Source organism: Sciurus carolinensis, chromosome 4 (assembly GCF_902686445.1).
Source record: "Sciurus carolinensis chromosome 4, mSciCar1.2, whole genome shotgun sequence".
NCBI classification, from domain to species: Eukaryota; Metazoa; Chordata; class Mammalia; order Rodentia; family Sciuridae; genus Sciurus; species Sciurus carolinensis.
In genome coordinates this window covers 68707139-68768086 of record NC_062216.1, presented here as the reverse complement: position 1 = coordinate 68768086, position 60948 = coordinate 68707139, and the positions used below count along the sequence as shown (strand labels likewise).

Genomic DNA, 60948 nt, shown 5'->3' with positions numbered 1-60948 from the left:
CAAACAACAGGAAAGCAAATCAATCAAACAAAAAGAATCTTAATTTGAGAACGGTATTAGTATGTTTTTAATCACTATAATGAAATACCAGGGGTAAGCTACTTTATAAAGAAAAGAGGCTTAGTTAGTTCATAGTTTTGGAGACTTGAAGTCTAAATGTCATGGCACAGACTCTTACAAGGCACCCCTTGACTGCATCCCATCATGGCAGGAGTGTATGTATAGTTTGTGTGTGTCTCACTCTACTTATAAAACATCAGTCATGGAAACTCCACCATAATGACCTTATTTAATCCACCCTAGTCACTTCCTGAAGGCCACCTGTAAACAGCATAGTTGGATTAAGTTTCTAGCCCTTTAGTACCTGATGGAGATTAAATTTCAACATATGAAGCCTTGGGGGACACTCAACCCATATCTAAACCATGGCAAGTTCAGAGCCCACGGGGTGAGAAGGAGTGGCAAGTAAGGTGCTTGGGAGCAAGGGAAAGCCCAAAAGGGAGGAGCAGGAAGAGGTCTTGATCACCTGTGGCACCAGTTGTGTTCTGGGACTGAAAATATCAGGTGGGGCATCCCACAGGCTACTCTAGTGCTCCATGTCCAGAAGAGTTGGGATAATGACAGATGTTTCCTCCATGTTCTCTGGAGTCTTGCAAATAGTTCATTCATCAAACATTGTGCATGTAGAGAGAAGAGAAAAAAAGAGGGGAGGGTCTTGCAAAGCGGAGGATCTAGTGGGAAGATGGACAAGTAAACAATTATAAAATAGTGTGAGAATTATGTAATAGATACCTGATCCAGTTGAACTTAAGAGCAAAGAGGAGTAGCATCCAAGTCAGAGTGTGAGTGTCCTTGTATATGCATGTGTGTGTGCATGCATATTTATGTGTATACACATAGGTCCCAAATAATAGCAAATGTTTTCTCAGCACTCACTATGTTTAAGAGATTTACCAGTCATCTCCCTTAATTCTCACAACACTACAAATTAGGTCCTGGTTTTTTGTTTGTTTGTTTTGTTTTTTGTTTTTGGTAATGGGGTGTTGAATCTAGGGTCACTTTATCACTGAGCTGCCTCCCCAGCGCCACTCCCCTTTACTTTGAGACGGGATCTTGCTAAATTGCTAAGGCTGACCTCTGACTTATGATCCCCCTGCCAGGTGTGGTGGCCCTCACCTATAATTCCAGCAACTTGGGAGGTTGAGGAAGAGAATCTAAAGTTTGAGGCCAGCCTTGGAAACCTAGTGGGACCTTGTCTCAAAATAAATGGACTGGGGATGTAGCTCAGTGGTAGAGAACCACTGATAAATGTCAAAACTGGCACAGGGTTCCTGGGACCTTTGCTGGGCGGGAGAATTTTGGAAAACAACTCCATTCCTGTCTTTAGCAGATTTGGTGGGCCCAGAGGAGAAAGTCTGAAATAGAACTGGCTGCCCTTGACCCTCCACTGGCTCAAGGGAGATGTTTGCCTAGCTCTGAATAACCCATTCTATCAAGAATATTCTGGGAATTTCCTTATGTGGCAGGACATTTGGCTGGGTGATTTCACTGGTCCTAGATGAACTCTCCTTCCCATCCTTACCAGGAGAGAGAAGAATGAGCACTATTCAGGTTTAAGGAAGGAACATTGGAAAGAGGAGATGTGATGATGTTTAAAGACATGAAGGTTGGACTTGGTGGTGCTCACCTGTAATAGCAGTGATTTGGGAGACTGAGGCAGGAGGATCACAAGTTGGAGGACAGCCTCAGCAATTTAGTGAGGGCCTAAGCAACTTAATGAGACCCTGTTTCAAAATAAAATAATCAAAAGAGCTGGGTATGTGGCTCAGTGGTAAAGCACCCCTGGGTTCAATCCCTGGTACCAAAACAGACAAAAACATGGAAGAATAACACAAGGAAGGTGGGATGCGTTTAATCAGTTAATCTCCATTTCTTCTGGGGCTTGAACAAGAGGGCAGGGATTCCACATAGCTCCAAGGATTCAGCTTAGATAGTGATGAGAGGTTCTAGAATAAATTATAACAGGTTAAAGGACACAAGCTGTGAAATTCATCATTTAAAATTTTTTTATTACTAAGGATCAAACTCAGGGCCTCACATATGCTAGGCTAGGCAAGCACTCTACCACCAGCTGACTACCACTGAGCTATTCCCTCAGGCCCTTTTTATTTTTCATTTTGAGACAGAGCCTCACTAAGTTGCCCAGGCTGGCCTTGAACTTGTGATCCTCCTGCCTCAGTCTCCTGAGTAACTGGGATTACAGGCACGGGTCACTGCACTGGGCTAAACATACATTTTTGTTTTGTTTTTGTGGTGCTGTGGATTAAACCTAGGGCCTTGTGCTTGCTAGGCAAGCACTTGTGAAATCTATTTAAGCCAATGCTTATCCAAGAGAAATATAATGGAAACATATATATGTTAAGTTTTTTTAAGTTAATAATTTTTAATTGCTGGGGCTGGGGGTATAGGTTAGCAGTAGAGCAGGTGCCTAATATGTTTAAGGCCCTGGGTTCTAACTCAGGGCCTCACACATGCTAGGCTAGGCAAGCTCTCTACTGTAATAAAAAAATAAATAAATAAAAATTTTTAGTTGCTGCATTAAAAAAGCAAAAGTGAACAAGTAAAATTAATTTTACAATGTATTTTATTTAATCAAATAGTTTCAAAATATTATCCACATACAATAATGTAATCTACCTGAAAATATGTTGCACATTGTTTTTTGTATTGCTTTAAAAATCCAGTGTGTATCTTATACTTAGATACATCTCAGTTCCAAACAAGTGTATATCAAGTGCTCAGTGACTGTATGGGATAGTACTAGTCTAGAATCATCAGGGGCTGGGGATATAGCTCAGTTGGTAGAGTGCTTGCCTTGTATGCACAAGGCCCTGGGTTCAATCCCCAATACAAAGAAAGAAAGAAAGAAAGAAAGATTAAAAAACAGAATCATCAATAGATAGATTAAAAAAATAGAATCATCAATAGAGGCAGTGGCTGAATGTGTGCTTAGTATGCCTGAGGCCCTGGGTTCCATCTCCAGAATTGAGCATGTGTGCTCATGTGCGTGCACACCCCCCCCCCCACACACACAGTATAACTGGAAATAACTATTCGACACACTCAGTGGAAAATAAAGGGTATAGTCTGGTTTTATCCAAAGACAACATTTTCTAGAAGACCTTCAAGTCTGAGGGCCTGTGAGGCTGGTACTCTTTTCAGCTTTCATTGTCCCTAAGACACTTGGATTCACAGCCCTCAGTGAGCACACCATGTTCTCTATTCTGCAAAGGATCCCAAACTCCTGCAGGTCTGACAGATCCAGTGGCAAGAGTGTGCAGAGGACAGTGAAGAAAAGGGGTCTGTCCTGGTGTGGACAGGATAGCCCTGTTCTTTCACAACACCAGAGAAAGCCTTTTAGCCTAGCTGGTCAATCATCTTGCTGGTGTAAGTGACTGGTCACAGGACAGCCAGGACAGACACAGAGGATGGTCAGGTACACATCTGTCTCCATGTTCTGTGTCAGGTTTGGGGACATAAGTACTGTCCCTGTCCATATAACTCCCACTCCTCTCTCTGTCTGGGGTGTCCTTCTTCCAGGTAACTATGGGGCCCTCTCCAGAATTCTTGCCTTGCCTGACTTTTTTTTTTTTTTTTTTTTTTTTTTTTTTTTTTGGTTCTGAGGATTGAATGTAGGGGCACTTTACTACTGACCTACATCCTGTCCTTTAAAAGGAATTTTTTTTTTTTTTTTTTAAATTTTGAGACAGGGTCTCTCTAAGTTGTACAGGCTGGACTTGAACATGTAATCCTCTTGCCTTAGCCTCCTGATTAGCTGGGATTACAGGCCACCACCACCACCATGCTGGTCCCACCATGGTCTTCCATAATGTCATCTTCTCTAAAAGAGCCACTCCTGGGGTTGGGGTTGTGGCTCAGTGGTAGAGCACTTGCCTAGCATGTGTGAGGCACTGGGTTCTAGTCTCAGCACTGCATATAAGTAAAAGTCCATCAAAAAACAACTAAAAAATATATATTTTTTAAAAAAGAGCCATTCCTACCACTGCTTCTCCACAGTTCTCTGTCCTCTCACCTTGCTTTTTCTTCAGTGTGTATTACTACCGGACATTAAAAATTTAGTTGCCTGTTCTCTGGCTTCCTTATCAGAATGTGAATTTCATGATGGCAGGGACCTCAACTGGTTCAACATTGTACACTCAGGGTCTAACTTTGTCACATAGTAGATACTCAATAAATGTCTTTTGAAAAGATCTCCCCCCAGCCAGTGATGGGGATGGAAGCCAGGGCCTCATGCATGCTAGGCTAGTGCTCTACCACTTAGCTAGATCCCCAGCCCAGATATTTTTTGGTGAATGAAAGGAAAACCTAATTCAAAGAAAAACCAATGCAGTGAAGGAGCTGTATTTCACACTTCCAGTTTTTCCTCTCAGAATTTTAAAATTTAGATCCATTCACTTCAAGATTTTTGTGAATCACAAGATGAAAGAAAGAAGACATTTTCCAAGTGCCTCAGAAAGAAAAACTTCCACTTCTATTCCTAATTATTTAGAATGGTTTAATCTTCCTGAGTAGTGTTCCTGGAAATTTCTTCCCCAGTATCTCATTATGAGAAATCAATGTAGTCGCTATTCCTCGTTAATGAATTCGTTTTTTGTTTTTCTTTATTTCTCTATTTTGGTATTGGGGCTTGAACCCAAGACCTTGTACATGGTAGGCAAAAGCTGTACACCCAAGTCATACCCCCATCACTTTTAATTTTATTTAGAGACAGGGTCTCAATATTTTGCTGAGGCTTACACTGCACTCCTGGGCTCAAGCAATCCTCCTGTCTCAGCCTCCGAAGTGTGGTTTTTAAAAATTCTATAACTGTTAAGTCAAAAAGATAATGAAGGGAGGAGACCAAGGTGAGTTATTGGCAAAGACACAGACAACCCCAGCTGAGGATACAGACTAGCCTCAGAATATTCCCTGGCATTCTTCACCAGTATATCACAGGGATTTCTTCAGCACCTGAGAAGAAAGGTCTCAAAGGATTGCATGCTAGAATGTTCTTGTTCTCCTTACATTTTGGGGGGAAGGACAGAGACCACATCTGTATGGAACTCAGACCCCTGAGTAAATTGCTAAAGACTCTGACATCTACTACGCTGAAAGGGAGAGGTCTGGCAAGGTAAGGCCCCTGGTTGTCCTGGGAATGAGTGGGGAAGGGCACTTTCATGCTTCTCTGTTCTGGCTAGCACCCCATCCCTGGCTGCAGAAAATGCCAGGAGGAGGCAATAACTGGGAGCGGACTGTCTGGAGACTGGGAGGGATGCAGAGCAGAACCAGGTCTACGCACGCACACAGACATGCTTGCCTGCCTCCCCCACGCAGAGCTCACAGGCTGGTGCCCCTACACAATGACACGCGCACTCTGGCAGTTTACAACACTGTCACATACCCCTTCCACCGCCCACTCCTACCAGAACCCTAGAATACACTGGATACTCTGCAGAGCCTGCCAGCTGCAGGCCCTGCCAGCCCTCCCTCTCCTCTGGGGTTGGGTTTTTCCAGCCGGAGCCTCACTCCCTCTACTGCAATCTCTGGAAATTGGTGTCTGACGCGGCTGCTCCTGCCCATTATTTATTTATTTCTTCTTTTCTTCCCGCTGAGACCCTCCTGTCAGAAGGGGAGCTGCAGTCCGGGGACGAAGATAGGCAGGAATCTGCAGGGAGACACAGGAGCAGAGAGGACACCGGGAGGCCCACTCAGAAGCCCCTGCCCTGCTCACCCCGAGGGGGCCATGAGCTCCCAGCAGGAAGCCAGGAGAGATGAGGGAGACACCAGGAGAAGGGGACAGGAAGCAGAGCTTCGGGACCGAGCCCACTTGGGCCAGCAACGCCGGCTCAAACAGGCCACCCAGTTCCTGCACAAGGACTCAGCTGACCTGCTCCCCCTGGACAGCCTCAAGAGGCTCGGCACCTCCAAGGACTTGGTGAGGTGGCCCTCTCCCCTCCCCACAGCCAAGGAAGTCCCTGGCCCTTTCTCTTCACTTCCCTACATCCTGAGGAGGGGGGCTGGGAGGACCAGAAAGTGCAGACCCTCAACCTTCAGGTTCCCTCTCCTTTGCTGAGATGGGGGAGAAAAGATCCTGACAACTCCAGGGGTTTCACTCCTAAGGCTCTTTGCTGTGGGTGTTGGCAGCCCTGAGGGGCCCACTGTCATTGCTCAGCTTCCCCTATTGCTCTTGCCACCCAATGGCCCAAGGCTTATCTTGGGGGTGATGGGGAGCTATGCTGTTTAGGAGTACAGGCTTAGGGGACCCAGGAATCCTGTGGAACAGCCATTCAAGAATAGGAGGACCTAGAGGACTGGCCAGTTTAGGGTTGACTTCCCTTTTCTCCCCAAATCAGACTTCCTCATACCTGCTCATTCATTTATCTTTCCCCCTTAGAATCAAAACATCAGGGGCCTCCATACTTTTAGGGCATCAGGTTTGCATATGGCTTCTGCCTGGGCTCCTTGGTCCCCATGAGTGCCTCCTCCCTCCCTTCTGCCAGGCTCCTTTCTTTCTATCCCCCTCTAGCAACTTGGGTTCCTGCAGGGAATGGGGCAGGGGAGTTAATGATGAGGAGGTGAGGGAGTCAGAGCCAACTGTATACCCAGTCATCCTCTGAGAGGTGATGGTTAAGAGAATGGACTTTGGAGCCACCTTGCTTGTGATCATATCCTGGCTTTGCCACTTACTAACTTGGACAAGTTATTTTATGTCTCTGTGCCTTAGTTTCTTTGCCTGTTAAATGAAGAGAACATCAGGTAATCCCAGTGACTCCAAAGGCTGAGGTAGGAAGATCACAAGTTTAAGGTCAACCTGAGCAATTTAGTGAGATCCTATCTCAAAATAAAATGAAAAGGGATGGGGATGTAGTTCATTGGTTCAGTCCCCATTACCAGAAAAAAAAATTGAGACATTTTCATCTATCTCCTAGGTGGTTGTGTGTTATGAGTCAATGCATATTAAGCACTTAGGACTGTGCCTCACTAATAGCACTAGAGAAATGTAATTATTATTCCTCCATTTAGCCTGAGAGATGAAGTAAGCCTGAGAGAGGGAGGCTCCAGAGGATATAGAATTATATTTTGTCGAAGTAGCAACTTCTTCTTGGGAACCTGGGGGCAAACACAGCCCTCATTGTCTTTTCTGACCTAGCCCTACCTTTTCCTATCCTCCCAGCTTGAATGTCCCCCTCCAGGGACACAGCCCAGAGGCCAGGCAATGCCCTAGCCCCATTCCAGCAGCCCCCAAGGAGGAAAAGTGGTCAGACTAACTGAACCTTGAGTTCAGAGAATGACCAGGGCTTGGTCCTCCTTGCAAACACAGTGAGCACAGCTATGAGAAGGGATGGAATAGGGAAGCAGGTTCTTTAGCTCCCTGGACTAGGACCCTGGGGTCTCTGCATCTATTGGGGACTATCCTACATCTATGTGGTGGAAGAGAAGATGCCCTATTAACATTGCTATTCTAGAATGGCAGGTCCAGCTTTCATGAGAAGCTCTGGGTTTCTCATCTCTGGAGTTGACCTCTAGCATTACCTCTTGTGGCTTGAGAGTGAAGATGCAATTGGTCGGGAAGCCCCATTGTCTCACTCCCTGGGATAGTTCTGGAACAGACTGCACAATGCAGGAGACCTGGAGCCTGGAATCATCATGGGAATGGTGGAAGGAGATGAGAACTGCAGAGCCCCCTCCTTTTTTTTAGCTGGTCCATAGCTCACTGAACTTTTCCCAGAGCTGGCAGCTTGCTGCTGGGAGCAACTTCTAGGGCCCCGTGAGACCAAGGGTATAAAAACAATCCCAGGCTCCCAAAGAGAGAGGGCAGGTGGAGAAGCATGTGGAGCCTGGGAGAGTAGTCATTCTTCAGCAAGCACTTACTGAGACCTACTATATGCTAAGGAAAGTACTGATAATACAAACATGAGTGAGAAACAGACTGATCTCAAGGGCCTTCCAGGTTAGTGGGGGAGTGAAATCCAGAAATAACATCTGTGAGAAGCATAACCAAGGGAGATAAGAGCAGAGGGAGCAATAAGAGTACAGAGAGGGTATCCTGGAGGAGGTCGATCCTGCGCTAATTACAGAGTACACATGGAATCCCAGGTGCAAAATAAGAACCACCTTCTGAATATAGCATGTTGAATCACTCACCAGTTTGGACTAGGGCAGAATGAGGAAGTGAGGTTTCAGGGAGAAGGGGTGAGCAGGAGTGAAGGTATGGAGGTGAGATGGAAGATTCAGGCAGCAGTCAGGTCATCTGGGTTATCACCTTGAATGGATGCACAACTCTGCTGGGTTTTGTTAAAACAAGGTTCTGGGGTTTGGGGTATGGTTCAATGGTAGAGCATTTGCCTGGCATATGCAAGGTCCTGGGTTTGATCCCTAGTACCGTGCAAAAAGACAAAACAAAAAACCCAAAAAGTGAGACTCTGATTGACTAGGTCTGAGATTCTTCATTTTAAACAGGCTTCTAAATGCTTTTTAAAGCTGCTGCTCTGCGGACCACACTTTGGGTGGCAGGGTTTTAGATAACTCAGGCTGGAAACCTGGTGTTGGTATATTGGAAAGGCAACATTACCAGAGGCAGGTGCTTGTGAACTGAGGCCAGTGACTTAGATGAACTGTGGGGAGGCTAGAGTAAAGTAGCAACAGAAAGGAGCGATGGACCCTACAGACAGGAGGTCAAACTGGCAGAATCTAGGAAGTGATTGGACAGGGCGAGGGTGCTTGTGGATGTGGGAGATCACTAGCATTCCAGTTCTGAAGACTTCATAGCTTCTTTCCATCACACCATCTGGGATCTGCAGTCTATTTTAGGAAGAGGTCAGAAGGAAAAAAAGACAAAATTAGTCCTCTCCCCCACCCCCACAAAAGGGTAGGACACAAGTTTCTCTAAGTCTAACAGTAGTTCCTGGAATGTCCCCTCAGTTCATAGGTCAATATAACCTAGAATGGATCATTCTCTTCCCATTTCCTTATTGCTGAGAAAACTCCTGGGGTTCACTTTGCTGTAAACATCTTGTTGATTGAGTCCTTGGTGGGCTCCTATCTTTTTTTTTTTTTTGCGGTAGGGAATTGAACCCAGGGCCTCACATGTTAGGCTAATGCTCTACCGCCCAGTTACATCCCCAGCCCTGCTCTGCCATTTTCTTACTGAGATGTGGGTTTGCGGGTGGGAGCACTCTAGGGTGTGTAAAGTAGGGGAACTGAGTTGCCTGGATACTTGGGCTTACACCTGTCTGCCTGCCTCGTTTTGTAATGAGTCAGCAGCCACACAGTGTGATCCAAAGACGCCTGGTGGAGGGGAACCAGAGTCGGCTTCAGGGGGAGTCTCCCTTAGTGCAGGCCTTGATTCATGGCCAGGACAGCAGGAGGAAGACCAGTGGGACAGAGATTCCAGCTCTTCTGGTCAACTGCAAGGTGAGAGACCTTCTAGGGCACTGACCTTAGCAAACCTCCCTGAGTGGTTCATTTTACCCCTCTTCTTTCTGCCCTGACTTGCAGGGGAGAGAGGGAGGGATGGTGAAAAGGCACTTCTCCACTACCTGGACCTAAAATAAGGTTCTCTGTCTTCTTTCCTCTCTGCCTCAACCCATCTCCTCTCCCATAATTCCATCTGTTAACACCATATTATTCTATCCCTTTCCCTTATGAAAGTGTAATATTCACATATGAACACAAAAGTCCTCTTCAATGTGCTACATATCTGAAGGATGCATGCATGTATGGGAAAATGCAGTTCTCCCAGGAAAAGCTCATGAGTTCCAATATGAAGATTCTGGCAACTCCATTGCCAATGAACCACCCACTATTGAATGGTTCACAATAAATGTCCTTCTGCTCTTCTGCCCAGAGAGCTCTCTTCCAGTTCTCAAATCACTGTCTACATTCTGCAATCTTTTAAGGCCCAGCTCAGATGTTACCTCTTCCTTGAGAGCTTTTGACTCCCCCAGTAGGAAATAGCCTTTCCTTTTCAACCTCTAAAAGGCACTTGACTCAATCTTCTCATAGACATTAAAGCTTTCTATGAGACTGTGGGTGTAGCTCAGTGGTAATGCACAAGGTCCTGAGTTCCATCCCCAGTGTTACAAAAACAAAACAAAAATCCCTCAAACCAAAAACACCTTTGTACCAGTTATTTTACTTCCTTTAGATTCCTGAAGAACAGTATTCACTGACGTACTTTCCAGCAGCACATCTTCTGCATAGTAGATGCTTAATAAATGTTTCGAATGAGAAAAACTACATGTATGTGTGTGTATATCAAAGTGTATACCCTAATGCCTGTGTATATCCCAAAGAAAGTGAACTTGTCTTCCCATGTTTCTAGTAGTGAACCTCTTGGTTACTCACATCTGAGTTTCATGACAAGGGATTCCAGTTTCCTCCCTCCTCTGTTCGTAACTAGGAGGCCTCAAACTCACAAGAATTTCTCTAAGTAAACATCATTTCTGGTCAAATTATTCCCAAATTATGGACTCACTATGTGTAGCTTTGCTTCTTTTCTGATTTCTTTACCTAAGAATCAGTTTTGCTTCAATTGAGTCCCATAAACATTCCTTTTGAAGACTCAGTTCATTCCCTCTGCTCATCCAACAAAATGCTGGGAAAGCTGAAGCCTCCAACGGCAATCATTTTTTTTTTTTGGTCCAGGGATTGAACCCAGGGGTGCTTAACCACTGAACCACATCCCCACCCCCTTTTTATATTTCATTTATAGACAGGGTCTCACTGAGTTCTTAGAGTCTTGCTGAATTGCTGAGACTGACTTTGAACTCACGATCCTCCCGCTTCGGCCTCCCGAGCTGCTGGGATTGCAGGCATGTGCCACTGCACCCAGTGACCCAACTTTGATCCTTCTTCCTCAGGAACTCCTTGATCCACCCAAATTCTTCTTTTTTAGTGCCAGGATCAGCTGCTTAGAGTGGCCGTGAACACAGGCACCCAACACAATCAGATCTCCACTGGATGCCTCAGCCGCCTAGGGTAAGAGTATGGTCCAAATGGATGAATGGGGGATGGGGTTTCTTTTTGTAGTGATGAAAATATTCTCAAATTAACTAGTGACAGTTGCACAACTCTGTGAACATACTAAAAACCACGGACTTGGGGCTGGCTCATGGCTCAGCACCTTGACTAGCATGCAGTGAACATCGATCCCCAGCACTACTGTAAAAGAGTTAATACTGTAAACTGTAAAAGAGTGAATTTTAGCCAGATGAAAAGAGGTATATGTCTGTAACCCCAGCTACACAGGAGTCTGAGGCAGGAGGATTGCAAGGTGAAGGTCATCCTGGGCAACTTAGTGAGATTCTGTCTCAACTTCTTATAAAAAAATTAAAAAGGGATGGGATATAGCTCAGAGGTAGAGCACTTGCCTACCATGTGTGAGGTCCTGGGTTCAATCCTCAGTACGTATGTGCACATATGCAAAGAATGAATTTTATTATCGTGAATACTATCTCAATAAAGCTGTTAATATTTTTTTTACAGTGCTGGGGATTCTGGGGATTGAACCCAGAGCCTCGCACATGCTAGGAAAGCACTCTACCTCTAAGCTACACCCCCCAGTCCAGCAAATACATATTTATTTAAAGACATTTTTTCTTTCTTTTTGTGGTGCTGCGAACTGAACATGCTAGGCAAGTATTCTACATCTGAGTCACATCCCTGAGTCCCCAAAAAGTGAGTTGAAGACTCAGGCAGGGAATACAAGAATTTAGGCTCCATGTGGAGTCAGGGATTGGAAAAGCATGAATCAATAATAGCTAATTAACGGGGTTGGGGTAAGAGTGGAGTCTGTGGTGGCCATAACACTTCCTTCCCAACCACAGGTTAGGGAAGAGGGTTCTAAAAGCCCCAGGTGGGGACCTGGCGCCTGGGCTTCCAACCCAGGTGGAGCAGCTGGAGCTACAGCTAGGGCAGGAGACTGTGGCATGCTCGGCCCAGGTGGTGGGTAAGTTCTCCCTTTGCCAACAATCGTTTTCCACCTCTCCTACCTTTCTCTTTTGGGTGTGCCTAAGGCAGACTTTCAGCCACTGCCAGCATCAGGGTCCCCAAGGATGCTCTGACTGTCATCAGCTCTGTACCAGTATTCTCAGGCCTGTTATTGGGGTGGGCAGGGAAGGAGTGAGTGCCAAGAGGGGTGCAGCCTCTCATTTTTAATGGTTTCTGCAGATGTTGACAGTCCTGAATTTTGCCTGGGCCTGCAGACTCTGCTCTCCCTCAAGGTAAGGTGGGCACACATGGGGCCCAATCCAAAGTACTGGGAAAGAGGTAGAAAGCACTGAGTGCAAGGTGAAGGTCAGTCTGAGGGGAAAGACTTGGAGATGTGTGAATTGACCTCTTGCTTCCTTAGAGGTTTCTGTCACCCAGGGAGAACTGGGTTTCTCCCTGAACAGGGTCCACATAAATGGGAACAGAGGGAGCAGCAGAAAGCAGGAGGAAGCTGTGGGAAGTGGAAGGGGGAACACAAGCTTGGGCTGACAGAGAGGTGACCTCTTATCATGGGCTCCACACCCCACAGTGCTGCATCGACCTGGAACATGGAGTGCTGCGACTGAAAGCCCCCTTCTCAGAGCTGCCCTTCCTGCCTCTGTACCAAGAACCTGGCCAGTGACTGCTGTCCCAGTCGGTCCCAGAGGGAGATACCTTGCCTTAGGGGAAGAGCCACGTGGGAAGTGGGGGCATTACCTGAGTTTGGTAGCTGAGGACTACTTTGTCTGTCCTTTTTCTCACCACCCTAATCCCTGCTGTCCCATTTCTCTCCATTGGCTGCCTTCCTCTCTGCTTTTCAGTAGCTGTCCTGTGTTCTAGGAAGTTTCCACTAAAGAGCCCATGACTCTGAGGTTCTAGCTTCCCTGTTCTCTCTCGTCCTCATCCTAAAAAGAACAAAACCAACTTAGTGTTGCAGAAAGGGACCTAAGAATGATGAGGTTCTAGGCTTAAACCTGGTCACGATAGTCAAAGGTTACCAACTCCTGTCCTCACTGGCCCTCAACACCACCCCAACTGCTCTTGAACCTGAATCTCCTACTTCACTTCTGGGACTCATTATCTCCACAACTAGACTGCCACGCTTTTCTGCCTGGGTCCCCAGACCTTTTAGTACCTGCCTATCTCATTCTGTTCAAAGTTAAGTGTGGGAAGACAGCAAATGGAATAATTCAATAAAAGGAAGGAGAGTTAGTATAAGAATGTCCTGGCCATAAGGTTGAGCACTTTTATTAGTTCCTTTTATGGGTTGCAAATGTCTGGGGATGTTACTGATCGACTGATTACCCTGTGTAAAAACTGAGTATGCCTCTAATACTTACTCTGGATACTTATCCTTCTTCATTTGCTTTTGTACTCACTGGGCCCCTGAGCTTTGAGATAGTTTTTGGAAGAGCCCTGTAGAGAACTGTCCCTACAAGGTGGACAGAATGTTGGAGCTATTGATCTTTAGACTTAACCTATCCAGGGTCCATTCTTTTTTTTTTTTTCTTTTTCTTTTTGGTACTAGGGATTGAACGCAGGGGCATCTAACCACTGAGCAACATCCCCAGAACTTTTTAAAATATAGTTTATTTAGAGACAGGGTCTTGCTGAGTTGCTCAGGGCCTCACTAAGTTGCTGAGGCTGATTCTGAACTCATGATCCTCCTGCCTCAGCCTCCCAAGCCCCTGGTATTACTGGCGGGTGCCACCGTGCCCAGCTTCATTCTTATCTCTACAACTATCCACTTCATTAGGCCTTCTTCCTACTTCTATTGTCTTCTGAGTTTGAGCTTGTCTTGTCCTGGGATCAGTGGCTTTCTATCCCCCTGCTGGACTTGGAACCAAGGCAAAAAGACAAAGGCTCATTGATTTTTCTGTGAAGAGCAGAATCAAAATCTTAAGAAGTTAGACCCCTGGCTAGTCTGACTCATATCATGGTTATGGGTAGAGAAAGATAGTGATCTAACTCAAACGTGGGAGCTAGAACCCTTGGGCTGAAAACTAACTCTTTAGTGTGGGGATAGATCAGAGAAAAACCAGGATGCAAGGAGTTACCCCATGACGCTTGGCCTTATCTTTTCAACTGACTCCCCTGCCCTCAAAAGAAGAGGAACTTGCTTAGCACATGTGTCATAGTGCCTGGTCTTAAAACTCCTAAAGGACTGCCTCTCCTTCACTGTCTTGCTCTATGACCTCTACCCCTTTCCCTATCTTTCCTGCTGCTTCTGTAGTTGCAGACTCCAGGCCCAAGGCAGGCCTTGAGTTAGCTACTTCTCCATTTTAATAAACACTTGTTTCTCTATGCCATGTTCTCTGGTCCTCCTCCCTGCCTATTAAATGGTAACTCTGTTCCTATTGGTTTAGGGGAAGGAAAAGTGAAAGTGGGCCCTTCCCCAGGTGACCCATTGGGTCAGTACAATGGAGAGCAATGGCTTGTAAAATACACTCAGTATACTTGCACACACACAATTGTGATAAAACAATACTTACCTACACTGTGAGCAGTGGACTCTGATATTTTCTATTTTACTTTATTTTACTGTAGTTCATTTATTTCAAATATGCTGGCCACAACCCACCCAAGGATTGCAATCTACAACTTGAAAAATAGATTTAGAGCAGAGAATTAAGAGCCGAAAGAACATAAATGGCCCAATATATAATTCTAATCATAAATCTGCATCAGATTGTAAATGTAGCAATGTCATATAGACAATAAAGTTGTAGGGGGGAAACAGGTGGGTGGAGGTGGGAGCACGGCCTATGTAATACTTAAGACTATGGCAGGGCAGGGGGTGTTACTCAGTGGTAGAGTGCTTGCCTAGCATGTTTGAGGCTGTGGGCTCAGTCCCAAGTAGCACCAGAAAAAAAGTAAAAAATAAAAAATAAAAAAAAGCAAAATAAGAAAACACTGACCCAGCATAGAGAAAAATCATCTCAGGATATCAGAGTTGCTAGAACTACAAGTAAGCTAACACTGTAAAATGTCCTGAAAGACCCCTCTAAACAAAACAAATAATTTGCCATTCCTGTATTAATTACTAATGTCAACCCTGGAGCTATGCTGTGAAATACAGTGCTTAGGATTGGGTGGTGAATTCCCCACATCCACTGCTTCCCTGAGTCTGTAAGCCTTTCCTTTTGGGTGATGGGGACAAACAAAAGATCTGTACTCTGTCTTCATAAACACATCTGTTTTCTGCATAGTGAGGGTAGGGAACTCAGGGATGAGGCAGGGGTGTCCTGGATGATTCTGAACAAGGCCAAGATCTTGTGACCCACCTGGCTGATGTTGTGGATGTGGTTCATGAGGAAATGGGCAGAGGGTCACCTTGTCTCTTACTTCACCAAAAAGACCAAGAAGTCTCTAGTTCATAGTCATCTTAGGGTTGCTGCCATCCTTCCATGTCAAGAATCAAATCCTACTCCTCTGCAATATACATTCCCTATCCTGTCAATATTACAGATATATTTGGGGGTGGGAGTGGGGGTTCAGGAAGATCCTTCACCAGTCAGGAGGCTAATTCCAGTTAGGTGGGATCCTGGAGGCTTGAGGGAGCACATTCTAGTGGCTGGTCCGGATGGTAGAGAGTTTGGTGAAGCAGGGTGCGAGTTGCAGGGAGGTCATCAGGATCTGAGGGCCAAAAAGGGGCTGATAAGAGACTGCGGGTTTCCTGGGCACCTGGTCCCTGGCTCTCCTGGGACTCACCCATGCCCAGCTCCTGCAGGAGGCTGTGGTACTCAGGCTCAGCTTCTAGCAGTTTCAGCAGATTGGTGGACTCCATCCGTTCCAGCTGCACCTCCCAGTAAACATAGATCTTCTGGTTAAAGGTGACGTACACAAGGCAGGGGCTATTACGGCCCTCTTTGCAGGCATACAGGCCTGGGAGATGTGAGCAATGAGACAAAGGTCAAGTTGGAGTTCCCATGGTAGGAAGGCAAAAGCAAGATCCAACATCAGAGTCAGCAGTTTTGGCCCTCCCACAGATGTCAAGCAACAAAGGCCCTCTTCTATTTCTTCTTTGTTGGGAACTCAGTAAAATGGGAAAAACAAGAAAATATTTTGCCTATCCCAGGTATAGAAAAATTATAATAAAAAACCAGGCAGAACAGCACCAAAAAAGGTGGTATTTATTGATTTTTCCATCTTAGTGATGTCCCTAGAGTAATGAGGGACACTCCTGCTAGTCCAATGGACAGGATAGCAAAATGTGATCAGAAAGAAAGGTTTCTCTTAGGTGTCAATCCTTTCTTTCAAGGCATATATGTTAACTTTTTAAGTCACTGCAATTTGAACTCTAGAGAATGGTTTAATTTTTATCATTTTAAAATATTATTTAGTTTTATAGTGCTTTTCCAGGTCCCCGATTTGGTAATAATGAGAATGCTCTGGGAGAATTTTCTTCACAGAGTTTTGGCAAGTTCAGATAGAAAAGAACTGTCTAATGTCTTCCCACATTCTAGAAAAATAGATGACGAGACTCTTCTTATTCTTGAAAACCTTCAGAGATGGAGACCTTACTATCTTTTAATTTTTTTATTTAAAATTGTCAAGATGGGGCTAGGGTTGTAGCTGAGTGGTAGAGCACTTGCTAGTATATATGAGGCACTGGGTTCAATCCTCAGCACCACATAAAATAAATAAATAAAATAAGGGTCTAAGTTGCATGCAGTGGTGCATGCCTATAATCCCAGCAGCTTGGGAGGCTGAGGCAGGAGGATTGCAAGTTCAAAGTCAGCCTCAGCAACTTAGTGAGGTCCTAGGCAACTCAGTGAGACTCTGTCTTTAAATAAAATACAAAAAGGGCTGGGGATATGGCTCAGAGGTTGAGTGTGCCTGAGTTCAATCCCTGGTACCAAAAAAAAAAAAAAGGCCCATCGACAACTAAAAAAATTTAAAAATTAAAAAAATAAAGGTATTGTGTCCATCTACAACTAGAAAATTTTTTTTAAATTTTAAAAAATCTAAAATTGTCAAGATGGCAACCTAGTACCCATACATCAGCCACTAATAAAAGAGCTAAAGAACTGAATTGTTTACAAAAACTTCCATTAGGAACTATGTCAAGAGTGGAAAGGAGAGGCAAACATTTACCTAGCATGTCTAATATGCTTATGTAATAGAAGTGCACTTAGAGAAGGACTATGGGGAAGAGTCCCACCTGCACAGAAGGCGCGGATATTTTCATCCACTTGGAAGCGGACAACGGTGCGGTTGTGATCAATAATATATGTCTGTCCGTCCCAGGCACACGCGACCACCTCCTCATGCCCATTGCCCTGAAAAAGGCCAACACAAGGATGCAGGAGTGGTTAAGGGGTGTTTTAGAAAAAGATCTAATGATGGGAGCTGGATGAGATATAAAGGACCATGAACTTGGCTCTGGGTGGCCAATAGGGAGCTGGGGAAGCACTCCCAAGTGCCTGGTACCCAAAGGGGAAGTCAAATGAACCACTTTACATAATGCTTTCAGTGACTCTATGGGGATGGCAACTATTCCCTAGTTTAGCCTGAGGAAACTTCAGTTCACAGAGTCACTTGCCCAAGATCACTCAACAGGGAAGGGGCACAGGCAAGACCCCACCCAGGTCTGCCTTCAAAACCATTAAGCATGCACAATGGCAGTATAAAGTAGAGCTTCCATCTTCCAATTTAGGGGCACAGCATATTAAATAGACTCATGGGAAAGAAAAAACGACAAGTGCACATCTGTAATTGGGACTAACAACTCACTTCTAGACTCTTACGGTAACTTATTTTGGGGGGGGGGGTTATTACTTCTGCTGAAAGGTATGGAAATGAGATTTTTCCAGCTGCCTAGTAGAGAACTCATAAATACTGTGGTGTCAGGAAACACACTCATTCCAGATGAACTCAACATGTCTGAGACTTAAGATAAAGATTGAGATTTGAATAGGATGGGAGAATGGCTTGATTTAAAAACCATCTCTCCATGAAGGCATAAATGCTCTTCTCTACCATTTCTACTTACTGTGATATCTAACTTTTCTAGGGCGAAAAGTTGGTGATCCACCTGGACTGACCACAGCAGCTTGTCTGCTTCCTCCATAAGCTTCAGCGTCCCTATAGGGGAAGAGTTTGGCTTGGGGTGGGTGGGTCATGCCCCTGAGCAGACCCCATAGGCAAATACCTACCCAACACAGCCCAGCATTGCTCACCATCCAGGGTACACAGGGCAAAGAGGCCAGAGCCACGACTCTCAGAATTATGGCCTATGGGTGGGACAAAAGGGCCATAATAAGAAAACGTGAAAGGCAGATCAAGATTAGTCTCCAGGGTGAGGGGTGGCCCATGGCAGGGAGGGAAGGATAGGACTAGAAATGAGGACAAGGGCCCAGGTCTCCTCCCCCTCAGAACTGACCAGCTGTCCCTCAGCTCCTTCCCTTCTTCCCTACCCCCACAGCCCATCCTCACCTTGCTGGATATTGCCGATCAGGTGAGTGGAGACGTTCTTGTTGTGGATGCGGCCAGAAGTCTGGTGCAGCACTACATCTCGGGCAGCTGGGGTCTCCCTGTGGGCAGGAGGGAGGTGGGTCAAGAGGGAGGTCAAGTAAACTGAGTTCTCTGGGCCCTCTGAGGCTGCTATCCCTATAAGTTTCCAGGACTTGAATTAGCTTGGAAACCCATCACTGACTCCATATGGCCCATGTGGCAACTAGAAGAGAGGGGGCTTGGGCCGCCAGGTAGAAATCTCAGAAGCTCTTTCAGAAACTCTAAGGTTAAAGCCTGGATTCCCTGGGTCCCAAATAACTTTCCTTAATGGGAAAGGTGCTTCGGCTGGGACCTAGATGAAAGAGTGCTATCAACTGCAGACCCATCTCACTGCCATGTGCCTTCCAGGAGCCCACACCATGTACCCCACACCATTCACAGTCCATACCCCCTTACCTACTGCCCTCCGTGTCCCCCTCAGAGGTAGCAGGGGACACAGTATCCTTGTTCCAGGTGCACAGAAGTACTGCATAAGCACAGCCTGGCTGAGATACCATCAGTTCAGGAACACCCAGTGGCCCTGGGGTCACCGAGAGACTGTCCACCTGCACCAGGAACAGGGGCTTAACTGGGATGGGGTGAGAAGGAAGGGGGGATCCTGCTGAGAAGAAGGCAGATCTGGGGTGGGGCTCCTGGGAACACCCCTCCAGCTTGAGGTAGAAGCAGGGGGAAGAATTCTAGGGTAGTAAGCAGGCACTGTCTCTTCCACACAGACCATCTGTTTTCTGCTGTGTGTGCCCCACTGGGTCCAGATTCTGCTGTGGTCCATACCACATCCCCTTCACACTCCTAATTCTTAGCCCAATGTTCCTTCCTCTTTACCACTCACTAGAATTTCTGCTTTGAACCTGACTGAAAATGACCCTCTTTGGATCTCTCTCAGCAAAGTGATGGCCCCTGCTTCCCTCCTTGGTCCAGTCCCATGGCGTGTTCCCAGAAGCCCTTCCTCTAAGCTCCTGGACTCTTGGTCTCCAAGTTCAGCCTCTTACCTGACCCTCCAGCATCCATTTCTTGAGGGACACCAGCTGTCCTGTAAGGTGTTCAGTGCCCTCAGCCAGCTCTTCCCAGCGAAAGGCCCGCACCACACGGTCTGTGTAGCCCACTACCAGCTCGCAACACCCATCTCCATCTGTGGGCACAGGAAATAAGATAGGCTGGAACCAAAACTGTATTGGTTGGCTTGGGGCCTAAAATTTAGCACCTTCCTGCAGCCTATACTCTGCTACCATCACCACTACTGATACCTTCAGTTCAGTACAACTTTATGCCCAGGCCTCTGTGCTGGTCACCTTGCCTTTCCTTGTGCTCATAGCAGTTACCCATGCAAATGTCCTGCAGGTCCCATCACTTTTTCCCTCCTACTTCTTACATATGTAGTCAATATGCCGATTCATCCCATTCACCTACCACCACTTTCAGCTTCTGATCAGAACAGCAGCCCTGTGTCTGAATGGCTCACTCTCTTGCCACTTTCAGTTTTTTACCAAATGTCACCTTAGCAAGAACATCCATGACAACTCCATTTAAAATTGCTACCTCCACCTCAATATGCTTGAAAACTTTCTGTGGTTTATTTTTCCCATAGCACTTATTACCTACTAATATACTACTGATTTTTTTGTGTGTGTTATGTGTGTGCTGGGGATTGAACCTAGGACCTTGCCCATGTTGGGCAAGTGCTCTACCACTCAACTATATTCACAGCCCTATTATTTGATTTTCTTATAAAATTTATGTTGTTTCTTTTCTGTTCTTTCTAGTAAGGTCCAAGATGGTGATTTTTTTTTTTTTTTTTTAATACCGGGAATTAACTCAGGGACACTCAGTCACTGAGCCACATCCCCAGCCCTATTTTGTATTTTATTTAGAGACAGGGTCTCACTGAGTTGCTTAGCACCTCACTTTTACTGAGACTGGCTTTGAACTTGTGAGAGGACAGTGATTTTTGTGTGTTTTATTCATTATTGTCATTCCAGTGCCTCAGACAATGTTGGCTTATATTGGGAACTCAGTAACTCTGCATTAAATACACAATAGATGTATAAATGAATATGAATTCTCGCCCTTTCCCTCACCCCAGTCTCTTGGAATCTGTTCTAGTACCCACTGATTCTTTCTTGTCCCCACTGCCTGCAAAGGCAGCCATGCCCACCGATGTCGCTGATCAGCATGACCTTGGTGTTGGCGGGAATGTGTTGTTTGAAGACTGGACGCTGCTCCTCTCCCATGAGTGTCTCATGGTGCCCAGAAGCATCCAGAACTTTGGTAGATGTCAGGTCAAACAAGTGAAACCAGCCTTCAGCACTCACTGCCACTACAAGGTTCTGGGAGAGACAGAGGTACAGGAGAGATGGACTGGGCTGGAGAAGGAGGTTTGGGTACAAGTTAATAATCGAATTATTAGATCTCAGAGGTCAAGGCTGACTTCCACTGGGAGACAGGGATGCAGGGAAAGGCTTTAGAGTTCTCCCAAAGACCAAGATCCCTGAGAGTCCTTACCTTTCCTTTGTTACACACATCTCCAACTCCAACACAAGTCAACTGCAAGAAAGAAAGGAAGGCTCAGGGAGGCATCAAGGGGAGACCATTCCTCCCTAATCTCTGTGAAGCAAGAAGGAATAGGTTTTATAATTACCATCATCTGCTAAAAATTTGTACCATGGAACCTACACTGATAGTCTTTATTGACTGAGTTCAGTTTACCTATACAGTACAATGAAGATTTAAGGCAGGTAAGACCATTTAGGTATAAAACCCTACATCTAATATAGCTAGACAATCACATCTGTAGACCTACCCAATCACCACCCCCATTTGACTACACACTCATGCACCACATAAGGATGTTTCAGTCAGCAATGGACCACATACATGATGGTGGTCCCATAAGATTATATCACATAGTGACATCACAGCTGTCTTAGTTTGTGTTACCTATTCTATAATGTTTGACAGTGATGAACTAGTTTAATGATGCATTTCTCAGAACATATCCCTGTTGTTAAGTGATACTTGACTTTATAAGAGCAAAAACCTTAGGCAGCTTCCATGAAGTACCACAGGGCACCCCACACGGCCCAAGTTTGTGTGTGGGGGAGTTGGGACAGATCAGAGCAGTGCCTGGCACCATTCTCCCTAAGTTAAATGAACCCTAAAGTAGTGGTTGGGCTGAGCATTTGGGGAGGAAAGACATACTGGGGAGCTCCTGCATGGAGTTCTCCCTCAGCAATTCCTGCACAAATGGATTCTCCCTCTCCTCAGACTCAGGGAAGTGAATACTGACCATTCCCTGGCAGGTGCAGGTGAGCCATGGCCGGCTGTCATCATTCTTATACACAGACAGCTTTCCACTGGTATCTCCCACCACCAGTTCATTTAACTTCAAATAGAGAGAAAAGACTGTTAGGATGAAATCCTGTCACACCACAGCAAGTTCTTCTCAGCTCAGTCCATCCCTGAGAAATCACAAGATTTCAATGTGTATCTTCGCCAACTTTATTAAAAATTCCTTGTGAGGCTGGGGTTGTGGTTCAGTGGTAGAGCACTTGCCTAGCATATATGAGGCCCTGGGTCCCCAAAAACAAGCAAAGAAAGAAACAGAACCAGTTCCCCAGGATTTAAATATTTCCATTTAGGTATGTGTGTTGAATGCTATATAAAATCTATGATCTTTCCCAGAAAAATATGACATCAGAACAGATCTCTGCCCCCTACTCCTGACTTCAGCTCTTCTAATCTGTTCATTATAAATGGGACAAAATGGTTTTGAAAATAGACTAAGATACTGATTTTTTTTTTTTTTTAACTTTTCTTTCTGTGGTACTGGGGACTGAGCCCAGGAATGCTCTAGAACTGAACTACACCTCTAGGTCTTTAATTTTTTTTTTTAAATTTTGAAATAGGATATCATTAAATTGCCCAGGTGGGTCTTGAACTTGCCTCAGTCTCTCAAGTAGCTATATTACAGGCATGCACCACCATGCCTGGTGATACTGAACTTTTGAAGAATCTAACTTCAAATCTTGTATTTAATCAGGAGCTAAATGAAAAGAAAGGCCAGTTCCTGAGAGACTCCCTCCTCTAGTAAGGCCTTTGGATCTTGATAGTGTGTGTGAACACAGAGGGGATTGTGGTGACTGAAGGACAGAACCTCTCTGCTCTGGGACTCTGGTGCCCTCAAGTGGTGGGTGGGTGGGCAAGACCCCAGCATGAAGGCTCTTCCCTGTGGCTGCTACCTACTTGGGCAGCTGCACTTTCAGGGGTTAACCATTAAAACCAAATAGCTCTAAACCCTATTTCTATAAACAGCTTTATGTTTTCCTCTTGGAGGTATAGCTAAGACCTTACTCCTGTGCCCCACACAGAGAGAACAGAATCTAATCTTAAAATTAGATTCTCAAGAGATTTAACTCTAAGGCAACAAAGAAATAACAGTAAGGAAGCCAGGGGTGGTGATGCATGTCTGTAGTTCCAGTTACGGGGGAGACTGAGGCAGGAAGACTGCTTGAGTTCTAGAGTTTAAGGTCAGCCTGGGCAACATATTGAGATCCTGTCTCAAAACAACAACAAAAGTCAGGCCTGGTGGTGGTGTTCTCCTATAATCCTGACAATTTGGGAGGCTGAGGCAGGAGGATCAAAAGTTCGAGGCTAGCCTCAGCAAGTCAGTGAGATTCTGTCTCAAAATAAAAAATAAAAAAGAACTGGGAATGTAGCTCAGTGATAAAGAACCTGTGGGTTCCATCCCCAGTACCAAAAGCAAAGCAAAACAAAATAAATAAAACAACAACAACAAAACACCACCAACAATAATAAACATATGGAAAAGCTGGAAGCAAATTGGGATTTATCATTAATAATTTGATTCTTAGATTTACTTTTTAATAGTTATGGGAATTTCTGGTGAGAATATTAGATCACAGAATACAAAGAGCTTATTTATATCAAACCCTCTATAGCCAACATTTCAAATATGGCTGCTAAGAAGACTTTTGCAGACACCCAGGAGAAAGGGAATACATTGTATGGGTTCAGAGTGCAAATGACTGGATTTAAATCCAGCTCTCTCTGCTTACATTTTTCACCTATAAAACCAGGATAGGGTTGAAGATGTAGTTCAATAGTAGAGCACTTGCCTAACATGAACAATGCCCTGGATTCAATCCCCAGCACTGCAAAAACAAAAAACAAAAAAATGAGGATAACAAGAGTATCCATCTCATAAGATTGTGAAAATCGACTAACAGAGGAAAGGCTTTTAGAACAGTGATTGGTCTATAGTGAATACTAATACCAAGTAGAGTTTTCACCTCTAGTTGAACTCCTCCAAGGATAGGGAATTTGTTATCTTTCATATAATTAATTTTTATACATTCATTCATCAAATGCCACAATACATGAGTAGAACCTCAATAAATGTTTTATGAACAAATAAAAGTTGTTTTTTTTTTTTTTTGGATGTGTGTGTGTGTGTGTGTGTGTATGTAGTTTTTTTTTTTTGGTTGTAGTGCTGGGGGTGGAATCCAGGGCTCTTTACATGCTAGAAAAGTTAGAATGAAAGAGAATGCCTGGTCAGCCCTGGAGTTTTCAGGTAAAGTTGGACAACCAGTTGAGGGTACAAAGATAAATGACAGAATCCCTGCTGAGAAGAACCTCCCAGTTCTGCCTGGGAAGGATGGGTGTCTGGATTGGGGCTGGGGGTGGTGCACAGACAGAGGAAGAAAATCATAAAACAGTGTGGTAGGTGCAGTGAGCAAGCAGACCAGAGTCACCCAGGCAGAGAGTGAGTGAGGCAACATCCTGAGGGAGAAGATATTTCCAGCAGCTAGAATGCTTCCCACTAGATCTCTGTGGAGTGTGGCTCTGGCCTCCGGTGGTCACTCGGGAGGGTACACCATTGGTTAGCAATGCTGAAGGAGGAGGGAGGCGAGATCTTTCTGTGTGATCTGCTTTGGCCTTCCAAAGGGTTGCTGTCCCTGGTGCAGTCAGGCTTCAATGGGCAGTCCTAGAGTATTTGTATTTTATTCCTGGCTTCTCCCTTGGCCTTAGCAGGAAATTAGTTTCAAAGAGCTTTAGGCTAAGGGTTCACTAGGCTGAAATCAAGTTTTTATCCACCCCCCGGCTCCAAAATCTTCAAATGTTGTCTTTGAGGACCACTAGAAAAATTTCTTTTTTTTTTTTTTTCAGTGGTGCTGGAAAGTGAACCCAGGGTCTCACACACATACTCTACTACTGAGTTACAACCCACTAACAAAATTTCTATTGCCACTCATGTGCACCAGTGTTAAACCTGATCACTTAATAAGTACCTCACCTACTTGCCCTTCTTCCAATTATATTTATGAACAGCAGGCAAAACTCTCCAAGTTCTTTGAGACACATAATCACAATCACTTTTCTTTCTTTCTTTCTTTCTTTCTTTCTTTTTTTTTTGTGTGTGTGGTGCTGGTGATTGAACAAAGTCCTGTTAAATTGTTAAATGCTAGACAAATGCTCTAGCCTACAATGTTTTTTTTTTTTTTTTTTTTTTCCTTGGGTGCTGGGGATCAAACCCAGGGTCTTGTGCTTACAAGGCAAGCACTCTACCCACTGAGCTATCTCCCCAGGCCCTACAACATCTTTTTCAATTTGTTTTCTCTTTTTCTCCCTTCCTCCCCTTCCTCCCTCTCTTCCTTCATTCATTCCTTCCTTTTTTTTTTTTTTTTTTTTTTTTTGGTACTGGGGAATCAAACCCACAGGCACTTTACCACTGAGTCACATCCCCAGTTCTTTTCCTTTTTCTTTTTTTTATTTTGAGACAGGGTCTCATTAATTTGCATAGGGCCTTGCTCAAGTTCTGAGGCTGGCCTGGGACTTGTAATACTCCTGCGTCAATCTCCCCAGTTTCTGGGGTTACAGGTATATGCCTACATGCCTGGTTTCAATTTGCTTTCTGAAAATAACAATATTCATTTAATCAAAAAAGCACTTACTGGGTGCCTACTATATGCCAGGATCTAAGTGTTGGGAATAAAGCAGTGAAAAAACAGACTTAAAAAAATTCCTGGGGCCGAGGTTGTGGCTCAGTGGTAGAGCACTTGCCTAGCATGTGTGAAGCACTGGGTTCGATTCTCAGCACTACATATAAAGAAATGAATAAAATAAAGGCCTATCAATATCTAAAAAATATATTAAAAAGAAAAATTCCTGGTTGGGCTGGGAATTTATACAATCCCAGTGACTTAGGAGGCTATGATCCGATTATCTCAAGTTCGTGACATCCTCACAATGTAGCCCTTAAGCAACTTAGTGAGACCCTGTCTCCAAATTAAAATAATAATAATAATTTTTTAAAAGGGCTGGGGATGTAGCTCAATGGTAAAGTGCACTTGGGTTCAATCCCCAGTTTAAAAAAAAAATCCTGGCTGGGCAAGGGCCTGTTTCAGTTCTCAGGATACTGGAGAAAGATGGCTTGAACTATGAATTTGGTGCCAGCCTGGGCAAAAGAGTAAGTCCCATCTCTTAAAAAAAAATTCTATCTTTATGAAACTTACAGTAATGGAGCTTGGGTGAAAAAAAAATCATATAATTTGCAGTTGTCCCTCCTATCTGTGGGGATTGGCTCCAGCTCTCCTGACTTTGTGAACACCAAATCCATGGATGCTGAGTCCTGACCTCCCATATACTTAAAATAATTTCTAAAGTGTTATGCAAATAGTAATGTGCTGCATGTATTTCAATCAATGGTGGATCACATATATGAGGGTATATACTACGTAGCCTAGGTTGACCATAACATTTAGGTTTGTGTAAGCGTACTCTCATCTTAGTACAATGAAATCACCTAACGTATTCCTCAGAAGTATCCCCTTAACTAAGCGAAGCATGACTGTAGTTGTTATACTGTATTTTTTAGGAAACAATGACAAGAAAAAAGTCTTTATACATTCAGTACCAACCCACATTTTTTTTTTCTCCAAATATTTTCTATCCCTGGTTGGTCGAATTCCGGATGCAGAACACTTAGGAAGGGCAGACTGCACTAAAACAGCACTAACAATGAATGTTAGCAGTGTGCCAGACATTGTTATACTTGTTTTATCTGTACTGACTTATTTAAACAACGAGAAAAGTAATGAGTGCAGAAAAAGAAAAAATAGATGGAGATTGCTTCTGCAATTCAACAAAGCAGTAGCACTTTAAAATGCCAGACATCAGCATCTACTCTGGGCAAGCACTATAGAAACCCGACAGTGTCAAGATTGGGGCAACAAGTTGCCCGGCCATAGGCGGCAGAGAAACCCATCAGTCTATTCCAGAAAAGAGGGCAAGAGCAATAGCAGCAAAGGTGCGTTTAAGGCCATAAGAGAAACCCCGGGAATAACCAATTCTGCGAGGAGGGGAGGTTCAGAGAAGTCTTTGGAGGAGCGAAGCTATATGCAGCGCAGTGTCATTTCCAGTTTAAGGTAGTAATTTGAAAGGTGATACCAGTAAGGGAGACTAACTCGGAAACTTGTTCAAGTACCATCGGAGGTTACCAGGCTCTACCGTGAACAAATTACTGAATTAGGCAAAAGAATCAACTATTTGTCCTGGAAAATTGCTCCCAGGGTATCTGAGTGGCGACGCCGGCAGTGACGTCTTGCACCGAAGACGTCTATAAAGTTTTCCGGAGCAGGGCGCCATTCTGGCCCCAGCGCGCATGCCCCTGCCTCACCAGGCGCGCCTCCGGCTGCGGCTTCCTCCTTAGCCCCGCCCCACGCGGATACAGGCTGCGTCCCTTACAGTGCGCATGCACTCACCGCATCGTTATCGACGTCTCCGAGACAGATTGCGTGCGGGAACAGGCTCCCGCTAAACTCCAGCGCTACGCGCTGCACGTAGCTAACTGACCTCATGGAGTGTCTGAGGTCCGAGGGACCGGGGGACCGGCCAAATGATCCCCGAACCCTCTCCGACAGCCGAGCGAGCGGAAGGCCACCCAAAGCGGAAAGTTACGTCACCGTCTAAACCTCCAATCCCTGCTTTCCTCGCTTAACTTTATAGAGGAGGCGGGTCTTCCGAGCTTGGAGGCAGACTGATCCAAGGACTGATGAGTGACAAAGTAACGCACCACTGCTTGTCTCCAGAGAGCTAGAACGCGTGGGTAAGCGGACAATGACATGGCGGACCTGTTCCCTTGACAACGGTACTCTCTAGGGCTTGACCTAATAACCTTGACCTCTTCCTTTGTTGCCCTGACCATGAAGATTCCTAGTCATCGGACCATCCCAGAGAATCATATTAACAGTTATAATAATGGACAGTGATATGGTTTCCACTAGTGTCTTTTATAAAAGTAGTTACGCATTAAGAGTTGTGAAAACAATGTAGTGAATTGCAACCAGCATTTAAAAAATATAAAAGACCAAGGGACTTCAGAGTAGTAAGTAGCAGTGTTTTTGTGAAACCTTTCATTTGCATAAATTTATACACATACACAGACTTATATAATGTAAAAAAAATTTTTGTTTTCCAGTGTTTTGTGGTCAACCGTTTGAAAACCACCTGCTGCAAAGCACATTTCACATATACTACTTAACAAAATTAGCACAAGCATGTATGATTGGATTACTATTCCAGTTTCTTCAGATGGGAAAATACATTCAGCAAGATTAAGTAACTTGGCAGAAAGTGGTGGAAGTGGCACTCATACCAGAATTGATCCCAAATCTCAGTGTCTTCTGTCGTTTATTGCTGTGCTTCCTTAGGCTGGAAGTGAAGGTTACTGGGATTCTGGACTTGCTCTGCCTTGTAGCCTCCCCAGCACAAAGTTCTTGCTTCTCTTCCTCCGTGGCCTTACTCTGTACTGCAGATGGGACTGTTAATTTCGTGGGTGGCTACTTTGGGATTCTTTCTTTTTGAATCTGGTCCTGCATTTCTTTGGGGTGTCTCATTAATCAGGAAAATAACTGTTATTTACGAAATCCTACAGGTGCTCAATACATATTTAGGTTTCAAGTCCTGTAAGCCCAGGTTGATTTACACTTGGTCTTTTCAGCAAAAATACTGCCTCACCTGAGGTGAGGTAGTTGAACCAGGAGTGACCTACTTTCTGTCTGAACATAGTGGGAGAAAGCTGGAGGGCAGGACCTTTTTGCCAGGTTGGGTGGGAGGACCAGATATGGTTCTGGAAGTCTCAGTGGATCCCAGAGCTGGGTAAGATAAGTGAACAGCAGATCAGAACAGCAAACAGAAGGCAGTTTAGACAAATACTGGAGACTTGCAGATACACTCTGAGATTAAAGTGTTACCACTTCCTGTTTCGGGTAGTGTCAGGTCATTTAAAGGTGCTGGGTCTTTCTGGTAGTGTAGTATGGGTAGTGTCAGGTCCATTTAAAGGTGCTGGGTCATAGAGGTATACTTGCTGTTTTAAATGCATTATCTCATTCATGGAGCCAGGAGGGGTTGCATGCTGTCTCACCCAATGCTCTACCACATCTCTTTTCTCTTATCCTAGGTCAAATCCTAATAAGCTTCCTGTTTGAGTGGTTGTTTTTGCGGTACTGGGGATTGTATTCAGGGGTGCTCTTCTGCTGAGCTACATCTCCAGCCTTTATTTATTTTTATTTTGAGACTGTCTTGTTAAATTGCTCAGGCTGGCCTTGAACTAGCGATCTTTCTGCCTCAGTATCCCAAGTAGCTGAGAATACAAGCATGGACTACCATGTTCTGCTCCTATTAGTTTTTTTTTTTTTTTTTTTTTTTTTGGAATATTTTTAGTTGTAGATGGACACAATACCTTTATTTATTTTTATGTGGTTCTGAGGTTCAAGCCCAGTGCCTCACACGTGCAAGGCAAGGACTCTACCACTGAGCCACAACCCCAGCCCCTATTAGGTTTTAAGGAGTGGAAAACCAAAAATCAATTAAAAATATTTACCTCTAAATGTAAAGTTGAGTGTTTTGTGCTTTGTTGTACATTATTGTTTGTCCACTCTCTTCTGCACTCAGTGAAATTGTGAAATGAACATATTTCTAAAATTTTTTTGTACTTAAAGATGGACAGAATGTCTTTATTTTTATGTGGTGCTAAGAATTGAACCCAGTGCCTCACACATGCTAGGCAAGTGCTCGGCCACTGAGCTACAACCCCAGCCTGAAATGAACATATTAATAAATAGTTCTTGGAACAAAATAAATAAGGATCACCCTGCTTCTTTCAATGCCCTGGCCTGACAATTTCCTGAAGTCATACCCTGACCCAGCACTCCACAATGTCTTAGTTCTATCTTCCTCCTCCCCACCTCCTGCCATGGCTGACCCTGGGCTGGGGATTGAGCCCAGGCCTTGTGCATGCTAGGCAAGTGCTGTACTACTGAGCTATATACCCTGCCCTTCATTTGGGCTTCTTGTTCTGGGTCTTTCTGTGCCAAGCCAGTTTTTGTTTGTAGATTGTTTACCATAAATTTCATGTCATTTTGATCACTACTTGGATGCCATGCTTTTGGTTTTTGCTAAAGCAAGCCAAGTAAAGTTAGAAAGGGAGGAAGGGTCTCCAAATATTGGGGCATGTCTATGCCTCTCCCTGCCTTGCATCATTTAAGTACATTGTTACCTTCACGATAGGTGGAATACATGAAAGGTGCTGTAGCAGTGAGGATAGAGGATAGACTCCTGCTCCACGAGAAGCACCCTTATTTTTGGCACCCTTCTAAGGGAATGGCTGGTGGGTTTCTATTGGCATTATCTAGCTCTTATCTTGTCTAAGGCAAGCACTCTTTTAATGTTTTTTGGCTTAAGAAAACAAATGCTAACTAGGTTGTCTTCCTGGTTAGGTGACATGGACACAGTTGTGTGGGTGGCATATTCACTCTTTATAAAAACAGTAGCTTTAATAGGAACTTCCATCAGAGGGGATGGAGGATTAAGTGGGAAGCATTTCTAGGGAGTTTGACCATTCCAACCTCTGAGAGTAGATAGATTGGTCTTGCTCAAGGTGCCAAGAAACAGGACCTTCAAAATTCTTTCTACATGAGGCCCAGAGCACCCTAGAAGCAGGTTCCACAGCTTCCTAACTGGATGTTTTTGAAACTCACATGACTTTTACCTTTCTCTATAGTGCACCTTAGCATAATAAAGTTTGTGGAAAGTTATGAAGTACAGGAACCTATTTCTCAAACTTACTTAAGAAATCAGGCAGAACACTGGGCATCTCTGCTGAGTGAAATGCTATTACGCAGACTACCCTCTTCCTCACAAGTTTGGTGCTATCGGAAAGCATCAGTTCTGGAAAGTTGTGAATGCTAAAACCACTTTGGTTGCATATACAATTGTATTGAAGGATGAATAGTTCTCATTGTCACTTAAGTTCAAATGAGGAAATGGGCTTAAAACACAAAGGATGAGAAAGGTGTTTTGAAGAGAAGAGATGGTTACTAACACTGAATAGTCTAAATGCCACAGAGTTGTTCACTTTTATTTATTGCACTGGGGATTGAACCTAGGGGTATTTTGCCACAAATTCACAAAGGCATTGCTTTTTTTCCTTGAACATTCCTCCTTAGGACAAGTTTGGGAACCCTTCATTCTTTGGTTTTTTTTGGTACTGGGAATTGAACTCGGGGGACTACTGAGCCACATCCCCAACCCTATTTTGTATTTTGAGACAGGGTATCATTGAATTGCATAGCGCCTTGCTTTTGCCGAGGCTGGCTTTGAACTCAGGATCCTTCTGCCTCAGCCTCTGGAGCAGCTGGGATTACAGGTGTGGCCCACCGTGCCCAGCATTCTTTGCTTCTTAAATTGGCATACTGCCTAACACTTGCTAAATTAATGTGGATTCCTAGATTTTATAATAGGATAATTGGTGCATCAACATTTTCTGAGGTTGGCAAATAACTGGGGAAGAAGTATAGTCATAAATAAGCAATACTGATTTTCAGAAAATGTCTACTGACTTTATTCAGTAGTGCTCTTTAGCTGGTCATTTTGGCTTGAGTTACAAGAATCTGAGTCATTCTGAATTTGAAAAATTAGTTATGACAGAAAAAATAAATCAGGAAAAATCCCACTGATATTTTCCAACAGTGATTTTCTCAAAAAGTATTACTTTTTCCTTTTCCTGCCTAAATGTCTTTCATGTGTTTTTTCCTTCAGTTGAAATACACAACTGGGTGTGGTGGCACATGCCTATAATCCCAGGTGCTCAGGAGGCTGAGGCAGGAGGATCACAAGTTCAAAGCCAGCCTCAGCAACTTAGTGATGCCCTAAGCAACTCAGTGGGACCTTGTTCTTAAATAAAATGTAAAAAGGATTGGGGATGTTGCTCAGTGGTTAAGTGCCCCTGGATTCAATCCCTAGTACCCCCCCGCCCCCCCCCCAAAAGGAAAGATAATGAGATACACAATTCACCTTCAGTATCAAAGCTGGCAAAGCTGGCAACTCACGCCTTGTGGGCTATCCTAAGGATTCTGATCTTAATCCCAAATGGGATGGGAAGCCATTGAAGGTGGTGGGACATGACATGGATGCAGTGAAGTGTGTGTGGGGCAAGAGGATGCAAAATAAGAACCTTTTGTAGGAGAGCAAGACAGAGGGGCATGGTGATGTTGGGAGGTGGGTGGTGATGGAGACACTTAGGAGATCAAATTTATAGGATGGCAAGATTGTTAATATTTTGGTGATAAGACTTAGAGAATTTTGGTATTTGAATCAGCAATAGGGTAAGATAAACCCCATTTTAGATTTTTCCATAGTGAGACCACATGCAATCTGCATCAGTAACAATACTGGTTGCTACTAGATTTTCTGATTCAAACACATGCATAAAGAAAAGATGTACATGTAACTGTTTGGGAAACAAACTTGAGTGATGACCTAGACCAGAGTTGTGTGCGGTAGTATTTTTAGCTTTAAAGATATAAACTAAGGCTTATCTATCTACAGTTTTTTACAAAAGTGCAGTTAAGTTTTAAATTCCTAGAATCCTATAGAAGCATTCAGAGCTGGACAAGACCTTGTCCGTCTACTTTTTTTGGTACTGGGGATTGGATCCAGGGATGCTTTACTGAGCTATACCCCGCATCCTTTTTGAGGCAGCATCATGCTAAATTGCTGAGGGTGTCCCCAAGTTGCTAAGGCAGACTTCAAACTCGAGATCCTCTTGCCTCAGCCTCTCCAGAGTTGCTGGCCTTACAGGTAGGTGTGCACTCCATCCCTGGCTATCCATCTACTTTTACAGATGAAGAAAGAGGCATGAGTTGGCCAAAGTCACATGTAGTTTGGATTATTTCAGAGACCTCCACTTTCCAGGCAGACCTTTTCATTTTTGTTTTTGAGCCATGGTTTTTTCATTTCTAAAATGGGGAAATGCTTCTTTTGCAGGCTTGTTGTGAGGATCAAGGTTAACCTATCTATATGTGGCTCTTGAAAGCGTGCTAAATAAGCTTAAAAGTGCTTACCAAGCTAGGCACAGTGGTACACGCCTGTAATCTGAGCTGCCTGGGAGGTTGAGGCAGAAGGATGGCAAGTTTGAGACCAGCCTGGACAATTTAGCAAAATCATGTTCCCCCTCAAAAGGCTGGAGAGGTAGCACAGTGGTAGAGTTCCCCTGAGCTTACTCCCCATTACCACCATCCCCCTGCCAAATAAAGTGCTTAATAAGGGCTCACTCATATGGCTGCAGGAGCAAGAATCTGAAATTTTTAGTGATTTTTTTTTTTTTTTTTTTTTTTTTGGTGTGTGTGTATGATACTGGTCACTAAAACTTGGGCTTCACACACACTAGGCAAGCACTCTGCCACTGAGGTACATCCTCAGTTCCAAGAGTCTAATTCTGAAAAAGGATCCAGGTATATACCTCCAACACAGGACTGTCTTAAACCCTGAAAGAAGCAAGCAGGACCTGGGGAGACTTGAACACTCTTGGCTGCAGCCAGCACCAACCACTTTATAACTAAATGAAGTATTTTTCACACATTATCTTCCATAATGTGCACGTGGCCAGATTTCTTCTGAAAGAAGTATATAGGCATGTGGGTAGGAAGACTGCCTTATCACTGTTTGTGAAGGACTGGACAGCTCACACAGGAGGCAGGTAAGGGCAGATATATACAACTCTGGACTGCAGCCAGGATCATCTGGAGGTGGCTTGGCATGACCAACTTGTGTCCCCTGGCTTCTCCTAGGGTCCTAAGATGCTGTAGGAGTCAAGGATTAAGTGTAGAAAAGCAGCAAAAATGTTGTCTTAACATTGAAAAGAAAACTGGGTATGACCACTGCTCCACACTAGTTTTTAGACCTTGTTAAGAAACCAAGAAACTAAAAAGATGACTACCAGATCAGAGTGAGGTATAACAGAAGTCTAACTTCAGAACAAACAAGTAGGGTCCCAGACTTCTATGTATTTATTTACACTTTCCTCTAAAGTGTCAAGAAAGAAAACCAGAGGCACTGCTGGGCTTCTGCAGGGAAGCATGCTGAGAACCCACAGCAAGGCTACAGTGTAGTCCCAGTCACAGCCTGCACAGGTCTGCAGTGGGGATGCTTCCTGTCCCATGGCTTTGTCTACATCACATGCTGCATTTAAGCTGGACTGGGAACTAGAAGGGTCACCCCACCTCCCTTCATTCTGCCCCTGCTCACAGCACACCCACGATACCCACCTTCCAAAGCTGAACACAAAGGGTTGCCTGACACCCAGGTTTTGTTTCCACTTTATTGCTCAAGCATGGGACTTGAGGCGTGCCTGGACCTTCAGCAACGTGCAGAGAAGAGGCTGGGGGGTGGGGGGAGGGGCTGGGGACACAACCTGGCCAAGAAGGGACACTGAGAGGGTGGTCATCATGACACCAGAAGATATCATTAGCCATACCATGTGGGGTGAGGAAGGGATCAGGGAAGAGGTAATGGGCACAGCAGTGGTTTTTCCCATGCCCCTAGCACCCGCATGGAGGCCGCCTGTTTGGAAATGGACTAGAGAGGGAAAGGATGAGGAAAACGGCTGCCCAGTAGTCTCCCTCTCCACCCTGGTTTCACTTTAGACTCCATGCCTACCACTCACCCCCTTCTACCATTTGGAAATGGACCTAACATAACAAACAGGGAGCAAAATAAATTAACATTCTGATGCATATGTGTGGATGGACATATGTTCATGTGTAATGGGGGAAGGGAAGAGGGGGGCGATGCCACCTAAAATTATCCCCCACCTCAACCCCCTAGCCTATTCCTTTTCCCCTTCCCCCCCAAAACCACCATCCAACCAGATAGAAAAATAAAGGTCTAATTCACTCAAAATTCTTCAGTTTTTACAAAACTAACAGGGTGGAGTAGGGACGGGAGCAGGGGAGGCAGGCAGCCGTAGGAGTAGGGCTGGGGAGAGGCTATGCTTCCGTCTCCACCTGAGATTGGCTCCCTGCCACATTGTTCTTCTGTTCATCCTTCATCTCTGTGTCAGTGTGATGGTCTCCTGCAGCTACCTCTGACTTTGCCTGTATATACAAGAGAAAAGAACAGGCTGAATTCCCAAGTTAAAACCCATGCAATTTCAAAGAGCTGCACAAACACTGCAATTCTAGAACTGCCTTAAAGATACCTATACATGTGCAAATTATGAATTTGTAAGGTCATTCATTTTAATATTGTTTAGAACTATGCTCACTGCCTAGCTAAATTAATGTGTTTTAAGTGCAAAATATACATTGTATTTTGAAGATTTAGTCTGGGGGAGGGCAGAAAAGGGAAAACTACAATAACAACAACAACAAACAAACGCACTGGGTATGGTGGTGCACGCCTGTAATCCCAGTGGCCTGGGAGGCTGAGACAGGAGGATGGCAAGTTCAAAGCCAGCTTTAGCAAAAGCAAGGCACCAAGCAACTCACTGAGACCCTGTCTCTAAATAAAATACAAATACAAAATAGGGCTGGGGATGTGGCTCAGTGGTTGAGTACCTCTGAGTTCAATCACCGGTAACCCCCAAAACACAACACAAATGCATCATCATTAAGAAACTACAATGTTCCAAAAATTTAGATACCTTCAGTTAAGTTTTATTAAAATCTAATTCTAAGCCTAGCAGGGATGGCACATGCCCGTAATCTCAGATTTGGGAAACTGAGATAGGAGGATCACAAATTTAAGATCAGTGTGGGCAACTTAGTGAGACCCTATCTAAAAAAAAAAAAAAAAAAAAAAAAAAAAAAAAGGGCCTGGGGATGTAGCTCAGAGGTAAAGTGGCCCTGGGTTCAATCCTCAGTTAAGAGAGAGGGGGGAAAAAAAAACAACCAATCATCTATTTTTTTTTTTAACCTTTTTAAACACTGCTACTAAAAAAAATTAAAATTAGCATGTTTGCATTATATTTCTGGAGTGTGCTGGTTTAGAATATCAAAGAAACTATGAAATAGGAATAGTGAACTGGTTAATTTAAGATATGGTATGTTACACGTAATGGAAATACTATGCATAAGGAAGAATGACAAACTTGTAAATATTAATGAAATTAACTTTCTGTTATCATTATGTGACAAAAACCACAGTATGGGAATATGTGGAGTGTGTTGCCTTGAAAGTAACATGATTGTCTGCCTATATATGTAAGCAACACAGTGGAATGATACAAGAACTGGCAGGATCACTTGCTTCTGGGGGGAGGCAGGTTTTTCTTACTACTATCCTTTTGTGCACTTTGAATTGAACTACATAAATGTATTATCTATTTAAAATCCCACCTAGAGTTCAGTGGTAGGGCATGTGCTTTAGTACGCTCAAAGCACTGGATCCCCAGCACCAAAAACCTCTATACTCTCTAAAAGCATGTGGCTCTTTTCAGAGGCTCTAGGCCCAGAAGAGAATAGAAACTGGGAACTACACTACTACTCCTGACTGGTAGGGACTGTGAGTGAATTTCCAGCCAGGCTCACAATGAACTTCATCGACAAGGCTCACCACCTGGACAACACACATGCTCCTTGCTGGTCCTGGAAAGAGGGCAACTTCTGGTTTCCAGAACTGGCAAAGACAACCACAGGCATGAAGAACTCATACCAGATGAGCTAAGGAGGACAAGGAAATACTTCTTTTACTATCCATTCCAACTGTTCCCCACTTGATCCTCACCTTGCTCTCTTCCTCAGCTAGCCTCTCAAACATGTTGGCATAGAGCTTCTTCTCCCGGGCAAGCTGCTTGCGGATCCGCTGCTGGCACACAGTCAGCTGGGCCTTGGCAGCTTTGTTGTTAGGGTAGAGCTGTAGGACCTTCTGGAAGTCAGCCCGTGCCAGGTCAAAGTCGTTCACAGCCAGGTGGGCCTCCCCCCGGCGGAAGAGACCTTTCTCATTGTTGCTGTCCAGTTCTAGGGCCTAAGGGTGCAGACAGGAAAGCAACAGTGAGACTTCAGGTGCAAAACTCATACAGCCAAGGCTGGCTTCCAGCAGAATGAAAAGGATGAACAGCTGGTGCTACCTCAGAAAGAATAAGGATTTAAACTAGGAAGGACCTCATTTATAGTCCAAGAGAAAGAAAAGGAAGACAGCAGGTCCTTGGATGAAAGAAAGGCCTTTGACGTTTCCATTCTTTTTAGAATAAAGAAGGAAAGTAGGAGGGAGAGGCTAAGAACCAGAGTGAGAGACAATTCTTTAGTGCTCACTCCTTTTTCTGTGTCAACTGCCACCTACCACTAAAGCCAAAGTGCTTGCAACTTGCTCCCAATGCCTCTGGGCCTGTGATTTCATAGCACCCAAGTAACATATCCCACTACCCCTGGCCAGGTCACTGAGGGCAAATTCCAGATGTGCTGGAGCTTGCCCACGCCTGCCATGAAAGTTACCTTACCTTGTTACAGTTTTCAATGGCAGCTGAGAAGGCCTGCAGTTTCAGATGACACATGGCCAGGTTGAGGTGGGAGGCCAGTCGAAGGGCCTGTGCCTTCTGTATTTCCTCACTGGAGAAACTTGACTCATATTCTAGCCAGGACACAATCTTCTTGTATTGTAGTAAGGCTTGCTTGTACTTGCCTTCCTAGAGTAGGAGGAAGGCTCAAGCACCCAGCACAGGTTCAGAAGACAACAGTGACCCATGGGTACAAAATTCCTGCTTGCTTCCCTCTCCCTCTCAAGACCAACAGGCTCAGATATACTATGTGACAACTGCAGATGCTAACTTGCCCATTTCTTGCAGAAAATGAGCTTAGTCATTAGGGAAGGGTGGGTCCAGAACAGCCCTCCCTAAGGGTGTCTTATGAAGTGTGACTATCATCTCACCTTGAAGTACACAGTGCCCCGCTCTTTCACTATGGTGCTCTGCTCCAGTTTCTCCTCAGAATTCATCTCCCAAGACTCCTTGGCCTGCCAGGGGAGAGAAATGGTCAGTTCTCCCAGAGACACTGATAGGGTGAATCTGACTCCAGAAAGTCATGAGCAAACTCACCTTCTCAAAACTCTTGAGGTGTATTTCGTATCTCAGCTCGGCATATGGTGGAATCTGGAATTTTTCCTTTCCGGCACTGCCAAAAGCATAGCTGTAGGAGTAAAAAACAAAAAAACAAAAAAACAAAAAACAAAAAAAAAAAAAACAAAAAACAAAAAACAACTTTGGGTCATCTTGGTAGCTTTCACTTGCTCTAGGCTGAAAAAGTTTCTTGGCCACTTCCTGAAAAGTACATCCTCATCTTTTGAGACTTGGTTCAAATGTTTCACGTTTGACAAACTCTTTCCTAACCTCTTTACACTCACTATTAGGTGGTCCTAACAGCTGTTTCTATAGCTTTCTCAAAACTCTAAATGGTACCTCAACAGGGGAGTCACTAGAAGGCAAAAATGACAGTCTACTAGTCTTTGTACCTCTAGGAATTTCTAAGCAGTCTCTGCGACAGAGAAGGTATGTTGTAAATAAATTATATTGATAATTAAATCAATTAATGGGAAATGAAAATCTTGATGCTGGCAGAGAAAGGACAACATAGACAACTGTGGTCACACTTCCAAATATAATGAAAAAGTTATAATGGCCTATGTGTTTGGTGTTCCTAGAGTTGCTGCGAACACAGCAACAGGAAGGGAAGACACAACTTGCCAGTGTAACTGTGGTCATTCCGATCTCTGACTTTTGTTTGCCTACCTGCTCTACAAAGTATCCATGCCTCACCTGGACTTGAGGTACACAATGGAATGTTCTCCTTTCTCCATGCGCTGAATGGCCTTCTCCAGCCCACAGGGCAGATCAAGACTCTCCCCCTCACCAACCTCAAAGCGGAGCTCCCGCTGGTCAAAGAGCTGGTCCTGGTAGTACCCTTTCAGTGTGACTGGAATGAAAAGAGAGACAATTACCAGGGTGTGAAAGGACTGTGCACTGAAGAAGGATGTCATTGGCTTCCCTACATATCTCCATCACTTCTTGCCCCTAACATAATTCATCATGTTTTTGGACCTAGAGGGATGCTAAGAGGGTATGGCCTAACCCCTCATTTTATGGATAAGGCAACAGGCTCAGAAAAAGGAAGTGACTTGCCTAAAACCACCCAGAATCAATATATCAAGATTATATTGTCTCACCTTCCACAATGGCGCCCTCATTGGGCCGGGCATAGCCTTCACCCCGAGTCTGTATTCTGCGGATGATTCCACCATCTTCATCTTCTGTCAGGTCTTCTCCCTTGAATTCAAACAGCTCAACCTATGGAAATAAGATACAAGGTAATTATGTATGTATATTCTGCCACAATACATTCTATAGTCATGCATAACCAGGAAAAAAAAAAGTCTTAAGGTTAAGGTAACCATGCCTTCCTGCACTAACTTATTTGACATTGAAATACAATTTCCTTCTCATCTAGAAGATGAGAAAGAACTATAACTGCCATACTAGATCTGACCATAGGGGCAATTAAGAAGTAGTGGGAGTGGATAGTACTTCTGCCAGGTTCTCTGGAGCTGCCCTGGTCTCTCTTTTGGCAGAGGCACGCATGCTACACAGATTTCAGGAGATCAATTTATTTCCTATGCTTACTTAAAAAGGACATGTGAGGCCTAATCTGGCAGGTGTCAAAAGTGACCTGCCATTTCTCAGCAGTCTTCTGAATGTTCCCCAATGTTGACTGGTTTGCCATTTTCAGAGTCAAGAGTCTGTTCTGTTTCCTCTGGGAAGCCCTTTCTCAACCCAACCTATAACCCTTCCATCCAAAGCCCTGTAGTGTCAATATGGATTGTGTTTTATAATTGTGCGTACCTTCCACTCTTCTGACTCCTTTCAGTAAGAAGGCCTCAACCCATGACCCTGTTTTCACTCTGGAAGAGCTCTATGCTCCTCTCTTCCAATTTCACTTTCCGGCAGCAACAGAGCCAGCTGACCCCTCCATTTCTCCTCCTAAGGCCAGGCCCTCAGCCTTGGCTACATTGTCTCCAAGAGGCAGGAAGGGCTGGAGGGCAGCCAGGCACTGGGCTGAGATAAGGCCTGGCCCTTTGCCTGGATCTCTGTGGCCGGACACTCACCTCAAACACAAGCGTGGCATTGGGGGGGATCTTTGGAGGGCTGCCCGCTGAACCATAGGCATATTCTGGTTTGCAGGTGATGTGGCATACTTCCCCCACCTTCATGGTCGCTACAGCAATATCCCAAGCTTTGATGACCTCCCCTGCAGGTAAAGGCAAACAGTACCCTCTTAGCTGGAGTATGACTCTGGGGTCAAACAGTGCCCCAAAAAGAGAATGAATCACTGCACCCAAGGGGAAGCTGGACACCCTTTAGATAAGACAGGTGATAAGAAGATTGTATCAAGTGCTGTCAGGTCTCAGAATGTTAGTATCACTTAACCCTAGAATAAATGAAGCAAGACAGTTCACCACTGAAGAGGGAGGTGCTGAGAACTGAGAAGAGGGTGACAGAATCCATAAAGTTACAGAAAAGTAGAAGGAAAAAAAAAAAAAAAAAAAAACCACAGAATGAGTAATAGATTGTGATTAATGACCCCTCAAGAGTGGTTCTGAAGCTGGGCACGGTGGTGCACACCTGTAGAGCAGCTTGGGAGGCTGAGGCAGGAGAACTGTGAGTTCAAAGCCAGCCTCAGCAAAAGCAAGATGCTAAGCAACTCAGTGAGACCCTGCCTGTAAATAAAATACAAAATAGGGCTGGGGATGTAGCTCAGTGGTCGAGTACCCCTCAGTTCAATCACCAGTACCAAAAAAAAAAAAAAAAAAAAAAAAAAAAAAAAAAAAAAAAAAAAAGAAGGTTCTGAGAAGAGTTTCTGCTTGTGACACCTTCTATCCATCTTAACATCTACCCCACAAGCCCACTAACCATGCCTACCTTTTCCCAGATCAAAGGAGAACTTGTCCTTGCGGTCCAGACTGGAGTCAAACTTTGTGCCATCTAATAGCCAGCCAGTGTAGTGGACAGTGACTCGGTCCCCAATCATGGGCGTCTCTGTGCCTGTACCCTCTCGCTTGATGACCTAGGAGCAAGAGAAGAAAGTGAGGACCTTAGGGATGGGGGCAAAAAGGGGCCCCAAATTTCCTACAAGCCTCCAAGAGGAACATAATGGAACTCTTCTGTGTTCCCCCTTCCCAGCTTCCTTGTAAGCAGATTCAAGGGAACAATCCTCCTCTGCTTCTGATACTAGCAGTTTGGCTAGGAGTCAGTTAACCCTCCCCATCGTTCTTGAAATGCAGCAAGAACTGGTTTGAAAAACTGGAGATAAAAGATTAGAGTTCAAGTTTTTGCTTTTGGTTCATGATTCCAGTTAAAGTCACTAAACTCTCTGGACCTTGATTATAAAGCAGTGATGACAATCTCCTAGAACTGCTAGAAGACCAAATCAATAAACAGTTGAATACAGTTTACAGTTACCAACAGCAAAGGGGGGTAGTCTTTATGCTGCATTTCCTCATTCCTTTTAAATGCCAGTGGCCATTAGAATAGTCTGATTTGGATAGACGAGAGGAACATGAGTAATGAAGAGAACAGAACAGTTCAAATGGGGAAAAGAAAAAGTCAGATTACAGATGAGCACCGAAGCTGTCCATAAGCCTTAGACTCTGACTTGGGATACTGATCTTCCTGACTCAGACTTAGTTAACTGAGTCCTTTATTTCAGAACTTGAGTATTTACCAGGGACGTATAGGCTTCTGCCTTCTTTTCAGAATTTATAAAAGGGTGACCTCACAGGCCACCCGGTGTGTGTATATGTGCCCTCTGAGAAAACTCTACCATGACAGAATGTATAGGAGCTTCAGGGAAGAATATAAGGGGAAATGACCCTTCCTGGAATCAACCTTGTGGAAAACAGCAGGATGCAGTAGAGAGAAGAGGAAGCCACATGTTCACAGGACAGCAGCTGGAGCAAATGCTGCAAGTATCTGGGGCAAAGCCCAGATGCTTTTTTGGACCAGGTGAAAGCTTCATGAGGCCTCTGGCTTTGCATATGCCACACACGCGTGGGGTTGTGCAATGAGAAGCCGGGAGGAGAAACAATGGCCTGGAGAGCGCACACAACGCGGGTTAGAATTTCGCCGCCTGGGAGTGCCAGCAGAACCGGCTCTGAACCATTGCGGGTTGTCCTGACCCGGGTCAAGATGTCCTCCCCCTCGCTCCTCAGGCTATTCGTAGTCAGGCGGTTGCTGAGGAGTCGGCTCCAGGCAAATCGCTTCCTTCCCGCCCCGCACCCCTAAGCCCCAACTCTGGAAGGCGCAGGGGGTGCGGGGGGGGGGGACTACAGGTCCCGGCATGCACCGCTCCTAGTTTCCCGGGACTGAAGGAGGGGGCCCAGCATGGCCGGGCGGGTGACCTCGCTAGGTCCCCGCGTTGGGAAAGAAGGCCCCCGAGAGCGCCAGAACCTTCCTCGAGGCCAGGCCCGTGAGCCGAGTGGCACAAAGAGCTGTGGGACACGAAAGCACTCCCGGGAGTTGTTTCACGTCCTAGTTAATGTTTAACTCTAAGGGTGGGCGCGCTCTCGCACCACCGCCCAGGCTGCCAGGGACTTTCCGGCTACCGCCCGCGGGTCGCCAAGGGGCGAGGGCAGGGCGGTGTCGGGGCGGGGCAGGCCCGGTCCCGTCCCCAGCCCGGTGCGCACGCTGCTCTGGCCCCCTGGCTGCGACTCGCGTGCGCTGCGGCCGCCCCGCCCCTCTCCGCCGCACAGTGCACGCTGGAGTTGGCTCTGCAGTCCTGGCCCCCTCCCGGGCCCAGACGCTGCGGGCTGGGGGGCTCAAACCGAAGAACCGGCTTCCAGGGAGCCGCAAGAGGGCCTCTCCGCACCTAGGCCGCCCTCCTACAGAGCGTACTGCCGCTCCCGCCACCCCCAACAACGCAGCCCGGTTCGGGAAGACTATGCCACTGGCTGCACGACCCAAAGGGTCAAGGCCGAAAGGCTGCGACCGGGGGTTCCGGGTCTGGCCGATGCCCGACAGACCCCGGGCCCTCACCTTAAGCACGCCTTCATCGTGCTTGGGGCTGATGTCCACTCCCTCGAGGGGCAGAGGCGCCGACTGCGCCCCGCTCTCGGTTGCCTTCATCTCCTCGGCGGTCATCGCCGCTCGGCGCGCCGTTGGCTGTGGTAGCTGGGTAGGCGCGAGCCGGGCGCTGTGTCGCCAGGCCTGAGTGCCAGGAGTCGACGGAGGGACTGAGCGGCGGCCTCCCACCGCGTAAGACTAGCTTGGAGGCTCGCGCACCTCTGGCTGCCGGCGCGCTCGCAGCCCGCGGCCGAGACCGGCGGGCGCGGAGGGGGCGGGCACAGGTCGGCCGTGGGGAGTGATTGGTCCCACCCGCCCAGGGGGAGGGACTGGGAGGAGCCGCTGCGCGAGCGCGCGACGGAGGGGTTGGAGCGGAGAACTTTCTAGAGACGCCGACTGCGGAGCCGGTTCGGCCTCTTGTTGGTAAGGGAGCTCTTAGGATTTTTTTTTTTTTTTCCCCCTCGTACATTCCTCCCGTTGACTGCCTACTCCCCTACTCTTGGGACCCTCCTGGGACTCTGGGGACCAGTCTCGCCTCCCAGCATCTCCCCAGGTCCTCCCCCGCCCCATTTCCCGGTCTATCTGGATTCTTCCAGATCCTTCCCGGTACCTAGACATCACTCCCAAGTCCCGGCCTGCCAGTCGCCCCCAACCCGCTCTGTGAATTGCAGCCCGCAGCGGGATTTGACCGAGCCGCTCAGCCGAATGTGAGTGGCGCTTGCCCTCTTCCCAATCCGGACCGCAAATACCGACGGCGTGGCCTCAACTGTCTTTACCGGGCATGGCCACTTGATGAGTGGCAGAAAAAGGGACCAAGGTAGTGGACGGGTGGTGGGTGGGCCTGGACAGCGGCTACTCGGATGCATAGAATTGGGAGAAGCAACCCTGATCTCCCCAGGACCCGAAAGCTCCTGCCACGGCCAGAAGATGTGCAGCTTTCAGCTCTTCAGAAGGCTAAGAGCTACCAATTTGCAAGAAATGACCAGTTGAGCTAAGGACTCTTAAATGGGGCATTTTATTAAAGGAACTTTCCCCGACCACAATAAAACGACCAGATGGGTTAATATTAAAAACAAAATGTTTTAAACTCAAGAAAGAAGCCATTCTTTTTTACTAAAAGGTGCATAGGAAGAAATATTTTCTTCTCAATGCCTGTCCCCAGGTGTTTATGGAGTGCCTTGGAGTTCAGAGTGTATGTTTGGGTCAAAACTTTTTGCAGCGCCTAGTTACCTATACAATTTTGGTTTGACCGAAAGATCTATCCAGAGCGGGTTCTGATTTTGCTGTGCTGTTAACCTCAGAACCTGGTGGGTGGTAGCAAATGGATATTGACTCCATGAATTTTTATTCCAAAATAATAAACTTTTTTATTTGGGCACTCAGTTCTTGCCTGTCACTATGTGGTGGTCGCAAATAATCATAGGTAGATAAGTGAAAACGTTATTATAGATGAAATTTTAGTATCAATTTGATAACTCAGTAAAAGTGTTCATTCTAGCAATTTAATCTTAGTGGAGTTACAACTAAGAAATTTCTCAGGTAACTGGAGAATACCCTCCAAAGATATGTGGGACGTTGCCTCTGTAGGGGTTAAATCTACTTTTTGCAAAAGCAGCAGTACCAAGGCCCACCAAGCCAACAGGAGACAGGATGTGGATACAGTCTTGTCCAGGGCTGTTATGTTGGTTTGTGCACCTGCTGATTCTGTGTGTGTGGGAGTTAGCTAGGGCCCTTGGGTATAATCTCATAGAACAAGTTGGGATAGAAGAATTAACCTTTAGAGCAACACTTTTCTGGTCTTTTTCTTCATTGGGAGCAGACAGCAGGCCTAGCTTCTTTTAGCCCATCCAACACACACTAATTTAGATGTGATTGCCATTGCTTAAACATATGCTTAATAACATGGTGCATGACAGGTATGTTGGTGCACATCTGTAATCCAGGCTACTTGGGAGGCTGAGGGAGGAGGATTATATATTCAAAACCAGCTTCAACAACTTAGGCCCTAAGAAACTTAGCTAGACTTTGTTGTAAAAATAAAAAGGGCTGGAGATGTGATCGAGTAGTTAAAAACCTCTGGGTTTATCCCTGGTACTAAATAAAAAATAAATAAATAAATAAATGAGGTGGAAAGAGCATGTGTTTTGGAGTAAAGAGTGAACTGGGTCACTCACTTGTCAGCTGTTTCAATTAGGGCAGATTACTTAATCTTCAAGCCTTAATTTCTTGTCTAAAAGGGAGATCAGAACGTCCAAAAGTGAGGGTGATTTAATGGTTCAGAGGGAACATATTTTAAGTATATAGCACAGTGCTTGCCTCCAAGGAAGGGGTTAATAAAAAATGATCATTATTGTAATGTGAGTGTGCTAAGATGCGTGAAGAGGACAAAGGATTGAGGAGACAGATCAGGAGAGGGAAGAGGGGGTGCAAGGGCATGAGGGCAAGGTTTCCAGTAAGCCAGCCACCTCCATGCAATGTAGGAGTAATGAGGGAGCTGCACACATTGCGGTCTTGAATGCTAGAGTGAAACTTATTAATTCTAGAATTTTTCCTGTTTATGTTACAATTTTTTGATCATAAAACTTTCACATATTGTAGGAACTGCACAGGTGTTTTATTTTCAGTTCTCTTCCTCCTCACCCCTTTTCTAGCTCACTTAATATTTTCATTAAAAATGTTTACTGATATTACTGAAAATTCTTCCAAAATTTCCCCTTTTCACAAGAGGCAGAGAGCACACATTTTCCCTCCCTTTTCAGTACTGGGCATCAAACCCAAGGCCTTATGCATGCTAAGTAAGTGCTCTACACTGAGCCCCCCAGCTCAAAGGGTGCACTTTTGGTCATCCTCCTTAACTCTGCAGATGGCAGCTTTGTTATTGCAGAATGAACCTCTCTGAGCTCACTTAGCTATCTTCCTAATTCTGGATCCTCGTTCTCACCTGAAGATCTCTTATTTTTTACAGTTGATATTTTGGCCTTAGGCTGCCAGTACACTTAAATATTTTTTAAAAATTATATAATATCTGAATCATTTAAAAGAATTGAAGATGAATGTGTATACATGTATGCACACACATGTTGTATAGCATACTACTACAATGAAACTTGGGAATCTACCACCCAAAGTAAAAGAACATAATTTGTATAAAAAAATGTACTGTCAAAAAATTTTAAAGACTCTTACATAATTTCTTGTTACCGTTTGTGTCTGTTGACTAAGAAAACAAATTATGCTGACCAAAAGAGCTACTACAATATTTATCTATGATTATAGCTCCTTTTTTTCGGTACCAGGGACACTCAACCCCTAAGCCACATCCCCAGCCCCATTTTGTATTTTCTTTTTTTTTTCAAAGGTCTAATATTTTTAATATTTTTGATATTCAGTACATTTAATTCAAATAAATTAATGTATATCACTAAAATAAAAGTATAATTTTTAAAAAAATTTATTTTTATTGTGAACAAATGGTGTACATCTTGTTTCTCTGTACATGAAGTAGAGGAATACCTTTGTGTAATCATGCATTTACATAGGGTAATGGTGTTTGATTCATTCTGTTATTTTTTCCTCCCTCCCACCCCTCTATACAGTCCCCCCCTTCCTCCATTCTTGCCTCCCTCCCACCCCCCATTATGTATCATCATCCGCTTATCAGTGAGATCATTCATCCTTTGTTTTTTGAGATTGGCTTATCTCAGCATGATATTCTCCAATTTCATCCATTTGCCTGCAAATGCCATAATTTTATTATTCTTTATAGCTGAGTAATATTCCATTGTATATGTATACCACAGTTTCTTTATCCATTCATCAATTGAAGGACATCTAGGTTGGTTCCACAATCTGGCTATTGTGAATTGAGCAGTTATGAACATTGATGTGGCTGCATCACTGTAGTATGCTGATTTTAAGTCCTTTGGGAATAGGCCAAGGAGTGGGATATCTGGGTCAAATGGTGGTTCCATTCCAAGTTTTCTAAGGAATCTCCACACTGCTTTCCAGAGTGGCTGCACTAATTTGCAGCCCCACCAGCAATGTATGAGTGTACCTTTTCCCCCACATCCTCGCCAACACCTGTTGTTGCTTGTGTTCTTGATAATTGCCATTCTACTTGGGGTGAGATGGAATCTTAGAGTAGTTTTGATTTGCATTTCTCTTATTACTAGAGATGTTGAACATTTTTTCATATATCTGTTGATTGCTTGTAGATCTTCTTCTGTGAAGTGTCTGTTCATTTCCTTAGCAATTTGTTGATTGGATTATTTGTATTCTTGGTGTAGAGTTTTTTGAGTTCTTTATATATTCTGGAAATGAGTGCTCTATCTGAAGTATGAGTGGCAAAGATTTTCTCCCACTCTGTAGGCTCTCTCTTCACATTGCTGATAGCTTCCTTTGCTGAGAGAAATCTTTTTAGTTTGAATCTATACCAGTTATTGATTCTTGCTTTTATTTCTTATGCTATGGGAGTCTTGTTAAGGAAGTCTGATCCTAAGCTGACATTTTGAAGATTAGGACCTACTTTTTCTTCTGTGAGATGCAAGGTCTCTGGTCTGATTCCAGAGTCCTTGATCCATTTTGAGTTGAGTTTTGTGCAGGGTGAGAGATAGGGTTTAGTTTCATTCTGCTGCATATGGATTTCCAGTTTTACCAGCAACATTTGTTGAAGAGGCAAGGGTCTCACTGAGTTTTTTAGTGTCTCCCTGTTGCTGAGGCTGGCTTTGAACTCACCATCCTCCTACCTCAGCCTCCTGAGCCAGTGGGATTACAGGCATGTGCCACTGTGCTGGACTCAATTTTCATATAGTTTTAAAATAATAGTTGTCCAGGGCTGGAATGTAGCTCAGGGGTAGACTGGGTCCTTGGCATGCATCAGGCCCTGAATTCCATCCCCAGCATACCCCCATGCTCCCCAAATCAAATCAAATAGGTGCCTCTGTGAAGTCTGCACATAGTGGAAAACGGTGTAAAGTTTTTATGCAGACGCTGGATTGGTTCATGTGGTTCAAATTCTTGCCCAGGTTCTCCTTTGGGTTTATCTAGGTTCAATCTGATCTTCATCATTGAACAAATCATGACTTTTGGGGCAAGTTTTCCTCATCTCTAAAATGGCCATCATACCACATGATTATTAGGATTTTAAAAATTTGTTGATGATTAAATAGTTATTCATGGGAGAAATACTTAAAATAGTGTGATGCATAGTCAGTACGCAAATGGTAATCTGTATGTGTGGCATGTTTTATTAAGCCTATTGATTGCTGGAATATGAATATGGAGTTGAAGATGTGGAGGTCTCTAGCCCTGAGGGTGAGAGCCCCTGGTCAGTTTTTGTTTTGTCAACTCTGAAGAAGTGCTTCTCTTTATATGTTAAATCACATGGGTACTTTCTATTCTTTAATACTTTGTAACTTGACTATCTAAGGTAACTTAAGGTAACTGTGAACTGGTAATTTGTCTTTCCAGTGAGAATGGGAGCCTTTGAAGGTAAGGACTTGGTTTTAACAATTCCTTTGGCCCCACCATTGTCTTGATTATTTTGAGGGGAGGGCAACAGGATATTTGGTGGTTGTCATGTTGAAAGTTTTTTCCCCTTCTTTTTGTTTTAATAAAATTGGATTTCATGCTTTATATAAATATATATTTTTGTCTTGCTCTTAGAAAAAGTAAAATGTAGCCAGTCTTCATCCTATTATATCTATGGATGCACTGAAATTGGCCTTGGCCTTTTTATTTAGAGGGTTAAGTCACCAAATGCCTATTTCAGTATTCTAGTTTCTTCATATTTGTGAATGATCAAGTATCAGATATTTGTCTATATTATTGTCATTATTAATTATAGTAATTAGAAAAAAGATTTTCTTTTGGGAAAAATGAAATCTTACCCTCCATCCTCTGTTGAAAGTAATGTAATATAAATGTAACAAACATAAACATGTAATATAAATATAATGTAATATAAATATGAACATATCATATAAATGTCCATTGTAGAGACCACAGGAGCAGCTAACTCAGTTGCTCTCTCTACTAATAAATTAAGAAATTATTATTCCTTCAGTATCAATGACCAGTTGATGTCAAAGTTCTATGATTGGTCTGCTAGCATTTTAAAATGTTTGAACTGTAAGAGTAATAAAATTTTTAATGAGACTACTTCAAGTTTATTCTTGTATCCCAGAAATTTATTCTGTGTTGGTCATAGTTTTAGTCAAATACTGACTTTATTATTTTTTTGGTATTGAAGATTGAACCCAGGGGTGCTTAATCACTGAGCCACATACCCAGTCCTTTATTATACTTTATTTAGAGACAGGGTCTCACTAAGTTGCTTAGGGCATGGCTAAGTTGCTGAGGCTGGCTTTGAACTCAAAATCTTCCTTCCTCAGCCTCCCAAGCAGCTGGGTTATCAGCGTGTGTTACCATACCTGGCTAAATATTGACTTTAATACTTATTCTTTCAGCATTTAGCTGAAAATGCATATTAGAGCATTTCTGAGTTTAACCCTTCACATGGGCTCCACAAATGGATCACGTTAAGTAGCCCTTCTGTGCCACAAGTAGCCTTCTCTGGGTGGATTATAGTTTTCCGGTATTTCTTTAGGTTTACTTCTTCATCTTTAATTTCCCCATAGGGAGAAAGTTTTCTGGAAAAAAGGGTGGGGATACTCATATAGATTCCTTGGCAGACCTGATTTTTTTCCACTTATTTTTTATTGGTTCATTATAACTGCACATAATGGTGGGATTTGTTGTAACATATTTGTATATGCACATAGTATAACAACGTAATTTGGCTGGTATCATTCTCCAATATTTCCCCTCTTCCCTCTCTGGAGAGACCAGATTTATTTCTGCATAGACTTTTACCTTTGATAAAAAGGGATATCTTTTTAAAATTTTAAAAATGTTTATTAAAGGGACTCTTGGTTTGCCATAGGCTTCATTGATTGATTAGTTAACACCTCAGACATCCTCTCTATTCTTTCCCATGGGAAGGAAAGGAATGATGGAGAACATCCCTTAGCCCCTGTCCTCAAAGTTTGCTTCACTAATCTATACTTATTGTAAATGACCAGTTAATGTAAAGATATTTATTGAGCGCCTGCTAGGTACCTAGGTTAATGCGAGAAGCTGTGGGGCTCACAGTGTCTACAAAGGAATTAATTCCCTTTAAGGAGCTTGTGCATACAGGGAATTAGGGCAAAATTGAGGGCTAACCAGTGTGCCACAGTTTCAAAGTGCAGAATGGCAGCATTTACTAAGGGAAATGTTATGGTTGTTTTGTTTTGATATGGTTAGGGTTTTAAACATTCCCCAAAGACCCATATGCTAATGGCTTGGTCTTCAACCTGTACAATATTGAGAGGTGGTGGAACATTTAGGAGGTGGGGTCTAGTGGGAGGAAGTTAGGTCATTAGGGGTATGCTATCAAAGGGGATGTTGGGACTCTGGCCCCTTCCTCTCTTTCTCTGCTTCCTAGGCTACTGTAACATGAGCAGGTTATATCTACCACACTTGTCTGCCATGATCTTCTTCCTTACCGTGGACCCGAAAGCAGTAGGTCCAAGCAACCATTAGATTGAAACTATGAGCCAAAATAAATCTTTCCTCCTTTTAACTTATTTATTCCAGGTGTTTTATTACAGCAACAGAAATCTTACTAACACAGATTATCCTGGGAAGGCTTCATAAAGACCTAGAACTTGAAAAAGATCTTGAGCTGGGTGTGGTGGTGCATGTCTGTAATCCCAGCGGCTCTAGAGGCTGAGGCAGGAGGATTGTGAGTTCAAACCCAGCCTCAGTAAAAGCGATGCATTAAGCAACTCAGTGAGACCTGGTCTCTAAGTAAAAATACAAAATAGGGCTGGGGATGTGGCTTAGTAGTTGAGTGCCTCTGAGTTCAATCCCCAGTAAACCACCCCCCCTCAAAAAAAAAAAAAGATCTTGAACAAAGGATAATAAATATCCATTTACTTAAAAAATATCACATAAGGTTTGGGGATACTCGGTGGTAGAATATGTGCTGGATTCAATACCACACCAAAAGAAAGAAAAAAGGATATTATATAAGTCTTAAATGTATAGTTTGATAAATTCTTACATACCCCCAAACTACTATGCAGATCCAGATGTAGAAGTTTTCAGCATCCAACAGACTTTGCATGTTCCCTTCCAGTCGACATTCAACTCTGAGAGTAACCACTATTCTGACCAGTGTCATAATAAATTACTTTTGTTTCCATCATTTAAAAGAAATTTGTATGTACACTTTTGTGATTGTCCTTTTCCATATTGCGTTTGTAGATACTGACAGTTTTCCAAAGAGGTGGTATCAAGTTAAACTCCAACCCAGAGTGTGAGAATATTCTAGTTGCTTCACTGTCTTACAAAACATAGTATTGTCAGTCCTTTTAATGTTAGCTCATCTGGTGTATGTAGTACTATGTAATCTGTATTTTTTGATAGTTAATGCAACTGAATACTTTCATATTGGCTATCTGGATAGCCTCTTTTGTGAAGTTCTTGCTCAAATCAAACATTGGTCATGTGATGGTAAGAACACACTTAACTGTTGGAGTGCTTAAATGGTTCATCAGAATATGGAGGTGACTGGACAGGGAAGATATAAGCATTGGGGAAAACAACTCTTCTACCCCTTCCTCTCTGTTCTGATGGGCAGACAAATTTGGCATGCTGTTTGGTATGTTAGAATGGTGTTACACAGTTCCATGAACCCGGGGGATTAATGAGGGTTGGGGAATCAGAGCCAGGATCACCTCATCCCTCTGGTACCCAGCATGTCCTGTATCTCAATCTTATAAATGGTGCTTGCCTCACTGATGACCTGAGATGGTCCTGTCATCCTGGGTAACACTTTGGTCTAGTTTACCAGAACTTTACTCATCATTCTCCACCTTTTCAGGACATGGAATTTGTTGGAGGAGGGCCTTTTGCATAGAAAGCTAAAGTATGCTGTTTGGGATCTGGAAAGGTAGGGCAGTTGTGTTCTATTCTGCTCCTGCCTTGGTGGCACATCTCTCAACAGTGAGAATGGGTTGGGTGACTCACCACTTCACACCCATGTCCCTCTACCTGTAACCTCTGTCCAAGACTCCAGGCCTGGGGAACCCAGGATATCTCCCAAACCACTGGACAATAAATTTTCCATTCTCTTTCCTACTTTTACTTACTCTAAGGATGTTCAAATGCAGTCACCTTCAGAAAACCTGCCGATAGCCTCACCTAATTAAGTGCACTTGTTTTATATGCTGCACATTTTCAGTGTTCATTGATTGTCAATTCAATATTTCATGATGCATGTTCCTACACGGCTCTCTAATTCTAGAGAATTAAGTGTGGGATGGATGCCTTCTAGTGAGGTTACAAACTTCTCTATCTAGGCAGAGAACTTTATTAACCTTTATTTCAAACTTTACTCCCAGGTATCTTCAGCTTAATTAGCTGCAAAGAATGAACTGTATAAAAGAAAAACCTGAAAATAGTTTCATTGCTAAAGGAGCTTAAAAATATTAGAGATCTATATTTTATTAGATTCATAAATAAAACAATTTTAAAACTATTTATCATAATGTAAAATAATAGCTCCAAAGAACTTCTTCAAGTTTTGTCTTTAGAAATTGACTCAATTCAATTTGCTTCATTCTTAGAAGCCTCATCAAAATGCTCCATGAGATCTGTGTCTTCATCATCATCATCCTCTCCAGGAGCAAGAGGTACTTTTCCATCCACAGATTGTTTGGGTGCAGATTCAGCCATTCTGCTTAAACTAGTCAGACTGTCTGCACCAAGCTGGTTTAAGATGCTGGGTAGCAACTCTGTCAGATGCTTTGTCTCAATGTGCTCTGTAATGGTGACAGTTTTTTGACATAGATGCTTCACCTTTAGGGTTGTTAAAGTGACACCGTGCCTTGGTTTGTAAACATATTCACCTCATCAGTACCAGAGATAGTGTTTACCCTTAACCTTTTTAAGAAGAACTAAAAGTTTTTTTTTTTTTTTTTTTAATCATCTGTAACTTCTGTGAACCACCTTCATTCTGCAAGCAGTTCCTTTCTACCACTGTACACTTGTGCCTGCAGTTTGGTGAGTTTCTGGTTCATGATAGTCCTTCATTTTATCAAAGTGCAGATGGGACTGTGTGGCAGGGACTAGGGTTGGCACTCAAGAAGAGCAGACCAACTGAGATTGGGCACACCCATGCAGGGATGCAAGATGGTAGCTAGAGGGATGAGATCACAGACTTCTTGGGGACAGGAAGCAAACTTTCCTCGTTTGTTCAGTGTCTCACCAAATTATTATAAATCACTGGAGGACAGGTGTTGTTTTGTATGACAATATCTGTGGTGCCATTCTAATAATTGTTCAGTAAATTCCTTAGGGAAAGAATGAGTGGATTGAAATAAGTAAGAGATAAGAAAAAGCTTCTTTGGAAGCCCAGGAGAGATTATTTGTTAATTGAAAAGGGTATTTCCTGCCTAATGGGGTGGATTTCTAAATTTAGGGCCAAACTTGTCAGGTGGCTCTAACTTTTTTACATTATGAGAAGATGGTCTCTTTTGCTGCCTTTTTTTTTTTTTTTTGGTGGTATTGGGAATTGAACCCAGGAGCCCTCTACCACTGAGCTACGTCCCCAGCCCTTAAATTTATTTATTTTGAGACAGAATCTTACTAAGTTGTCCAGGCTGGCCTCAAACTTATGATCCTGCTGGCTCAGTCTCCTAAGTAGCTGGGATTACAGGCGGGCCATTGCATCCAGCTCACTTTTGCTTTTTTTGTGTGCTCTCTCTTCATTTGTTCAGTAGACATCTAATGTTTACAAGTGCCTGTGTGATAGAGATTAAATATTCAAAGGTGAACAATAGGCAATCTATCTTAGCTGAGAAGAGGCTTTATCTCTGTGAATGTCACTCACAAATCTCTGTTTCAGTTCTTCCCCAAATCTGTTTCCTATTTAGATTTTAGACAACTTTCTCCATGTCAAGAAATGGACAATTAGGTCTGTAAGAGGAGCTGAGGTAATGCTGCTTCTTGCCAGCAGAGGGCACAGGCTATCATGACTTGCTGAAGCAGTGGGAAAGTTTGGAAGTGGAGGGATCCTAACTGATATTTGGAGTTCGGCAGAAAGTGGAGAAACCTGGAACATCAGAGGTAACCTCCTACCAGTGAGAAGCTGAGTTAAAACCAGGAAAAACTAGCAGTTAAATTCAGAGTTTTTTTCACATAAGAGCAAAATATGGTTTATAACAATGGAAGAAAACATTAGTGATTATATACTTAAGTAAATGAAAGTAGTGGTAGTAACAATGACAATAAGATATAGTGAGGAAAATGATATAATCCAAAGAGTTGATAGTTTAGTGCAGGAAGATAGACCCACTCTCTTTGAAACACAGAGCTGGCTTCTGCCCTCACGGACACGGTAATGGTCTAGGAGCTGACAAAGGTATCTCACCAATATCTCAGACCAGTTTGTGTCTTTAGACAGCTTGTCAGTGCCCCCAGCTCCATTTTCTGTCTTGATTTCTTCCTGGCAAGTTGGGGAGGGAGATGTCTGTCTGACCAATGCCCCACATTGCCAGTAGAGGACAGCAGATTATTTTCCCTGCCTCAGCTGTAACCTCAGTGGTATCTAGGATTACAATCATTTTTTTTTTCAGTGATTACTGAGTGCCCACTATGTGTGAGATTCTATGCTGGGCACTGGTGATACAAAGCTGTGTGTACCTGTGTGGAAGAACTCATGATCTAAAAGAATGAGACAGCCATGGTAACAGTAAAGTGCCATGTGGTGGGGTGAGGTCCTAAGGTAGGAGGCCCTTCAGGGTGCTAGAGGCCCAAGGAAGTAAAAAATTGCCCCAAGGAGGAACTTCATCTTGAAAGATAGTAGTTTTCCCTTAGTGTAAAAGACCAGGAAATGCATCCCAGGCAGGAGAGTCAAGGTGAGCATGATACTATGTAGTGGACTCAAGCTTATTCAAAGGGTGCTGGGGAGGGGGCAAGAGAAGAGTGTCAGGGAGTTAATGGAGCATGGAGGTCTGTCCTTGGACCATGGAGGGCTGTCCTTGACTGATATGGATTAGAAGAGCCATGAAGTAAATGGGAAATCACTAAAGGATTATGGAAATAGTACTGTTCTTGAACAGCGCAGCCCTAGTGTATAAGGAGTGGCCCCAAGGTGCCTTGAGACAGACCAAAGAAAGAAAGGCAAACAGACCTGGCAATGTACAGAGTACAATTTATCTGGAAGCTTACTGATGGAAGTATGGTTCTGGATGGCAGTGAGACCAGTCAAATCCCTGCATTTTATGTCAGAAGGACTAGCATGTATATGGGCTAGGACTTCATCCTGGCTGAAATGTACCTGGTTTATCTTAAACTAGTATCAAAAAGTCAAGCACATTCTTAAAACCAGTTGGAAAACTTCACATGCCTCTATAATGATTTGTCTATTTATAATTTGCTGGGAAATTACATAGGAAAAAAATCTAGGTTTATTCTGAGGCAGTCATGGTGGTTGTGATTGTAGGAAGGGCAGGTCTGAAAACTGATGGTCAGTTGAAATTTGCTTGAGATAGGTAGAGTGAGAGGTGGTGGTAGTCTGAATTGAGGTGGGAACAGTGGAAATGAAAAGGAGTGGAGGTTGAGATGACAGATGTTGGTTTTTGGTCAGATGGGATGGGATAAGGGCTGAGGCCTCCCAGGTTTCTAAGTTCAGTAGCTGGGGTGAATGTTGGTGGCATCTGGTTATTTGGAAAACCAAGGAGGGGGAGAGAATGCTGGAGAAAGGCTGTAAGTTGTGGACAATTATGGGGTATCAGGTCCAGTCCTCTGTTTCATCTCCACTGCGACCCAAATCTAAGTCTTTACTACTTTTCACTGGTTCTGTGACAGTGGCTTCCTATTGGGTCTCACAATATTCAGTCTCTCTGTTGGAATAATGTATGAATTCTTTCACTTAATACATATCTACTAGCAACCTGTTATCTGCAGGCACTAGGATAAGTTCCTTCTTTGGTCTAGTGTAGCAGGTGGGGATGAAGGAAGACAAAGATGATGAAGCCAATAGTTGCAGTACAATGTGGAAAATGCTTTCATATGTGGAGATCAGGATACATGAGAACATTCCAGGAGGGGCATGGAATCTGGATTTAGGAATACTAGGAAAAGTTTCCTAGAGGAATAATAAAGTAAGTAGGGGCTCACCCAAAGAGTGGGGAGAAGGTGTTTAATTAAGTAAGATCAGGAGGGATAGGGGGTGCATTGCCTGGCTCTGAGATGTGCAGAACATGAGAAAACAATCTGTTTGAGAGGACACAGGAAGCCATACCCTCAGATTTCATCAAGGAATGGAGATAAAGAGGGCGTTCAAGGAAGAGCCTAGTTTGCAGTGTGGAGTCTTTTCATAGGATCTCCTGGAGAAGTTTGAGGGAATGGATCAGATAGGTATGTGGGGAGGAAGCACAAGGAAATTTGCAAATCAGACATTCATTCATTGTTCAGTAAGCATGTGCTAAGTACATAATTTAGGTTGGACATACATTGATGAACAAGACCAACAAATTTCCCAATTTCAAGGAACTTATATTTTAGTGGGAGAAGACAATAAAAAATAAGATAATTTCAGATAATGGTAGGTGCTATGAAGAATGGAAAACAGGAGATTGTGATAGATAGTTCTAGGGAGGAGTTTCTTTAGTCTGGGGAAATTTTCTCTGATAAGGTGGTGTGTGAGTTGAGTGGGAAGTGAGTATATAGAGGGGACAGTAAGAGCAAAGGCAAAGAGAGTGGAAGGGAATGGATGTGTGGAGGACTTGTGTTTTGGGTGGTGAGCAAACATAATAGCAGTGGGGTACCTGATGGGTTTAGTTTTCACTATTTAGGCAGAGTTAGTCCTGCAAGTATTCCAGTGGGGGGATAGATCCTCAGGCCTGGAGGGATGATAGACCTGAAGGATTTCTTCTTCTTCTTTGATAGGTGGGGCTTGGTCGGTGACAGGAGTTGGAGCTGGTCTGTGTCTGGATTGGTCACTTGGACTTTGGGAAGAGGCTGCAAACTCTAGGTAAAGCCTTGGCAAACTGTGGCAAAGACACACACACACACACACGCACACACACACACACACACACACATTCCTTCACTTATCAGTGTTGGTTTTAGCCAGTTGACTAGTTCAACAGAGACCACATGAGCAGCAAAGCCTCAAACATTTGCTCTCTGGCTCTCTATGGGGAAATTTTGCTAAGTCTTGCTGTCAACTGTGACAGGCAGCTTTCTTGGAGATAGTTCAAACTTGGTCAGCTGTGCTGAGAAGGTAAGGCCATACTCTGAATGACCTTCAAAAAAAAGTCCTTCTCAGGTTAGGTAAATCTGTGGCTCATTAAGCTTATTACATGATATAGTAATGTGCTAGGAGCTTGAAGGTACAGGTCCAGCCTAAATTGGCCTTCTATGAGTGGTCTATGATTCTGACATATGCTGCTAGAGGAATCTTCCCAAGTCACATGGTATTCCCTGCTTAGCAAAATTAAGGGGCTCTCAGTTGCTTCCTAAGGAAATTAAGATGCCTTAACATGACCTTCTCCACATGCAGCTCTAGTGTGTCATTCCAGTCTTAATATCCACCTCTACCCACATACCTATTTAATGCTTCTGCTGCCTCTGGCTACTACCATTCTCCAAACATACTTTCTTCACCTTGGTCACCGAATCATTTTGGGACTACTAATCTCATTCAGTTTCCTGTTCTTGGTTATTTGGGTTTTTATATCACTGGGTAAATTTCTCTTCTCCACTCAACTTCTTCTTCTTCTTCTTCTTTTTTTTTTTTTTTTGCTACTGGGGATTGAACCCAGGGGTACTTTACCACAGAGCCACATCTCCAGCTCATTGTTTTTTATTTTGAGATAGGGTCTTGCTAAGTTTTTTAGAGTCTTGCTAAGTTGCTTAGTCTGGCCTTGAACTTGTGATCCTCCTGCTTCAGTCTCCTAAATTGCTGGGATTACAGTTATGCACCACTGCACCTGGCTGCACTCTACTTTGTATTTCTAGTAGGACTGGTATTTAAGAGGGAGTTACTGATTCCTGAGTTATGTGCCTCACTGATGCTCAACACTGTTTCTTGAATTCATTTGACATTTAGAACTCTGAGAAACAAATTTCTGGTCTTTATAAATTACCCAGTCTGTGGTATTCTGTTATAATGGCAGATAACCATGAAGTAGATTTTTAGAAAATCTTTGTATTATGGATCATTTTAATTAAGAGAATAATGAAATGAGCCTTCATGTACCCATCACCAGACTTAATGCTTATTAACTCAGAGGCAATCTTATTTCATATATACTCTTACCTACTTCTCCTCCTCACTTATGATTTTGAAGCAAATCCCAGATGTCATAATTTCATCCATAAATATTTTAGAATATTTATGTAAAAGACAATGATTCTTTAAAAAACATGACCACAATGTCATTATCATACCAGCTACCCCACAGAATTATTCTTCAATATGATTGAATATCCTGATACTTCCTAATTTCTGATTATGATTTTTATAATGTGTTTTGTTTGAATAAGAATCCAAATAAAGTTCCATTTTAAGGTTGTTCTACTTGTCTTTTATTTTATTTTATTTTTTTGGAGATGAGGTCTCCGTTGCCCAGGCTGAGTTCAAACTCCTAGGCTCAAGTGATCTTCCTGCCTCAGCTTCCCCAATAGCTGGGATTATAGGTGCAGGCACCATGACTGGCTTCATAGCTTTTTTGATTTATAGGTGTCCCCTTTCATCTCTTGTTTCTCCCTTGCAGTTTATTTATTGAAGAAACCAGGTTGTACATGGTTTAGATTTTGCTAGTTATGTCCTCAGTAATGTTGTTCCTCTTTTACTTTGTTCTCTGTATTTACTATAAATTAGTAGTTTGATCTAAAGACTTGATTGGATTCAGGTTAGAGGAGGTGGGAAGGGCAAAAAGACTGTGCCAGTTTCTATCATTAGAAGGTATGTGATATCTGGTTCCTTTCCTTTCCTTCCTGTACTGGGGATTGAATCCAGGAGCATTTTGTCTCTGAGTTATATCCCCAGGCCTTTTTAAAAATTTTGTTTTGAGATGGGGTTTTCATTATATTGCATAGGCAGGCCTGGAACTTGCAATCCTCCTGCCTCTGCCTCTTGAGTAGCAGGGATTATAGGCGTGTACCATCATACTCTGCTGGTTTTCTTTTTTTATGATAATGTTAGCAGCCATTGATCAATTGTCAATTAAAAATGGTGGTATTATATTATTTCTTTATTAGCCGGTGTTTATAAAGAGATATTGCCCATTATAAATTATTTTGTTACTCAGTTGTTTAACTTATATAGAAAAGTCTAGAAAGTTACTTGATTTTTGTTTGTTTTCACTGCTGGGGATTGAACCCAGGGCCTTGCTCATGCTAAGCACATGCTCTATCAATGAGCTACACTCACAGTCTCTTTTTTAGAATTTATTGTTTTTTATTTACCACTTTTCAAAACAGTTGTTTTATTCATCTTTCAATGGTGATTACTTTTTTTTAACGAAAGAATTATTATGAAGTCTGGGGGTATAACTCTGTGATAGAGTGTTCGTTTAGCATGTACAAGCCTCTGGGTTCAATCCTTAGCAGTGCAAAATGTTATTATTAAGGCAGAGACTTAAACATATTTGACATATTTTAATCCATCATAATTATTGTCCTTATTAATGTACAAAATGATGGTTTGGGAGACTGAGGCAGGAGAATCACAAGTCCAAACCCACCTCTGCAATATAGTGAGGCCCTAAGCAACTTAGTGAGATCCTGACATCTGGTGATGGAACATCATGGTGGGGACCATGTGGTGCAACATAGTTACCTCATCCTGGTGGCAGTCAGGAAGGGGAGAGAGAGAGAGAGAGAGGGATAGGTACTAGGGACAAGAAATACCCTTTAAGGCCATAATCCCCAGTGACCTACTTCACTTAACTAGGCCCCATTTTCTATAGTTTATACCACCTTCCAGTGGTGTCACCAGCTGGGGATCAAGCTTTCAACACATGAGTCTTTAGGGGGGAATTCCATATCCAAGTTATAGTAGTCAGATATATAATTTATAAATATTTTCTCCTGTAAGTTGTCTTTTCACTTTCTTCATTGTGTCTTTTTTTTGGGAGGGGCATAGGAAATTGAACTCAGGGGCATTCAATCACTGAGCCACATCCCAGCCCTATTTTGTATTTTATTTAGAGATAGGGTCTCACCCACTTAGCACCTTGCTCTTGTGAAGGCTGACTTTGAACTCAGGTTCCTCCTGCCTCAGCCTCATAAGCAGCTGGGATTACAGGCTTGCATCACTGTGCCCAGCTAAGAGTTTTATAGTTCAGTCCTTACATTTATGTCTGTGATACATTTTGAGTTAATTTTTTTAAACTTGAACAATTTAAAAAGTTTAATAATAATAACAACATATATCGATCCTATATCAATCAGTTAAATCAAAGTAGTTTACTTCAAGTGCAGGGACTTGATTACAGAAGTGGAATATACCAGGTTATTTAGGGCATATTTAAGAAGACAATGTTTTTATGACTAATTCCAGTGTCTCCTGAATCTGCATATTATCTCTACCAGGGAGAGATATCTGTCTTCCAGATATTTTTGCATTTTCTTTTAGTTCAAGGGGGAGGAGGGAATGAGGGTTGAACAGACATGGAGGCTCCCCCAAGATACCAACTACTGACATGGACACAGAGTCCACACTTTGCATGTGTTTTTGCACCCGGCCTGAGAGTTTGATGCCTACTTGTTGATACTTTTTCTCAAAGATATTCTGAGCTTTTTCTCTGAGAGATGGCAGCAGAGTAGACATGACTGGAAAATGCATGTTAATGGCTTTTTAAATTGCTGGGCATTTTGCCATCATTCTCCTGAATTGAACAAAAGTCATGTGTTTCTTCTCCCCTCCTGATTCTTCATTCTCC

General features: G+C 43.7%; 3 protein-coding genes, 1 long non-coding RNA gene and 1 pseudogene across 8 annotated transcripts; 2 read left to right on the top strand and 3 right to left on the bottom strand.

Moving 5' to 3' along the window:
* The first annotated feature begins 5506 nt into the window (after positions 1–5506).
* On the top strand, positions 5507–14576 carry Nrip2 (nuclear receptor interacting protein 2). Of its 2 annotated transcripts, none has more exons than XM_047548116.1 (6): positions 5507–5995; positions 9322–9474; positions 10958–11040; positions 11889–12010; positions 12232–12284; positions 12581–14576. In XM_047548116.1, the coding sequence occupies exons 1-6, from the start codon at positions 5804–5806 to the stop codon at positions 12671–12673; spliced, it is 696 nt and encodes a 231-aa protein (XP_047404072.1). In that variant the 5' UTR covers positions 5507–5803; the 3' UTR covers positions 12674–14576. The 2 variants fall into 2 exon arrangements, with proteins under 2 accessions (XP_047404072.1, XP_047404071.1); XM_047548115.1 differs by having other exon boundaries at positions 5713–5995; positions 9318–9474.
* Itfg2 (integrin alpha FG-GAP repeat containing 2) lies at positions 13630–27514 on the bottom strand. 4 transcript variants are annotated; one of them, XM_047548110.1, is made up of 12 exons: positions 27324–27514; positions 21830–21925; positions 21046–21087; positions 20699–20870; positions 19536–19675; positions 18943–19091; positions 18469–18566; positions 18189–18266; positions 18026–18117; positions 17195–17312; positions 15742–15915; positions 13630–15666 (listed from the first exon to the last, which is right to left on the bottom strand). In XM_047548110.1, the coding sequence occupies exons 1-12, from the start codon at positions 27417–27419 to the stop codon at positions 15563–15565; spliced, it is 1359 nt and encodes a 452-aa protein (XP_047404066.1). In that variant the 5' UTR covers positions 27420–27514; the 3' UTR covers positions 13630–15562. The 4 variants fall into 4 exon arrangements, with proteins under 4 accessions (XP_047404066.1, XP_047404067.1, XP_047404068.1 ...); XM_047548111.1 differs by having other exon boundaries at positions 18213–18266; XM_047548112.1 differs by lacking the exon at positions 21830–21925.
* A 6378-nt stretch (positions 27515–33892) lies between these two features.
* Positions 33893–43203, bottom strand: Fkbp4 (FKBP prolyl isomerase 4). The gene is made up of 10 exons (XM_047548109.1): positions 42917–43203; positions 40805–40949; positions 39991–40133; positions 39055–39175; positions 38648–38804; positions 37931–38021; positions 37765–37848; positions 37337–37522; positions 36625–36864; positions 33893–34994 (listed from the first exon to the last, which is right to left on the bottom strand). The coding sequence occupies exons 1-10, from the start codon at positions 43019–43021 to the stop codon at positions 34887–34889; spliced, it is 1380 nt and encodes a 459-aa protein (XP_047404065.1). The 5' UTR covers positions 43022–43203; the 3' UTR covers positions 33893–34886.
* A 101-nt stretch (positions 43204–43304) lies between these two features.
* On the top strand, positions 43305–44321 carry LOC124982014 (uncharacterized). Its single transcript, XR_007108161.1, has 2 exons — positions 43305–43366; positions 43540–44321. It is a non-coding gene; the product is annotated as an uncharacterized LOC124982014 (long non-coding RNA).
* Positions 44322–60533: 16212 nt separating this feature from the next.
* LOC124982739 (protein phosphatase 1 regulatory subunit 36-like) overlaps positions 60534–60948 on the bottom strand; it is a 2803-nt pseudogene continuing 2388 nt past the window's right edge.

What these genes read in the sequence shown, in the direction of transcription:
- Nrip2 (XM_047548116.1), top strand. Translation starts at nt 5,804, where the DNA reads ATGAGCTCCCAGCAGGAAGCCAGGAGAGATGAGGGAGACACCAGGAGA. An exon ending in ATGCTCGGCCCAGGTGGTGG is followed by an intron (nt 12,011 to 12,231) that starts GTAAGTTCTCCC and finishes TGGTTTCTGCAG; the next exon opens with ATGTTGACAGTCCTGAATTT. An exon ending in AGACTCTGCTCTCCCTCAAG is followed by an intron (nt 12,285 to 12,580) that starts GTAAGGTGGGCA and finishes CACACCCCACAG; the next exon opens with TGCTGCATCGACCTGGAACA.
- Itfg2 (XM_047548110.1), bottom strand. Translation starts at nt 27,419, where the DNA reads ATGAGGTCAGTTAGCTACGTGCAGCGCGTAGCGCTGGAGTTTAGCGGG. An exon ending in GGGGACACGGAGGGCAGTAG is followed by an intron (nt 18,567 to 18,942) that starts GTAAGGGGGTAT and finishes TCCTGCCCACAG; the next exon opens with GGAGACCCCAGCTGCCCGAG. An exon ending in GATCGGCAATATCCAGCAAG is followed by an intron (nt 18,267 to 18,468) that starts GTGAGGATGGGC and finishes TCCCACCCATAG; the next exon opens with GCCATAATTCTGAGAGTCGT.
- Fkbp4 (XM_047548109.1), bottom strand. Translation starts at nt 43,021, where the DNA reads ATGACCGCCGAGGAGATGAAGGCAACCGAGAGCGGGGCGCAGTCGGCG. An exon ending in ATTGTGTACCTCAAGTCCAG is followed by an intron (nt 38,022 to 38,647) that starts GTGAGGCATGGA and finishes TTACTCCTACAG; the next exon opens with CTATGCTTTTGGCAGTGCCG. An exon ending in TAGCTGAGGAAGAGAGCAAG is followed by an intron (nt 34,995 to 36,624) that starts GTGAGGATCAAG and finishes TTGTATATACAG; the next exon opens with GCAAAGTCAGAGGTAGCTGC.